Raw genomic sequence first — 60,948 nt, 5'->3', positions numbered from 1 at the left:
TTAAAGGGGTAGTTTACAAAAAAAACTTTCAAATCAACTGGTGCCAGAAAGCGCCAGAGATTTGAAATTTACTTCTATTAAAAAATTTCAAATCTTCCAGTACTTATCAGCTGCTGTATGTCCTGCAGGAAATTATGTATTTTTCCCAGTCTGACACAGTGCTCTCTGCTGCCACCTCTGTCCATGTCAGGAACTGCCCACAGCAGCAGCAACCCCCCATAGAAAACCTCTCTTGCTCTGCAAACTGTAAAAAATACCACTTCCTGCAGGACATACGGCAGTTGATAAGTACTGGAAGATTTGAGATTTTTAATAGAAGCAAATTACAAATCTCTGGCACTTTCTGGCACCAGTTGATTTGAAATCAATCTGACCCCCCAAAACACTTGTACCTTTGGATAGCTGCTTTTGGCCCGTGCCAAATGGGAATATCTGTGCCCTAACTTTGCACCACCCCTCCTCCCCGCCCTCTTCATCATTAGGAATGCTCCAGGCAGATTGCCTCTTATTTCCCACCTGTGGCAGCCCGGCACATGGGCTGGATCGTTAAGGACCTGTGCAATGTTCAGCATGTAGAAAATGTTCCAGTGGCATTCCTAATGATGAAGAGGGTGGGGAGGAGGGACGGAGGGGTGGTGCAAGTTAGGGCACAGATACTGTTGGGCACGGGGCTACAAGTTTAAAAGTAGTTTTTTAGGACAATAACTGCATCACCTGCTGAACGGACCCCAGGACAGATCTTGGATTAAAAGCAGCTATCCGAAGGTACAAGTGGTTTGGGAGGGTCAGATTGTGGGTACAGAGTCGCTTTAAGGCATATTGCTAGGTGGGGGTCCAGCCCCAGTTGATTAAGTGAAGGCATGTAGATATATACTGTAATTCTGTATTAAAATGTTATTGTTCTTTGCAGTTTTGGATGAATTGCAGTCTTAGTGTATTTTTGATCACCACTCGTTCTGCTATCATACAACCAAAATACCAGGGCACGGCATACTCCAAGGTTATCAGCCCCATTAGGTTTCCATTGAAGTGAGAGTAATCCCATGGACAGGTATGAAAAGTCTTTAGTAGGAAACCAGTGGAGAACTCCCACACGTATGTCCATAGAGTGTATAAGAGACATCTACAGAGCAGATGGCAACTCCCTTCCAGATAGAGAGACATTCTTTCTATGACGAATATCGCTGTCCCATATATAAAGAAGGCCCAGATGCTGCTCACACCGATCAGCTTACAGTTGCAGGTGGCCACAAAATCCCAGGTTGCGGTGAATATTATTTCACATAGAAGTCCATGAATTGCATAAATGTAAAAACGCCAGAGGCCACTGAGATTTCCGGATTTCTGCTTCTCGACAATCATGTTTCAGTGGAGAATCACCAAACCTGAGAAACTGGAATATTGTCGAGATATTAGAGATCATGGCCAATCAAAATGATAAGTGTCTTAGGGTACTATTACATAGCCCGATAATCACTGTGAACGAGCGTCGATCTGCTAGATTACTGTTCATTTACTGGGCCTATTACACAGCCCGATAATCGTTTAACAAGGGCTGCCGATGTCCTTGCAGCCCTTGCTTAAACTGCATACATTACGTATCCATGCTCCAGGGCTCCTCTTGCTGTCTGCTTCTCCCCGAGTCCCGCGCGCTGCAGCTTCAGAGCGGCCTGTCTTAGCTGACAAGCCACTCAGTCAATCACTGGCTGTGGCGGTCCTGGCCAGTGATTGGCTGAGCGGCCTGTCAGCAAAGAGAAGCAGAGCGCAGGAGGAGCCCTGGATCATGGATAGGTAATGTACGCACTTTTCAAATCTTCAGCCGTCGGCCACTTACCGCTATTACACGTACCGATGCGCAGTCGGTGCCCGACAATTATAGGTCCAAACCTATATCAACGATCAGCCGATCACCGATGTCATCTGCTGATCGATGTGTTTATTACATGGAACGATATTCGACTGGATAGGGCCAATTTCGGCCGATTATCGTTCCGTGTAATAGTACCCTTTGGTAAACTCTTTTACCAAGGCCAGGTCTACAGGACAATTTTGGCCAAAACAGGGTTTGGGTACTCTACAGTAGAGATTAGAGAATCTCGAGAATGCTTGGGTTTGTCCAGCCTTAAGGAGTCCTGGAAAACATGGGTAAAGCCTATGGCCCATGGCCATAACCATGTTTTCCAGGCAACCTTAGGGCTGCATCCAACTTCTTCAACCGCTTGTATTTAAATGCTGCACACTTGCAATCAAACGAACCTGCGCATGCTCGAGATTCCCTTATCTCTACTTTGCAGTAACCATGCTGCCTTACAACTTAAGCTGTAAGTTGAACTGCAATGCAGGGTGTGGCATGTAATAGTGAAGAAATCCCAGCACTCACCAAAGTAATTTCTGCAGTTTTTTTACATCCCGGCAGTATAGGTTACAGCAGGATACAGTTTGGCACAATGTGCCAGATGATGAAGGCCATTGCGCCAAAATGTGACCTACTGTAACTTATACTACTGAGATGTAAATAAACTGCAGAATTTACTTTGGTGAGTGCTGGGATTGAAGATGTCACTTCCTGGATAAAATGGTGTTGTCACTTCCTGGATAACATGGTGATGTCACTTCCTGGATAAAATGGTGATGTCACGACCCAACTCCCAGAGCTGTGCGGCTGTGGCTGCTGGAGAGGATGATGGCAGAGGGATGCTCAGTGTCCCTCCAGTGCCCTGTGTCCCTCAGTGTCCCCCTGCCATCATCCTCTCCAGCAGCCACAGCCCGCACAGCTCTGGGAGTCGGGTGGTGACATCACCATTTTGTCCAGGAAGTGACATCACCATTTTATCCAGGAAGTGACATCACCATGTTATCTAGGAAGTGACATCACCATGTTATCCAGGAAGTGATATTACCATGTTATCCAGGAGGTGAAGCCTTGATGTAGTAGTAAGTACAGGGAAAAAAGCACTTTATAAACATTTCCCGTAATAAGTGTATATTGGTGATTTGTATAACTTTTGAGGGGCAATACAATACAATACAATAATAAAAATTATTGCCAGACTTTTTTAAGAATCTACAAGATGGGTGTGATGAGTTGAAGAGGTTGTATCAGAATAGATGTTGGTAGTACACTATTAAGCCCCTATTACATGGGGCCGACAGCAAGCAAGGAGGAGTGGGTGAGAGCCGGGGGAGGTGTGGGTGGGGCTGCCCGGGTGATTGCCAGATCGTCCGGGCAGCCCATAGGAGACAGCGGCGGTCTGCTACCGCCGCTCCTATTACACAGAGCGACGGCAGCAGATTGTTAACAGGCTGATCGTTGGCATTTCAGCCTGTTGACAGACAGCGATCGTGCATGTCAGCTGATCCTTGTCTTCTATTACACTAAACGATCGGCCGTAATGGTTGGTTTCGGCCGAATATGGTTCGATAATCACTTTGTGCAATAGGGCCTTTAGAATATGCTACCAGTTTGTAGTCAACTAAGGCATGGCCACTATGGGCACTGTGGCTCCTATACACTTTAAACTAAAGTCTTGTGGCCATGAGTAGAAGGTGAATGGGAGCCAATGGAGATAAGGATTGGACGTGATGGATTATTACTGCCTGACCCTTTCTTTTCCAAGAGGTAAGTTGGCTCCAGACCAGTCTGGCAGCAGTATAACCAAACCACCCCACGCACACACATAGAGAACACATTATTGTTGAAGTGTATGGGGAGAACAAGAGTCATTCGCCCTACAGTTATTAAAAGTGTATTAAAAGTGTAGAGGCAACATTTGAAAAGTGTTGTACCACTTAGACTGCTGTCTGTTTTTTCTGGGTAGTCGCGTGGTTGGTCATTCAATAAAATGGGCCATTGGTATGCCTTAAAATCACACAACATATCATATGGCCACTTAGTGTCATATAGTTCACTATACCGAATGATGGGTCATCCCAGGAGTAAAAATATCACCTCCCCTAAACCATAATCGGGACCAGATGCATTTTTAGACATCATCACAGAGGATCTCCGAGTGGTTAATCCAATGGTAGGTACTAAAACCTATAGAAGAGAAATACTGCCGATAACGGTGGAAACAGTGGTTTTGGATGTTAATGACTATATGAATATGTGCTTTTCTATTCTCGGAGATAGAAGACTTTATGAGATATTCCCTATGGACTCTAGCGACAGATTTAAGGAAGAGCCTGAAAAGTGGGTTCTACAAAGTATTCTCTGTTAAATTAATTAACACAAAGAGAATTTCTGATTCCAGAACACTCTGATAAAGCCTACCGAAAATCCACATCGGCCTCATACTAATAAAAGGGAGACAGATTGTATCAGATATAGACAGCCTAATTCAGAATATCGATAAATACATGGACATGGTGCTCCAAGATTTTTTACCACTTTCATTACCGTATTTTCCGGCATATGAGGCGAATGAGCGTATAAGACGACCCCTGACTTTCAAGAAGATTGTCATATGCTGAAAAATGTCAACCCTTGCCTGACCGCAGCCATGCTGCGGTCAGGCAGGGGTTGACTGCAGCTAAACTAAAAAAACAAACAGTTAACTCACCTGGGGCCCGTTCCCGGCCTCTGTGTGTCTCCTGTCCCGTTCCCGGTGCAGGCAGTGTGACGTACACTGACTGTGCTGGGGATCCCAGAAGTTCTCTCGGCAGCGTCTCCGAGCTTCTCCCATGAGACGCTCGACTGCTCGGGAGAGCTTCGGGGATCCCCGGCCCTCAGGTGATCCCCGGGCCCCAGGTGAGTTAACTGTTTTTTGTTTTTATTTAGCTGCAGTTAACCCCTGCCTGACCGGTATATCCGGAGCCTCTGTCATTCTTCCAAAGCTCTCCCGGAAGCCGAGCGTCTCCGATCTTCTCCAATGAGAGCTTTGGGGATCCCTGGCGCAGTCAGTGTACATCACACTGTCTGTGCCGGGAACGGGACAGGAGGCGCGCAGAGGACGGGCATGGGCCCCAAGTGAATTGTTTTTGTTTTTTTTGTAGTGATCGCCCGGTGTATAAGACGAGCCCCGACTTCAAAGAAGATTTTTCAGGGTTAAAAAGTCATTTAATACAGTATATACCATGGATACAACCAATCTGTTGCAAAAAAAAAAAAAAAAAAGGATGGAGTTGTTGTGGATACAGGCCCTCTTTTAGGGAGCATTAATGTCAGATCGTTTTATTCATCCATCTCCCATGATAAAGGGATTGAGGCAGTTGTATGATTTCTTGAATCTAGGGGTAACAAATATTGAGCACGTTATCGGTTATTCTTGGACTTGCTTTTTTCCAAGAGGAATATATGTCTGTTCTATGGGAAGAGCTACCACCAGCTCATTGGCACTGCAAACTTGTTCCTGGGTGGAAAAAGATCCATTGTATTAATACAAAGCATGAATCTTTACAAGTGCACACTGTGGGCACACTACATAGACGATATATTTGTCTTGTGGGAAGGAGACATAAAGATTTTTTAAGAATTTTGTGGATACTTAATATAAATTCAATAGTTTACTTTGCCCTTTTTTGGATACAAAAATCAGCAAGAAAGTTGGTGGTTTCCTTACCACAGAGGTCTTTCGAAAAAGCACAGTGACCGACAGTGATAGGTGCCACCCTGGATTTTAAAGTAGTGTATCAAGAGGGCAATATGGAAGCCTAAGAAGGAACTGTTCAGATGTAAGAACAAGCAGTAGGCCCTAAAACTTAGGGTAAGGTTTAGTTGGAAAGGATTCCCCAAGAGGGTATGAAGTGGATCATATCAATTTGCTTTCCAGCAAGAATAACATAATTTATTAAGAGCCAAACAGGATTGTATATATAGGGATCAAGAAGTTCAAGGAATGGGCCCACCTCCTCTATACTGTTGGGTATACTTCAGATAAAGTCAATGAGTAAAGGCCTGTACTAGGCAACAATTTTTCTGGGTTCTAACAGTAATACTTGCTCAGTGTAGGCAACCTATCAGTACTATCATATTATTGATATAGCACCACTCATTGCCATTGGATCTGCCTGGTAGCAGAAAGACCATTAAAAAAAGGTCCCAGAAACCCATTTAAATAGAAATAAAATGCAATACCACATGGGTGGCGCTGTTACTGGGGGGAAAAGGCAGACCCTCTCTTCTAACCCTACAAAAACGCCATTGACCACATTTTTATTTTTTATGATGTTAATCTCATTGAACGGTAGAGGGATTGGCAGCTTGTCTCCATTATGTTGATCTGTAGACATTGATCTGTAGACACTGAACTAGATAAGACGGGATGGGAAATGTCACTACCATGCACAATGTTAAATAATACCATCCCGGGCCAAAAGTCGAATTAATGTTTGACTAGAGTTCAAATAATGGGGTCACTGTACAGGAGCGTCATCTCACCACCAACAACTTATCATCAACTGAAAAAAGCATAAAGATAATATAACAATCATACAACAGATTGTAATATCAAGTACAATGAAATGTATAAACTTTATTTGCAATTTCTAGAGAACAAGAATGAAACTGTGCAGCGGGAACTATTGCCCTGATGAAGGTTCCCTATTTGTAAAACCACTGGATTCTGACTAGAGATGAGCAAACTTCTAGCATGTTCGGGTACTCTCTGCATTTGATTACCGGTGGCCGATGGTGATGCAGCCCTAGGGAGTCCTGGAAAACATGGATACAGTCTATGGTCTATAGGTGTATCCATGTTCTGCATCCAACTTCTTCAGCCACCGGTAATCAAATGCTGAGAGTTCGTATTCGGCCGAACCCAAATGTGCTCGAATTTTGCTCATCTTTATTTCTGATGTTTCTTGACATGGAAACTGCTATGTAAATAAAATAACTAACATTTTAATGGTGCGTTCACACCTACAGGATCTGCAGCTGATTTTCTGCAGCAGATTTCAGTTAAATAACTGAACACAGCATCAAATCTGCTGCAGATCTGCTGCAGATCCTGAAGGTGTGAACGCACCCTAAAGGAGTATTCTCATCTGAGAAAGCTATCCACTATCCATTAAACAAGAGATAAGTAGCTGATCACAGGTCCCAAGTATGGAAACCCAATATCCCAGAGAATGAATGGAGCAGTGGCATGCACACACAGCCCACACCTCTATTTAATGGCTGCTTTGTGGGTCCCTGGACTCAAGATTGTAGGGACCCCAGTGGTTGGACCCCCAATGATCTTTTACTTATGCCCTATCCTTTGGATATTGTGAATAGGGCATAACTTGTCCAGATTGGAAAACCCCTTTAAGAAAAACTTTTGTTTTGAATGGTTGGAGTCTCACTGCTGACACCCTCACCGATCAGGAGAATGAGCTGGGAGAATCGTATGTTAGCACATTTTACTCTCTGATGCTGCGTTTACACGGAACGATTATCGTGCGAATTCGCACGATAACGGTCGAATTCGAACGATAATCGTACATGTAAACGCAGCGAACGATCAACCAGTTATCTTTCAACATGTTCTCAATTCGTCATTGATCGTTCGTAAAAAATTTGCAGATCGTTCCATGTGAACATTCGTTCGCCGATTTAACCAATGTGTGAGATAGGCTTTAAGCGATCATAAAACGAATTTCCATACGATATATCGTACCGTCTAAACGCTGATCGTTATGAAAAAAAACAAAAACGTTACTCCGACATCGTTAATCGTATGATCGGGCGAATTATCGTTCCGTGTAAACATAGCATGACTTGCCTCAATCTCCATCCAGGTGACTCCATTCTAAGTTTATGGGGATGCCTAAATAGAGAAGATAGACAGCGGGGAAGTGTGGCACACTGCCAAACTTGTTCTCCTGATCGGTGGGGTCTCAGCAGTGACCAAACTTTTTAGATGTCCCTGTGACATGTCAAAAGTTTTTTATTATTAGAGTTAGGCTGGGTTCACACTATGTTTTTGTAATCAGTTTTTTTTTTTCATGTGCTTGCATCAGTTTTTATCCGTTTTTCCATTGACTTCCACTATAAAAAAAAAAATGGGTCAAAGCGCATCCTTTTTTTACCATACACAAAAATGTGGTCAAGTACGTTTTTGTGAACATTAAAAAAAAAAACGCATGCGTTTTAATCAGTTTTTTAATAATGGAAATCAATGGAAAAACTGAATAAAACGGATGCACACAAATGTATCCGTTTTGCCATCTGTTTGCCATCTGTACCAAAACGTAGTGTAAACCCAGGCTTTCCTGAGATGCACCAACCTTAAGCCCCATTCTGAGTGCAGAACATGCAGTCACTGAAGTGCATCCAGCAAGATAGTGTACAGTAGCATACTCTATATCCACAAGAATCCAAAATCATTAAAGTGATCTCACCCAGCTCCAGGAGTTACTGTACTGTACAGCAGCGGGATCTCCAGTAGATCTTCACCCCCAGGGACCTGCCTTCTGGGGCTCCAGACTCCTTATAATGATGGCTGTAGACAGTCACAACGCTATCATGTAACTATACAGAATTTGGAGCTCTGCATTAGATAAAGGGGGCTCTGACCCCTATAAAGATATACTAATAAACCAATCAATACAAAACAACATGATAACATTAGCATTGCCATCCTATAACCGCCCTGGTGTAGAGCACGTTGCCCTGATACCAGATTTTTCTAAAATATATGAATAATTTATTCAGTGTGGTATACAAAAAGCGTGCGCTCTGTTGTTTGGTCAACTTCCTGAGGTGGTTTGTAGAAGTTACAAAATCTTTAAGATGTTGTCACACAAGCTTCAGTAGACTTCCGACAATACATCTGATGAATTTTGTCTAGTTTCGGTTTCTGTTATATAATATATATATAAAAAATATAATTATTTGTTAATTAATTTCAGGAAGATTCCCAGTGAACCGGCCGTCATATCATTTCAGGAAGATTCTCGATTCCCAGTGAACCGGCTGTCATATCATTTCAGACTTCAGAAAGTTAAAGGGATTTTAGCCCAGAGAGTTAAAGGGAACCAATCACTCTAAAAACTCTGTTAGAGCTCTAAATACGTTCCTATATACCCCCAGCACTATTCCCGGACACTGTGGGGGAGATTTATCAAACTGGTGTAAAGTAGAATTGTCTTATTTCCCCCAGCATCCAATCAGATTCCACCTTTCATTTTCCAAAGACTCTGTGAGGCATGAAAGGTGGAATCTGATTGGTTGGGGTTAATGAGCCAGTCTCACTTTACACCAGTTTGATAAAATTCCCCCTGTGAGTGTTACTTATATGTCCTGAAAAACTAATATTACCACCAAAGAAAAAATGCTGACCCTGTAAAATTATCACAAAATGAGAAAATATTCTTTATTTATTAAAAATATACAATGAAATTTAATGAACAATGATCCACGACTGGAAAGAGTGATAAAAACAGCAAAAGAAAGGAGGCTGCCACAAGTGGACTATGCTGAGAGTATCAATAAATGTAAGGTGCAAATGACTAACAGCATAAGGCTACGTTCACACATACAGTAGCATACAAAAGTTTTTTTGGGTGGCACGTCTGTGTCAGGGGTGGTGCTCATAGTAGGAAAAAATTCCCATAGTATTATCAAAGTCCATTCTCGGCACTCACCATTTTCATGCTCCAAAAAAAAAATTTATTGTAGAAAATTCATCAGAAAATACAACGGCAACAGGACGTTTCGGCGTCAAGCCTTCCTCAACTGTCACACAAAGCATACAACCGGCCGTTTCATGACAGAGAAGATCATCCCGGTGTCAGAGAAGATCAGTACCGGCCACATGATCTTCACTGCCTCTGAATTAGGATGCGGGCATCCGAATTCCCCGCTGCTCACAATGGAGCGTGCGGCCAGAGCCACTCGCTCCATAGTATGCACTGACAGGTTCTCTGCGGCTGCTATTCAATGAATAGTGGCTGCAGAAAACTGACGTAATTTTTTTGCGGCACCGCTAGGGATCCCGGCCGGAGTATATACTATTTGTATACACTCCGGCCAGGATTCCCTCAGATACAGCACTGCATAGTACCATAGTAAATATACAAAAAGCGTTAGAAAATTTGAAATTAATTTAATTATTATGATTATTTTATTATGACTCCTTTAATTTGTTAAGAAAAAAATTGCTTAGATTTTATCATACAAACTATTTTAACTCTCTATAGACAGGATATTTTCTCGAATATATTCGCCATCTATTTGTAGATATATCTATATAGCTCTGGTTGTATGTAACCTTATCATGCCATTGAAGGTTTACGTCATCTTACTATAATACATGGTGCCCCCCCATAGATGACTAAGACATCTATTCTAAATTTTATTTTTGGAACTAAAGTAATATGAACCCTTATGTTCATATTTGTTTTAATAAAACAAGTATATACATCTCATCATCGTCACTTGACAAGTTGACCCCAGCCCATTGGACAGATGTAGCACATAATATCAGCATTTCTAATATCATATAGTAAGTATCCTCCATCCCTAGGGTTGCCCTAAGGATTTGCCGTATATAAAGTATTAGCTATGTATATACTCACAGAACAAAGACAGACATTGTTCTCACCTGTCCCTCTCCAGGATATGTTCTTGCCGTGACGCCGTTCACCACTTGACTACCTGTGACAAAGCTTAATCTAGTTAATATTTTCTTAGGTTACATACAGTACTCAACTAAAATAACATTGATCGATAGCCTGGATTGTGAAAGCTACTTGGAGATGCCGGAGGACTGAAGCCAATGTGCGATATGCACAGAGGATAGAAAGATCATCAATGAAGAAGATGGAAGCGCTCAACAGATGGTCAATGCTAATAGATCAGAGATTATTGCTTATCAATGGAGCAACGTCCAGACTTCACTTTATGGTGCAGATAGGGAGCCGCAGTGCAAGTTAACACATATGTCCACCGGTGAGCATATGGGAGGAGAAATCCAGGGCAGGATTACTTAGGGAATGGGAAAACATTGGGTAACTCAGACATGGAGTACCAACCAGTGTCAGGCAGCTTCTGCCAAGGCAAATAGGATCATGGAGGGCATGAAAGGGAACGTGGACTACTGTGTAATTTTTTTATTTTGGAGGAGGGGGGGGGGGGGGCACAAGAACAGAGTTGGAGCCGATTCAAAGAGGGCAACCGGAGTAATAAAGAGAGTTGAAGGACTACAGTACCTAAAAAGATATCAAAATGATGCTTATGGTTTACTGCCGGGGGGCGATCTGTCTACTTCTAAATATATCATAAATAATATATCTTTCCAATATCTATATCTAGGACTATTTGTAAGAGGATCCTCATTGTCATGAGGAAAGAAGGGTTCTTTACTGAAAGAGCAGTGAGACCATGGAGCTCTCTACCAGAGGAAGTGGTCATGGTGAACTCAATACTGGAGATTAAGGGGCCTGGATACAGTTCGGGAGGAACATTGGCTTCTACTTCATTGGGCATTTTTCTGAATCTACATCTCAGGATAAAACATTTAAATTAGATCTGTTATGTCTTAATTGAACGTTACAAACTGTATTATAATGTAAGGATAGACTGTCAATATTTAAAGTCCGGGGGGCATTTATTAAGACCAGCCAGTCTTAAATAAATCACTGTGCCCAATTTACTAAGAGGTAAGAGAGTAAATCTGGTGGGACCGGCACTTGCAGCAGGGCTTGCGCAGAAATCTACACCTGGTCCGGAGCAGGTATAAATTTCTGCCATGGGGCACTGGAAGAACACCTTTGGTCACCTTAGCCTTGGTCTTGGCCAGCACCCCCTTCAGAGTGGTATCTGTGGGGTGGTGGGACCCAGAGGGTTGTCTGGCAGCAGTGGGGCTGCGGGACTGCTGGGTTGCTCTCTCCTCGGGCACTATTGTTGTGGCGATGGTGGTCACCGTGCAGCACTGTGCCATTTTAGGTTAGGAACCCACACGAATCTGAAACTTTGAAGCGTTGTGTGGGCTTACACACTTTGATCAAATTGTACTGCTATGTTAGTATTAAAGAGTGCTGAGACGCAAACGGGCAGTGTGAACCTTGTGAATCTGCGGCCTGATGTTTCATACCTTAGTATCATGGCATATACCGTTAGAGGACCTCATCTTTCGCTATCTCTCTCCTAAGTTTGATGCATATGCGTATATTCTGTTGAATGTATTAATGTGTTAAATGTTTTTGTGGCCCTGCACGACCACTAGTTTACTGTTTTGTATTTATAACTGTTGTTTCAGCATGAAGATATTTTGCCTAGATGACTTTGAGAGGGGGGCAATTTGTCCACCATCTAGATTGTTCTAACCGAGCTGTTAGGAGACGTTGGGGGTGGTGGTTACATGAGGACACACAGTCCAGACAGACCACCAATAGGAAGGATTGTTTAATCTGCTGACAAGGACGAGCAGCTCCCACAGTTTCAATGTCGAACAGACACAGGCAGCCCTTTTATTATACCCCCTGTCTCTGCCTGGACCATTTCTAGGTGCTTAGCTGAAGGAAATGTACTGCCATGACACCTATTACCTGTCCTGTCATTGGCAGCCATGTGGGAGGACATGCTGTCCCTTGATGGTGTGATGATGTGAGGAGGACACACTGCCCACTGATAGTGTGATGATGTAAGAAGGACACACACCCTGATGGTGTGATGATGTGGGAGGGACACACTGCCCCCTGATGGTGTGATGATGTGGGGAGGAACACACTGCCCTCTGCTGGTGTGTTGACTAGGGGAGGATACACTGCCCCCTGCTGGTGTGATGATATGAGGAGGACACACTTCATCCTGCTGGTGTGATGATGTGGGGAGTCATCATATACAACAATCAGTCACCCCTAGTAGTTATATGAGGGACACTAACAGTGATATGTACAGGACATCCTCCAGCCGTATGTGTTACCTCTCAAGGCTTCTAGTTGGCAGATAGCTCTTTTTTTGCAAGGTTTTGGCAACCTAAGAGTGTGCAGGGTATACAGGACCAGCTGTAATATACAGTATGTGAGCAATTGTGCTGCAGGATGCCATATAGAACCTGTATCCTTCATGCTCAACCATATCTCATTTTGTATTCAGGCTAACAGGGTCCTAGAGCCTCATTTCTATCATAGTTTTCCCCAATAAATGTACAGTATTATTTTGCTCTAATATTGGAATCACTTACATAGATCATCATTACATCAGACATAGAAAGTTTCATCCAATTCCAACATCTCCTTACTTTCTCTATCAGTGCACTTTGTATCCTCCAAATAGCCGACATAACATTATAGCAGATTTCTTGTATCTTATAAAGGTCCGTTGGTCTCTTTGGTCTCTATTACCCTTATTTCTTACCCAATTTATGTGTTCATTACTATATACGTATCTTCCTTTGGTTGAGGTGAATAGTTCATGTGGTATATTTATAATAATTTACAGTAAGCAGATTGTTATAAGGCGTACAATTCACCCATATAAATAGTTCAGCACAATGTACAATTTAGCCCATAAATAGAATGAGAATGAGACACAATGGATTTTACTATAAGAGATTAGCAAAAACTTCCTTAGTATAATACGCTGACATTTCCAGGACCTCCAGAGGAAACTTTTGGCCGAGTTCTACAGATTCCTGTAGAAATACATGACTTCCATCTGTATCTTCATCCTCTCTAAGATTTCAGGAGCCCAAAGGGAGTGCAATGATGAAATAGACGATGCTGGCGGGATGATGAGGGGATGATGTCATAATACAAGTCTCGGTGGCGGTTGCATTGATGGATGGAGGTTATCAGTGTGCCTGTACAGCTCAGCCAGAGATGGTATAGTCACGGCGCCAGTGCTAGTTCAGCACACAGGTATGGTGGTAGTACCTGCTTTGTATTGTGGCCGGCTGCACAACCTGTCGGGTTGTGATGGGTCCCTTGTCACGGTAGTCCTGGACTATCGGTACCGACATCCACAGAAAGGGGAAAAGTAACCCAAGGTGTGCGGCTAGTGTGTATAGTTGCTGGGGAAAGGATGACTGAGTCCCAGTGATAGAAAAATATAACAACTTTACTGTATAGTCTCTAGGTAATACAATACACTTTTGCAGCAAATAGACAAATTTTTACACAAACTTAAGTGCTGAAACGCGTTTGTGCGGAGGAGATGCTTGAAGAAGTAGAGTAAAGTAGAGGTAGTTGTTGCGGTGCTTGAAGAATTGAAAGTAGAGTAGAGTAGCGTAGAGGAGAGAAGTTTGTCAAGGGAATCATAACCCAATGTAGCAATGTACTCTAACGGAACTTGTAGAGAATACTTTAGAGTGAGAAGTTACTTGTACCCCGTGTATAGACTTTAGTCTGACCACCTTCTGCCCTACAGTGTTAAGTGACTTGTCCTCCTAGGGCGATACAACCCCAGTCGTGGTTACCTGAGTGAAGCTAAGTGTCCTGAGGCTTACCAGTTACCTGCACTGCGAGATAGGATACGTAGACCTTCTGGTAGCTTTGTCCTATCCAGGCTACTTCCTATTGTGTATCAGGATACTGCCCTGCACTTTTTAGACTGACTCTCAGCGTGGGCTAGGATATTCCCAGACTCTTCTCCCTTTGTAGTGTTTAGCACTGCATAGAAGATATAGTAGAAGTAGTAATGAAACGAGTTGTCTCTAGCTGCATCCGCATACACGTGTCTCTGACTCAACCAACTAACTAGAACACACTAAACTGACTTCCTCCCACACGGGGCGAATTAACTCATCCTAGAGGGGCTGTGTGTGTGTGAAGAACAGGGATAGGTAGAAGAAGAAAGAGCATCTCCTATAGGATAAAACAGAACACATAGTACAACAATAACATTAACCCATTGTTAACATCAGCTGTGCATAAAATAACTAGACTTAGAAATAATACTGACAACTAGTGGTGAAATTACAGAATACTACCTTCATCAGCACTGAACCCGGAGAGAGAACTTTACGACAGGTGCCTAGGGGACTTAACAATGGGACACCACACAATGATTGGAGTGCTTCCACCCCACCTCCCACTCTCCATAGATTGGCACAGTGACAGAGGGTTACACTTCAGATGATGGTGATAGTAGTCCCTCTGGAGACTCTCTAGCTTTGCATTTTATTATGGTTTAAGGTTTTCTGGTAGTAATGTGTAATAAAAGCCAAAGAGACTAGAGAGGAGCAAGTATACTTGTTCAAGCTCACTATTCTTTTGAGTATCCTGGTACTCAAAAGTACTTGATACTTGAATGAATACCGCACGGTGCTCAAATAAAATTGAAAGTCTCCTCTCTGCATGTTTGGCGGCTTTAATCAGCCAATAAACATGCAGGGAAGGGGCTGGGAGGTCCTGCTATGTAGCTGCTATGCTGGCTGCTGGCATAGCAATGATTGGCCGGCTGCATCAGGTGACCTGGGTGTATATAGACTCAGGTCTCCAGATGCTGGAATCACTTGCATTCTGTTAGCTGACAGGGAGAGTTGCAGGATAGAGTGTTACATAACCTTTTTTCCTTACTTTAAATTGGACTTTGTCTTGGTTTGGGTGCATAATATTGCCAGACTGTAAAAGTGGTGTAATTCATCCATGCACGCTCCCCTTGCTGTGCCAGTTCCATTTCCGTTGTGTTTTCATCACTTTCTGCAGTTCTCAGGTGCACCAGACACCTCCACTCTGCCGAATAGTAGGCCCATGAAAATGCCCCATTGGCTTTAATGGGGTTCATTACTCAAATCAAACACTTGAGTATCCAAAAATACTTGACTCAAGTAATGAGCATTCAAGCATTTTAGTTTTAGCACTTTTAGCATCTTTAAAAGGGCCAAAGGGGTTATGAATAGTGACTAACATTTCTTCTTACTTAAAAGAACTGCTACCCCATTCTAGAGAAAGACATGACTTATGTATCACTGGCTCGGACAGGCTGAGCTAAGACTGGAACAGGGTTTCCCAATATGTATTTACGCTGTAGCTTTCTGGATCATTAGCCTTTTTAAAGAAGTCTGATTATTTTCTTTTTGGTGCAGGTTTCTACCTGCTGAGCTCTCTAGTGAGTGCAGCTCTGAGGCAGGACCTTCATCTGCTTCTCTGTTTCTGTAATCTTTTCAGCATTGCAATTCCCAACTGTGGGGTGCATATCTGTAAAATCCATGACTTGCTAGTAGAGATGAGCGAACCTGGAGCATGCTCGAGTCCATCCGAACCCGAAATTTCGGCATTTGATTAGCGGTGGCTGCTGAACTTGGATACAGCCCTAAGGCTATGTGGAAAACATGGATATAGTCATTGGCTGTATCCATGTTTTCCAGACAACCTTAGAGCTTTATCCAAGTTCAGCAGCCCCCGCTAATCAAATACCAAACGTTCGGGTTCGGATGGACTCAAACCCGAACCCGGTTCGCTCATCTCTACTTGCTAGCCACAAAGGAATAGGCCCGAATGTAAGCCTACTTAGGTTCTGATAGAAGAGGTCCTTGCTCAACCTGTTTTACAAGAAACCAGGACCATGCTGTACCCTGTGTTCTACAAGACACCAGGACCATGCTGTACCCTGTGTTCTACAAGACACCAGGACCATGCTGTACCCTGTGTTCTACAAGACACCAGGACCATGCTGTACCCTGTGTTCTACAAGACACCAGGACCATGCTGTACCCTGTGTTCTACAAGACACCAGGACCATGCTGTACCCTGTGTTCTACAAGACACCAGGACCATGCTGTACCCTGTGTTCTACAAGACACCAGGACCATGCTGTACCCTGTGTTCTACAAGACACCAGGACCATGCTGTACCCTGTTTTCTACAAGATACCAGGACCATGCTGTACCCTGTTTTCTACAAGATACCAAGACCATGCTGTACCCTATGTTCTACAAGACACCAGGACCATGCTGTACCCTGTTTTCTACAAGATACCAAGACCATGCTGTACCCTATGTTCTACAAGACACCAGGACCATGCTGTACCCTGTTTTCTACAAGATACCAAGACCATGCTGTACCCTGTGTTCTAAAAGACACCAGGACCTTGCTATAACTTATAGTCTGTAATACACCAGGACCATGCTATAGCCTGAAGTACACCAGAACCAGGTGTACATGCTATAGCCTGCAATACACCAGTTCAACCATATGATTTTGCACATAGAAAGTTGGTAATAATGATCGACATATGCAGACACAAATAACTAATACAGAGAACTATAGTACATAACTTACTGTTAGTTATGTACTATAGTTCTCTGTATTAGTTTTTTGTATCTGCATGTCGATCATTATTACCAACTTTCTATGTGCAACATCATATGGTTGAACTCTCTTGACCCGGAAGTCATCCGATATTGTGTGGTATAGTATGCTATTTAAACTGCTTATCTTTGATTATGCTGTTATCTTGAGAAAGGCCCCCCTGTACCTGGCGGCCGAAACGCGTTGTGTTTGTAAATAAATTCCTAATATCTGGATTAACCACGTAATGGTGTGGTTCCCTGAACATCTGCGCCCATATTAAGCAGGGACTCCATGGTCCAATAGCCCATTGTGGCTTGATACAAGACAGCAGAAGAATGGAAACACTTTAATATCCACCATATGTTGGGAAACTACAACCCCCACCATGATCTGACAGCTTTAGACCTTCATTACATATTAGAGCTTGGCCGGCATATCTCTGCTCCTTAGTTCTGTGGATCGTTTATTCTGATTCCCATGTAGGTGAATCCCCAGAATCCGCTCCAACCGCTTTACATTTTCCTTTAATAATCAGCATCTTTATTCCCTTTTCTTGTAGATTTATTGTAATAAAATCAACAAAACCAAAATCCAGCCACAGAACCTCAGAAACTCTCCCTGTGATTAGAATTGAATTCATCCTGAAATTATACGGAACTTGTTGAGTTTTCAATGACCTTAAATTAAATATTGTGTCAGAACTTCAAATGGAAAAACACTCGAATGAAGTATACTCAGTATTATTAGCCCGTCTGTTATTTATCCTATTTTATTATATTTGGCTATTGGCAAATAATACTGCGTATGGGGGACATTTATTAAGTCTGGTGTTTTTTGTGACGGGCTTAAATATGTCCCTGCAACGCCGACGCTCCCGAAATTATGTACAGGTGCAATGTCTCTATGTACATCCCATGCACACCAGTGTGCGCATATTGGGAAACCAGTTCAGGGCTGGTGTAGGTTCCCTTATCGGCATGACTAGTGAGAAGGCTAGTGAGTAACCAAGGGGCCTTGTCTATAAGTAGCAGTACTCTGACTCAGTATATAAATCTTGATAGAAGATACTCGTACTCGTGGTTTGGAAAGATACTGCCTTCTGGCTGGAGAGAGCAGTGTAGTCACATATGCTGATGGAGGTGAATAGGATAATAACAGAATAGTGTGAACAAGGGTGCACCTCTTGTTAGCCAATATAGTGTAGAAAGAAAGTTAGAGGAGGGCACTCACTATTGTGGTTCACTTCATCTTTATTTTTCTTGCAACCAACAATAAAAAAGTCCAAGGTCCAATGCATGCTACACTAGACAGCGGGAAAGCATGGATATGTGATTGGTTGCTATGGGCAACAAAGGACAATCATACTATGAGATATAGGGCAGTGATACTTTGCTAATGTGTGGATGTGATGGACAGGTGATGTCACAGTGATGTCACACACAGGTGATGATGATGATGATGATGATGTCACCAACAGAAAGCTCTAGATAAGTGATTGTACACTGTAATCCCTTCAGTTGTTCGCTGCCTCTCCAGGAGTCACAGTGTCCAGCTCCCTTTGTTTTTTGACTACGGTCAAGTTCTCTGAATCCAATTCTCTACAGCGCTGCTATCTCCATCTTACAGCCGGTAAGACCAGGACCTTGGGGTCTCCAGGGAGTCCTGGTCACTATGTATACTGGCTGCTTTATATGCCTGCTCTGTCTGCTGGGTTGTGGCCCTCTACAGGGGCGGCCATTTCGAAAGGGGAAAATACAGGATTACAACAGAGTGTACTATGCGGATGATCCTGTGGCCGCCATAACAGAAAGCATCACCCTGGATTTACCATCAGAACCAGAAGACCCAGATGCCTACAATCCCCTGTTTGAGATGGAACAAGCAGAAGACCCCAGGATGAGATCTCGTGCCTGCAGACCCTGCCGGAAAGAAGATGGCGGCCTATCTTGGAGCACGTGGGTGCTCATTGTACTGGGGATGCTGCTGGTCGCCGTATATTCCTGCATGCGATTCATCCAACATCTATGTGACAGGCATGCAGACAAGGCGGACCAACTTATAAGTCTGTATTCCCAGGCAAAAAATCAAGGGTAACACCATCCACCTGCCTGAAAACACCCTGGAAGAGCCTGACACCAAGCTCTGGGACATTAGTTCCTATACTTTATATTATAAATAAAGATTAATGTTATTAATGACAACTTCTCATGTGACTTATTACAACTTCCTATTTATTTGTGAGTGTCTGTGAATTTTATGTAACTATAATGATGATTAATAGGATTTATGAAGTGATTGATGCAGTCCCCCACACTAATTTACACCCCCCAGTCTTCAGATGAAAAATGTGGGGGGAAGAAACAAGTCACCTGTCACACGCTCCCCCAAAGCTGCCAGGCATGCTCTCCTCTCTTCCTGCATAGGCAGTGAGTGTCAGAAATGCTGCCTATGCCGGAAGTCTTATCCACCTGCGCTTATTGCATGCACAATTGAAAAGGGCGGTCAACCGGGAATCCAGCATTTGTGCCCTCAATTCTTGGGATAGCCAGATAGCGATGGAGAGTTTGATAGGGGGCCAGTGGTAGGGAGGAAGGAGTCACCGGGCCAGGGTGATCATGGGACCAGCCCTTCTGGCATTTGCCTGAATCACTTGTGCTCTGTTATCTGACAGGGAGAGTTGCTGGAGCAGGGACAGAGTAGGTAGGTCTTCGATCATATAGTTATTTAGGCGATTATCTTCCAAACATACCTAACAGTCCTTTTAAGGACTAGTAATTAGTGAGTGTTACTGAATGACCTAATACCATACAATATACCAATATAGGCAGGAATAGTATAGTGGTATATAGGTGGTAGTAGTTGTCAGTTCTATTTACATTCCACACCTATAGTAAAGTCCTTTTTAAGACTAGAAAAAAACATCTGCAAAAAAAATAAATTATATATATATATATATATATATATATATATATACACACACACACACAATTTGCCATACAGTTTACTATCAGTGTCCTAGAGTGACAGGCTTAGGGTTGTGACTGAGTATTTGCCACTGTATACTGTGCTACACTTTTTTTGCTGACAGTACTATATTCACTACCGTCCAAAACTTGAATACATTTATTTTTTCTAGCTAGTGTTATCCCCATCTGGAAAACAAAGCACAAAAAAAATCATCCGCCATTCAGTATAGTACTAGTATAGTCTTTTTGGTTTCTCTACAAGTGCATGTAGAGGAAAGAGGGTTTCATAATTTTTTCTCCATTCTTTACTGCACTTGGGGTGGGTGCACTATATTGTCAGTCTGTAAAAGCAGCGTATTCAGGGAGCTCAGAGTCCTTAAAGGGGTTGTCCGGCGCTAAAAAATTATTCACAGAATAACACACATTACAAAGTTATACAACTTTGTAATGTATGTTATGTCTGTGAATGGCCCCCTTCCCCGTGTCCCACCACCCCCACCCGTATACCCGGAAGTGTGGTGCGCTATACATACCTGTCACGTGCCGACCACGGTCTCCGATCCTCAGCAGTGACGTCTTCTTCGGGCGGCCGGCGGATCTTCCCGAGTGCCGGCCGCCCTCTGCAGTGTCATCCGAAGCTCAGCCGCGATTGGCTGAGCATAACTGTGCTCAGTCAATCGCAGCTGAGCAGCTGATGACATGGCCACTTTTCACCCTACTGTTGTCTCCAGTTCAGGTGCGGTTTGCAATTAAGCTCCATTTACTTCAATGGAACTGAATTTCAAAACCCCACCCAATCCGGAGACAACAGTAGGGGGAAAGTGGCCATGTTTTTGTAGCGCTGCATAACCCCTTTAATGCATCCATGTATGCTCCTCTGCTGTGCCAGTTCCATTTCTGTGGTGTTTCCATCTCTTTCTGAGGGTTTTGGGTACACCAGATACCTTCCCCCCTGCTGAATAGGAGGTCCCAGTACTCACTCATTATATATACGGGGAAGGCATACACAGCTTGATGAACTGTGATTGTTACTTTGAAGATGTTTACTCATGGTTACTGGTATTACAATTCCCTATCACAGGGTGTAAGATAAAAACAATTATGATGTGTAAGCTATGCAGAACTAATTCAGGCCAGAAGCCCGTAAAGAGTTAGTGTCGCTGTCATTATAACTTTCAAAATCTAAATCAACAGTAGATGTGATATACAGTACAGCAAGTTTGCAATATACACTCATTATTTTTTGTTGCTATAATGCTAAAAAAAAACTAAGCTGAACTTACCAATAATCCAGGTCCAGTCTGTAGCTTTTTAGTCTTGTGCTGATTGAAAAAAAAACAAACAGACTAAACACAAGAAGTCCCGGCCAGTACAGAGTGTCACAGCTCAATGTGTCCATCAATCACATGACTGCCTTCTCTGTGAGCGCAGATGACCTGGAAAACATGGGACTTCCTGTGTTTAGGCTCTTTGGGGGGAAAAAAGAGTCAGAGCACACAAAGTGCCATATTTTTCATGATAACTAAAAATAAATAATGAATGAATGTACAGTATATTGCAAACCTGCTTCATATCACATCTATTGTTTATTTAGTGTGGTCCCTAAGTGGTCCCTAAGTCTGAACGGCCCTAAGCAGCCGCGGGCAACCACAAAGACATTCCCTATACTGAATAAGTGTAACACAGAACAAGACAGACAGACAAACACAATAAAGGGAAGTCAACAAGCCAAGTCAGAACCAAACGGGTAACGCAGTACAAAATCAGGGATCAAATGAATAGTCAAAGGTCAGGCGGGAGGTCAGGTAACGAGTCGAGCAAGCAGAGGAATTATGAACGGGGATCGGAGGAGTAGACAAGGGGGAGCTGGGATCAGGGTATGAACCTTATTTGCCAGCAGGTAATAACTGGCTCTGTTTTCATTTATGAGGATCAAGAGCCCGGTCCAGATCCCCATTGGACCGGCACTCGGATTCTCAAGATTCCGGACAGGCAGAAACATGTGTCAACCAAAAAAAACACTGCTCAGCTGCAGCAATCAAGGCTAGCAGTGAGCAGTGTAACTCCTGCATTGTCAGGTGGCTGGAAGAAAAGCGGGTGTGTCCGCCAAAAAATAAAAACAGGCCCAGTTCACACCAGGCTCACTGCACATTCCTGACATTTAGATTTTGAAAGTTATAATGACAGTGACAAATTAAGTGTTGGAAGAAGAGTCCTCACTCAGCTATTCCTTCTTCTGGCTCAATGATTCTCCCTCTCTGAGCAGAATAGGATTGCAGAGATAAATGCCCTGGCTATGTTCACACAACCTAAGTTTTGAATTAATCTTGGCCGTTGTTGCAGATTTGCAACAACGGTTGTGATAAATTTAAAACTTATGTTGTACTGCAGTCTATGGAATCCTGGCTGGACCGTATACACACATGTCAGTTTTGTGCAACCGCTATTCATTAAATAGCGTCCACACAGAACATGTCAGTTCACACAATGGAGTGTGGGGCTCCGGCTGCACAGTAACACTGTAACACTGTCCGGGTCCTAGAATGGCCAGTGTTATATGTAGTGGACAGAAGACAGTCTTGAACCTTCTGGAACACCCTATGGTACCATGATCAGCACAAACACATCCAGAGCTGGCTGTAGCAACTGGAAATGGACATTCTCTGGTAGAGCCAGAGCTATTAACTTGCTTTACAGCAGGCTACATGCCCATTACTTTGGTCAGGGCCAGTCTTTGACGGGAATGATCCAGCAATCTAGAGAGAGAAGCTTGGACTTGGGGACTCCTCCCTTAGAACCTTTTCATAGCTTCTAGTAGAAGGTAGTCTTAGAGAAGGTCATGTGACCAAGGTTTCATACATCCTCATACACGTAATGCTCCAGCGGTGTGCCAGTCCGTGCACACATTCAATGGCGCCCGATTCTTACAGGGTGCAACTTCTGAGTTTGTGAAAAACTTTAGAGAGAAGCGTACAGCGGCTTGGATCTATAAAGCAGAACAATAATGGAATCATGACAAATAAAATAAAGTGCCACCAAGTGACAGATAATGCATCAAAGCTTCTTCTCTCCAAGACTTGGAGATGACCTTAGCAAAATGTTCTCCTTCTCCAGCTTGTTAAATTAAAGTTATACATCTTGGCAATGCAACGTTCTTGACTGTGCAAAATGTGATTACGTTCCGACGCTTGATAAAATCATAGAGGATAAAGTGGTTTGGCTTTGGATCCGTATCTAAATCAGACCATTGCTTTGTTATTTTTTTTTTTACTAGCAATTTCTTTTACCGATCCAATTTCTGGAATGTTCTGAGGGACTCTTGAAACATCTGAACTCTTGGAGCTGAAGTGCTTTATGGCTTTTATATTGTATAATAGAAGGTAGTTTGTTAACAATTGGTACATTTTGAGTGACAGTCGATATCTTTTTGTGACTTTTTTTATCTCCACAGATTGGAGGCTACCTGCATTTCCCTTTATCTAAAAATAGGGCGGCTTGTCATTTGGGGTTTAAAAGGCCGGAATCACTTATAGATTTTATTATTTTTTAATGTATTGGTAGTTTGTATAAATTAGAACCTAAAGCCAATGTTTTATTAAAAAAAAGGATTTGCTGCCAGGAAGCTGATGGAAATGAGAAACGGATGAAAATAACCAGGGAAGTTCTGACTCTTATTGAAGCGCTTTTATAATTTAAGCAGTGTTCCATGGGAAAAAAAAGTATGGAAATTAGTCCTCTTAAAGGAAGAAATCACATACTAACCAAACTTGAATCTCCCCAAAAAATAAGAGATTGCTTATATCAGGGATGGGGAACCTTCGGCCCTCCAGCTGTTGCAAAATTACAATTCCTATCGTGCCTGGACAGCCAACGCTAAAGCTTTGTCTTTCCAGGCACGATGGGAATTGTAGTTTTGCAACAGATGGAGGACCCTAGATTTCTCATCCTTGCCTTATATTAAGGATGGGGAACATCCAGCTGTTGCAAAACTACAATTCCCATCTTGCTGGAGCCGGTAAAGCTTTGGCTGTCCAGGCATGATGGGAATTGTAGTTTTGCAACAGCTGGAGAGCCAAAGTTTCCCCATCCCTGCCTTAGATGGGGTGGTTTTGACTTTCACTGAAGAGAATTATTTTTCAGGCAGTTCTTCATGGGAGGATGTATGCAAAAAAGTTTTCTTGATACTAACCAAAACTAGAATCTCCTCCAGAAAACAGGGTCATCGGTATAAGGCTTTTTTTTTGGGATACCCATTATTAGTGCAGAGCAGGGTACTAGTTGGCTAGAAAAAGGATTTAGATACAACTCGGGGGCGGTACTGACACTAATTGAAGAGATCAGTGGTGTATAGAGACAGGCAACGCTCTACGGTGACAGCCTTTCTTTATTACCCCAATGCATCTGAAATTAAAATAAAATTAACATAGTAAATAGTTTTAATTACAATTCTCCTGCACTTTTTTTAGGCATACATTTGTGTAATTTTTTAAATTTCTCTAACCCCTAGATGACCCTGTACGTACAGTTACGCCATGGAAGTCTGTCACCAGACGACCCTGGACGTAACTGTACGTCCTGGGTGTTTCTCCTACCCCCACCTCATAAGAGGTGGGGGTCGGCTGCATTGAGCAGCCGGCACCTTACCGTTAATAAAAGGCTGCAGCAATCACGCTGCAGCGTGTCATTAACTCCTTAAATGCCGGCCGCGGCGTTTAAGTGTGACAGGGGCAGTCCCCTGTCACTTACTGATCGGGACCCCCGCAGTAACGGACCGGCGGAGGTCTCTTACCTGCCTCCATGCGGTCCGATTGGCAATCTGCTCACTGAGCCTGCACATGCAGGCTCAATGAGCAGATCGCCTATCACGCTGATTAATGCTATGCCAAAGTAATGTATTTAAAAGTCCCCTAAAGGGACTTCAAATTTGTAAAAAAAAAAAAGTTAAAAACACTATTACACTACCCCAAAGCCCCTCCCCCAATAAAAGTTTAAATCACCCCCCTTCCCCATTATATAAATAAAATATATAAAAATTAAATAAATGAATAAACATACAATATACCGTAGCGTGCGTAATTGTCCGATCTATTAAAATATAACAAGCGTCATTGCGACCGGCGTACACGTGAAAAAATAAAACTGTTATAAGCGTCACAATAGGCCCATTTTATTAATAACTAATTGCCAAAAAAAGGATTTCATTAAAAAAAAATATATAACATTAGAAAATCTGTGTAACCTGCATATGGTTGTGTTCAGACTGACCTATAGAGTAATAGTATCATGTCGCTTTTACCATATAGTGCATTACGTAGACACAGGAACCCCCCAAACGTTACCATATTGCATTCTTTTTTACGATTTCACCAATTTATATCTTCATAAATAATCATTTTGGAATTCCATCGTACTTGTTATGGTAAAATGAAAGACGCCATTACACAGTACAACTATTCCTGTAAAAAACAGGCACATACATGGCCTTGTAAATAGAAAACTAAAAGTGCTAGAGCTCTTAGAAGGGGAGGAGGGAAAAACGAAAATACTAAGATCTTTCAAATCAACTGGTGCGAGGAAGTGCCTGAGTTTTGTAATTTACTTCTATTAAAAAAAATCTTCCAGTACTTATCAGCTGCTGTATGTCCTGCAGGAAGTGGTATTCTTTCCAGTCTGGAGAGCAGGAGAGGTTTTCTATGGGGATTTGCTACTGCTCTGGACAGTTCCTGACATGGACAGAGGTGGCAGCAGAGAGCACTGTGTCAGAGTAGAGAGAATATACCCCTTCCTGCAGGGCATATGGTGGCACAGGACAGCATAAACCTCAGCCAGCAGCAAGATTCTCAAAGGTTTACTGACAGACCACCCCTGAACTGCCTCATCCCCCTGACTTATCGGCATCATAATAGCTGCATCCCCTTGGGGATGGTTGTCCTGGGCGATTGCCCTGTTACCCTCCCCTAATGCCGGCCCTGCCCCAGTGAAACTTTTACTTTCATGCTACATGCATTTAAGCCAATCTAGGAAAAAGGTAATATATATGTATATACAGTATGTATATATATATATATATATATATATATATATATAGAGAGAGAGAGAGAGAGAGAGAGAGAACACTGATCAGTCAGGTACTTTGGAAATGTTTCTTATTTCTTATTATAACATACACTCACCGGCCACTTTATTAGGTACACCTGTCCAACTACACGTTACCACTTAATTTCTAATCAGCCAATCACATGGCAGCAACTCAGTGCATTTAGGCATGTAGACATGGTCAAGACAATCTCCTGCTGTTCAAACCAAGCATCAGTATGGGGAAGAAAGGTGATGTGAGGCCTTTGAACGTGGCATGGTTGTTGGTGCCAGAAGGGCTGGTCTGAGTATTTCAGAAACTGCTGATCTACTGGGATTTTCACGCACAACCATCTCTAGGGTTTACAGAGAATGGTCCGAAAAAGAAAAAACATCCAGTGAGCGGCAGTTCTGTGGGCGGAAATGCCTTGTTGATCCCAGAGGTCAGAGGAGAATGGGCAGACTGGTTCGAGCTGATAGAAAGGCAACAGTGACTCAAATAGCCAACCGTTACAACCAAGGTAGACAGAAGAGCATCTCTGAACGCACAGTACTGCCAACTTTGAGGCAGATGGGCTACAGCAGCAGAAGACCACCCGTTACTAGCATGGTGTACCTAATAAAGTGGCCGGTGAGTGTATAATCACTAAATTTAAAGGAATTAAAATATAGCTTTTATTTATCTCATTAAAAATTCAAACCAAAAAAACAAAAGAAAAAGAAATCAATAAACAGTAATTTTTCTTGACAACCATCATCACTTGGTCCAAAATTACAATTAATTTTTGTGTGTAACTCATATTGCATATGTAGTATTGCACAGTTCCTATTGCACATATGATATTGCACACTTTCTATTGCATAGATGTTATTGCACTGTTTTATATTGCAGTTATGATTGCACCCAGTCTCTATTGCACTTCGTTGATTGCACACTTTGTAACTTTTGTTTTTTATCAATATTGCACATCAAACTGGTATTGCAACAGTCTTTTAATGTATTTAGGGTGCTTTCATATCATTATCCCTTCAATGTTTACAATATTTTTCCAAATACAGGTCTATAAATGATAATTCATTTTTTACTTTCCTTTAGAAGTCCATTCATACACGATATTGGAGCCCTACGCGTTTCTTGTGCGATTAATCCTCAGGGGCTTGTTGCGCTTGTAGTGTTGGAACTTCATTGCAGGGTATCCATTTGGTCAGCTCTGATGATGGCCGCACACTGATTCCTCTTCCCAGGCTTCCTTAAATATAGTCCATGATACCGCCTCCCTTTTGATTGACGTTCCTAGTGGCCACTCAAGAGCTGTGACTCCATCACAGCCCGGTAATCACTTAATTTTCCGTCCGGGATCCCGATCATGTGACTCAAATTCAATCATGTGATAGATGTACCCTGGAACGCTTTGTGCGTTCCAGGCCTCGCTGTCAAATCCTCTCCTTCTTTATACAGATATAAGCCTGAATGATATGCTGAGGCTGATTACCGCAGACGCATCTTTACGGGTGTTAGGTACTTGGGATCACTTTTACTTAAAGCACATACACTCACCGGCCACTTTATTAGGTACACCTGTCCAACTGCACGTTACCACTTAATTTCTAATCAGCCAATCACATGGCGGCAACTCAGTGCATTTAGGCATGTAGACATGGTCAAGACAATCTCCTGCAGTTCAAACTGAGCATCAGTATGGGGAAGAAAGGTGATTTGAGTGCCTTTGAACGTGGCATGGTTGTTGGTGCCAGAAGGGCTGGTCTGAGTATTTCAGAAACTGCTGATCTACTGGGATTTTCACGCACAACCATCTCTAGGGTTTACAGAGAATGGTCCGAAAAAGAAAAAACATCCAGTAAATGGCAGTTCTGTGGGCGGAAATGCCTTGTTGATGCCAAAGGTCAGAGGAGAATGGGCAGACTGGTTCGAGCTGATAGAAAGGCAACAGTGACTCAAATAACCAACCGTTACAACCAAGGTAGGCAGAAGAGCATCTCTGAACGCACAGTACGTCCAACTTTGAGGCAGATGGGCTACAGCAGCAGAAGACCACCCGTTACTAGCATGGTGTACCTAATAAAGTGGCCGGTGAGTGTATATGAAATGAAATCATTTAACCCTTCCGGTTTTATGGTGTTGAGCCGGAACGTCCATTGGGCTTCCTTTTGTAACAGAGTTCTATTGTAGTCTCCTTGTCCCTTACTTCGCTCGATCACTTCCAACACTTGACACTTCAGTTCGTCACTTCTCCCGGAATGGTTATCATTGAAATGTATGGCTACTGGTGTCTCCCTTTTGTTTTTTATATCTCCAACATGCTCACTAAGTCTTTTGCATAGGGTCCTGAACGTTTTGCCCACGTATCCCTTAGGGCATGGGCATGTTAGGAGGTATATAATTCCTGTAGTGGAACAGTTAGCAAAATGTCTCATTTCATAGGTCTCACCTGTGCCAATACATGAGAAGGTTTTACTTTGATTAATATGTTTGCATATAGTACAGTGTACCTTTTACTTTCTCCTTTATTATTTCTTTTTCTTTTCCGGGTTAGTAGCTGTGGACAAGTCTATCCTTTAGATTTCTTCCCCTCCTGTATGTTATTTGAGGATAATCTGGGATCAAATGTGAGATCATTTTATCTGCCTTAAGTAGCGGCCAGTATCTTTCCAATATATGTCTCACAGACCTTGCTTTGTCATCATAGGTTCCAGTAATGCGGGTTATTTGCTCTTGTTCTATATTGTCATTTCTTGGTGTTAATAATTCCATCCTATCTTTTTGTGTAGCCTTCCAATAGGCTGTTCTTAGGACTTTGCGGGGGTACCCTCTTTGGAGCAGTCTGTCCCTTAGTTCAGCTGCTTTTACCCTAAATTTGGCCATGGTGGAGCAGTTGCGCCGAATGCGCAAATACTGCCCCACCGCTATACCGGTCTTCAAAGCCCTTGGGTGGCAGCTATCCCATTTAAGAATTGTATTGGTGGCTGTCTCCTTCCTGTGTATATTGCTCATGAGTAATCCCTGATCGTTTTTCCAGATTTTTAAATCCAGGAAGGTTATTTCCCTCATATCTATCGTGTACGTAAATCTGAGGCCCAGATTGTTGATGTTCAGATGGTCCACAAATTTCTTAAAATTCTCCACTGTAGAGGTCCATATCAGCAGGACATCGTCTATGAACTTTGTCCATAGACTTATGTGTTGTGACCATTCCCGTAGGTCCTCCCCGAAGACGACCCAGTCCTCCCAGCAGCCAAGGTACAGATTCGCTGTACCCGGCTGCTGGTGGAAGAGGTCGTCTCCGAAGAGGAAGTAATTGCCGGTAAGTATGAAATCCAACAATTTTTAATAAAAGTTAATTAAAGAAAAGTTAAAGAAAGTTAAATAACATTTGAGAAATGTAACACGGGCGCATGTATGTATGTATGTATGTATGTATGTATGGCTAGATTGATGCTCTCTAGATTGTGACCTTACAATCTCTCTGCAAAAATCCAAAAATGATACACGTTCTTCCATGTTCCAGCTGCTATTTTTGGCTTCTCCTTGTAATAATAAGAAAGAAATTTATGCACATCTGTACCAGGAGTTACTACCGTGTAGATGACGTTGCATTAATAATTGATGGTATAATGTGTGTGTCCTGAAAAATCTCACCGGAAAGACGGGAAAGCTTCAGCGCTTTATAATTGTAAATTCTAGAGAATATACAGGAGATTTCAATTCTCACTTTTAACCACCTCTTGATGAATACAGTAGTAATAATTCATGAGAATTTTTTTTTTCACTGTCCAATCCAGGAAAAAGAGTTATAAATTTATTTTTTAGCAAGAGTAAAAGTAAGATGTGTGCCCTCCACAGGAGTGTGTCCTGGACCACAACTTAAAGGGGTTGTGTGGCCAAAATAATAATAATAAAAAAAATTCTAAACAGCAGGGGGTGCTGTAAACATAATAAAGAAGTGACATTGACCATGCCAATGCAGTGCATCTGTCTCCCATTGGTCTCCTCTATCACCCAGGTATTGTAATGTCATGACATGACAGGAGCTGCTGTATAGAAATATATGTGGGGAGAGCAAAACCTGATATTTGTATATATAAAATGAGAGTGTTACAGTACTCTTTATACAACCATTAAAATACAAGCTCCTGACATCAGGAGCCTGTACTAAGGTGTCCTCCATGGTTACAGTGTAATACTATGGGTTTGTGTACACTGCCGAAAAGTGACGGAAACTCCGTTGCATAATCCGCCGCTTGCGGACTGCGGCAAGAGCGTGCGTCTCCGCCGGTGTCTTTGACTACATTCTATGCATGGGTGGATTCCTTCCTCCGTCCAAAGAATGAACTTGATCATTCTATGGACGGAGCAAGGAATCCTCCCACGCATAGAATGGAGTCTATGACGGAAACGCGTGCGCCCGCCGTAGTCCGTGAGCGGGCACGAGCGGTGGATTAAGCGACGGAGTTTCCGTCTGTTTTAAGCAGTGTGCACATACCCTAAGATTGTATAAGTGTAGCGTATTAGGAACCTGTACCAAGATGACCACAGCTACTCTATACTATATTAGGTAAAAAACCTGTACTAAGATGGCCACCGCATCTATTATATATGGGGCCTGTATCAAGATGGCCACCGTTATCTGGATAGTGCTTCTGCCAACAAAAGCATACGCATGCGCAGTACAATATTTTCACCAATGGGAAGAGGGAAGTTGAGTTTCCAGTCCATAAAGCCGCAGCAGTTGTCAATGCTTACAGCAAGACACCACAGTCAGTATCAGACCATATAAAAATAAACTATTTGCACAGTCATAATATCTCCTGAAAAAGTTGCATAGAGCAATGTAACACATTGGATCATCCTTCAATCCCTACCCTTATCTTGCATCTATCTTGCAGGTTGTATGGTTTATTCTATTCATCCTAACCTAGGCCAGGTGAACAGGTCATGTTCAGACAAGTGCGTTTTTTTTTATTATATGTTATTGTCTCCTTTATAGCTTTAATCTCTGTACTTGTATTTACAGTATATATCCCCTCACATGGGGCTTGACCAGCTGGGATCAGCTGGTGGGGTAGGGATGTCAGCACCTTTTAACATAGTCGTGTACTGTCTGTTTTTATTTATATTATGTATTCTGTGCATTAATAAAGTATAGTTTCTACTATCATAATGGAGTGCTGCACTTCTAATGCTATTCTTTTCTTTGATGGAATTTTCATGACAGGAGCTGCATTATTATTTATTTATTTTAAATAAATTCTCTATTTTATATAACCAGCCATATACAAACTAAGTAGTAACAGCCTGATATTACCATTTATATTGGCCCTCCCCAGTCTATCAATGCCAGCCTGTTACCACCCTAAACACAGATCGCCACTTTTTACAGTCAACGTCTGCCGTTGCATGGCTCTTCCCAGTACCTCTGTTGCAGCCGTTTTACAGAGTTAGGCTATGTTCACACAACACATGTTTTCGTAAAAGTACGCCCACATCAGAACTCTGTGGCAGGAAAGATCATCCGGCCGGTACTGCATAAAAATAGGTCCAGGTCTTATAAAGCGATCAGCGATTTCTCGTTCGGTCGGTAATTGTTAACTGCATTTCAACCAAACGAATATCGTTTAGATTCGAACGATTTAACGATAATCTGAACGATAATCGTCCGGTGGAATAGGGCCCTTAGACAGGGGACAGGTAATAAAGGAAATACTGAGATTTCTCCTCTTTTCAAATCCATTCCTGGCTTTGGCTTAAAAAAATATGTCAGATAATCTGTTGGTGCAATAGGGCCCTAAGGCAGTGTCCATTACTAAGCTTCATAAAAGTAAGAAAAAAATATATACATACAAGGATAAAAATAACTTTAATGAAATAAAGCCCTCCAAGGCTCTTAACTGTTTTGGTAAATTTTAAATAATCTTCTTTCTTTATCTTCTTCCTAAAGTAGTCCGGGTCTTCTTCCTGTAAAAAGAAGAGGAAAAAAATAATTCAGAATAAAGAGAGAAAAATAAAAATACTTACCTCTCTGACATTGTTTCTGCTTACTGCCAGGGGTGTTTCCGGAAGGGAGCAGAAGGTTTTATAGCACTGTACCAAAACTTTCTGCTTCTGCCTGGAAAACCATGTGGCAGTAGGCAGTTGACAGCAAACCATTGGCTTGGTCTAGTTCGAATGGGGAATCCTTTAAAAATTAAAAAAATCCTAGTTTCTTGTCCCTAATGTGTATTACATGGCTAATGAATTGAGTTCTTTAATAGGTTTACTTCAAATGTTGCTCAGGACCATCTTTCTTGGCTCAATGTGGTTCTCGAGGTAAGAAAGGTTGGGGGCCACTGCTCTAAAATTAAATAATAGATTACTTTGATCAAATATTGAATATTCTGCTAATAATTTCCGCAAATGAGAGGGGGGGGGAGCATAGTGCAGGTGTTGCAGGCATTGCGTGTGGACGAAACCCCGTCTGCTTGCAATGTCCAATAGCCGCCCAATGTTGTTGTGACATCAATAACATTGGGAAGCTATTGATCAATGCCTGCCGCCTGCAAAAAATTAGCTGAGGCCGGATTTCTCCTTTAACTACTTTTAAATCAACTCTCCAGATAAAGTGAACATTGAGTTATGCCTTGTTTTGTATTTGAGGGGCTGGAGCATAACATTGAGACTGTCTATAGTGCTCCATGAATGCCAGTGCCGTGCTCTGCCCTTTAGGATCTGTTGTAGACATATCACGTTATCTTGAGTGTTTCTTTAAATTTCTGTTATTTTCTTAGAGCTGTCTTATAGAAATAATAGAAGCCCGGCCTAGTAAAGGTGTACGCTCGGCTCACCGTTTATTGCTTCTATATACAGAATTTTCCACCTTCTGAGCTTTCTTTCTTCTTCCCTTTCCACTAGTCTGTTTGATGTCAGGCTTTAAATTTATAGGATTCTCTGAACGCATGCAGGGCCACAATTTATTTTATCCATATAGGAATCTAAGAATGGAGACTATTGATATATTCTAAGAGCGGAGCCGGCAAAGAATTTGTACTGCGTATCCTTAAAAATGTGAAGGTACTGTCAAAATACAGAGAATAAATAGAAACCCTGAGTCCTGTGTACTAAATGTGATTGATACCATAAAATATGCATAGGGAATGTACATTATAGTATGGGAGATTGTTTTAGGAGCAGAGGAGTAAAATATAGTGACTGTAGATAATGAGATATCGTCACTTTCGACTAAAAGGGTCTTTTACACAGGGTGATTTTTGATTAAAGGAGAAGTCCATACGAGGGCAGAGACTTTGAGGGAGATTTATCAAACATGGTGTGAAGTGAAACTGGCTCAGTTGCCCCTAGCAACCAATCAGATTCCACCTTTCATTCCTCACAGACTCTTAGGAAAATGAAAAGTGGAATCTGACTGGTTGCTACGGGCAACTGAGCCAGTTTCACTTCACACCATGTTTGATAAATCTCCCCCAATATGCATACTGCTCCCAGTGCCCATGCTGCTCTGCATCACCAAGCTCCTGGACCCCACAGGCTGTCATCTTCTATTGGGTTCCAGGTACGTCACGACCTGGGTTCACCATCACAGATAGCCAATAAGTGACTGCAGTGGTGTCCCACCCCAGTCACTGCGGGGCATCCGTCAGCCAAATCATGATGGGAGGGGAGCTCAGAAGGCAACCAGTGGGATCCAGGAGTGGGACCTGACACTGACCAGATGTAGGCCTGCACCAGTTTTTGTGACTTTTTAAAAAGTTACAAATGATGACTTGGGCGCAAATCCCGGATTATGCAATACTCAAGACAAGGAGATTTTTTTTTAAATATTTGCCTTTCAAATACTGGTTCATAAAAAGAACTTAGACCAAAAATGGGTGAAAATAAAATTATTCATCCCCATATGTGTAAACAACTTAAAATACTGGCCGCTGTTTGTGCAATAATGATAGTGAATTAATGACACAAACATGAATTTAACCATGAATTATTTTATACATCGTGTGATGTCAGTGTTTCCATAGACTTCAATAGAAATCATTGAAGAATGAAAACAAAGGCCGCTATTATAAATGGAAATGGCAGCCATTACATGGCCTTTATGCTCTTTTTAAGGTATACTTTAACACATTAAATGGTCATATTACTCCTTAACACACATTTATTTTATGTCCATAATTTATTCCTATAGAATTACGTTAAATTCAATGAGAAAACATTGCACATCTCAAATCTATGGCCATATCTATGGGGTATACCTACAGTCATGACTAGTGTTGAGCGAGTATTTAAATGTTCAAGTGCTTGTTACTTGCACGAAGAATTTTTCAATGCTTGAGTAACAAGCCCCATTAAAATCAATTGGAGATTCGAGCATTTAACCAGGTACCCCCTGCTTGGCAGAACAGAGGGTGCCTGGTTCACCAATTACATTCTTTTGTTCTATTTTTTGAATTTTTTTTCTCTTTAAGGGATGTTTAAATGAAATATACAAAAATTAGAACAAAAAACATTTCATAGGTTTCTGCAAGACACATTAGATCTCTGGCGGTATGCCGGCCAACATACCGCCGGAGTTCTAATGTGTCTTGCAAAAACTTATGAAAATTTTTCATACAAATTTGTATATGTCATTTAAACATCCCTTCAAGGGACAAAATATACAAAAATTAGAATGAAAAAAATATATATGTATAATATGATGGACTGGACGCTCAGCCAGCCCGTTACTGGGGCGGAGCGCGGCTTCAATCACTGATTGGTTGAGCGGCCAGTCCATCAGCAGGATCAGGCAGGGTTGTGATGTGATGACGTCACAACGCGGGGAAAAATGACCTCAGGCGGGGACCCGGAGGCCGGTCCTGCCGCTCTCCGCAGGCATGGAGAGAGGTAGGTGCCTACTTGTTAGCAAATTCCCGGCTGTCGGATTTTCTAAATGCCCGGACTCCAACTGTACTCAACTATATACTTAACTTAACTATAATGCTTTATTTATAGTACTGGCCTCCTCATATGTTATTCCGATTGTGGTGAGATGAGAATAACCCCCATAGCCCTCAATGGATGTAATCTATGTATAAGTAATAAGTACACAGGATAGTATACAGGATAGCGTCAGATGACATTATATTGTTTGGGTTATAATATTTAACAGCTATGCAATTTTACGGTAATGTCTTTCTGTTTTATCTGAATCCTCGAAGGAACCATTAAACCTATAACAATGTACTCCAAACCTGCAGAAACTTTCTCTCCAGACTTTTATTGCCTCTTTTTCTAATCTCCTATCAGTTGGCTGGGGAAAGGTTTTGCTAAATCTTTTGAGTCTGAACTTTTTTATGTTACATTTTGCTGTGCGGCACAATTGCTGAGCTTTTATCTGGTTTGGATTTTTGCTTTCAATAGACTAAAATGTTCTAAAGAACAGCGGGAAGAGTCCAAAGTGATTGCTTCATCACATCCTATATTTCCAGCCTCGTGATCTGTGTCATTTCATTTATAGATATTTCTCTCCTCACATTCTACTGATTAGCGGGAAATGGTTACAACAACTCTCTGCTCCTCAAGCCATGATGTATATTTAACAATTGGAGGTTTAACCCTTCATCACATTTTAACATATAGCTCTGCATCAGGGGAAGGGATACCAGAGCACTGGGGTCACTGGGGCCGCCTCCAGTGCATAGAACGGGGCAAATTGCGTATCAGAAACCGACGCAGATGGCGAGAACTGGGAAGCGGTTTGGAAAATGGTATGTACCTGCCAGGGTTGACCAGGTAGTATATAAAAAATAATTCATTAAGTGAAGTGGTACATAGCTTTAATGTAACTTGGAAGATAGCTGGGACTTCTATGTCCGCCTACTGGAGAAAGTTGCTATCTTTTATACCGCCTATCTTCCCAAGATACATTAACAAACGACTTAGTACCTATCCCTGTGCCCACGGTGATTGGCGGGACCAGCCTCGGGACCCTCGCCGGGTTATCACGTCGCAACCCGGCTGATGGACTGGCCACTCCAGTCACTGGCTGAGTGGCCAGTCCATCAGCCGAAACAGGCCTTTTCCCCCTCGTCGTGATGTCATCACAACCCAGGGGAAAATACCTTCCAGCGGGGGTCCCAAGGCCGGTCCCGCCTCTCACTGTGGGCACGGGGAGAGGTAAGTTAGTACTTGTAATCAATTTTAAACATGTACAAATATATATATCAAGGATCAATTCCTTTCTTTTTTAAAAGGGTCATCTGGTTAGGTAAAATACATGTTCCAGCACCCCTGGCCGGCTGTCTCTGCACTGTGATGCCAGGGGGGTTAATCATAATCAGTGAGGTCACCAGCAACTTTACCTTAGAGGGGGCCGCCCGGCATCACAGAGTGCAGAGACAGCTGGCCAGGGACACTGTTTATATGAGCATTTCTGAAGGGAGGGGGGAGGAGGGAGTTCGGAGAGGAACGGAGAGAATAACTTACACACAGTTTTCTGTGTCGTGAGCAGAAAGCGGTAGAATCAGAAATCAGAGAAGGAGACTGAAAAGACAATAATAAGTATGGAACAAATTGTCAGTATCCAAGAGGGAGGATTATTAAACATGGATTTTACCTCACCTGTATATATGTATCAGGAGCTGACCCGACTGATGTCCCGTGCACCTCTATCCAGCGCAGCATAGGAGTAGTGACCTGACTTTTTCCTGTTTTTATTGAGATATGAATCACTGCTCATTGACATCTGAATTAAGATTTATGCAGAACCCGCCAGACTTGATGCCGGAGGATTACGGAGCCGATTAAAAAATTCTGTTATTGACAAAAAGTGACGTGACATATAAATTATAGAGATGGCATAATAGCGACTGTTAATCACAAACCAGTAAAATTAGTTATTTACATGAAACTTATAAGTAAGCAATAACTTGAGGATTCAAGCTTACTGCCCCCTAGTGTATGGAGTAATGTAGTACAGGACAGGCCTTCTCAAGGTGGTCGATCCTTCCTTCATACATATAAAGTAACTAACCTGATTATTTTATGTACATTTTTCCTACAATCCTCTTAGGGAAAGAGATATCTGGGATAAGTGCACTTCTAAAGCTTCTAAAATACCCCGAACCCTTAGAAGGAATCATCCATTATTCCCTTCTAAGAGACTACATTAGAGCAAAAAGCACAAAAGCTTCTGCTCTCTTGTTCTTGATACTTTGTCTTTCTTTGCATGAAATCAGCTTTGGGATGTAATTTTAGAAGCTTAGCGGAGAGCCGTCGTCTACGTATTGCGACTTCTAATCTCGTCCACAGACTTCTCCGAGACGGCGGAGCTATTTGATGCTTTCCACACTTAGCACTTTATGTTAAATGACTTTAATTTTCATCCCTAGGAGAACATTGAAAATTGCAGACCAGAAAGAGGTGGCACAGACAGCTTCATCTAATGTTATAGGATGCATTGTAATATTAGATTGTATAATATTATATTGTATAATATTAGATAGTATTGGGCAATACCATGTGGTAATAGAATGATATATTTTAAATTATTGCACATAATATCATACATCCAGTGGGGTGGTTTTAGTAAGAATATTCTTTTCTTATATACTGTACTCTATTTGGCTCTATGGCTGACATACAGAAGCCTTCTCTGCACAATATACAGGAAAGATAGCCACTGTAAAGGAAGTCTGTCAGCTTTAAATTATGCTAAGAACTCAAATGTCAAGGAGAAATGTCCTGCAGAAAGTGGTGTATTCTTTCAAGTCTGACACAGTGCTCTCTGCTGCCACCTCTGTTCATGTCAGGAACTGTCCAGAAGAAAACAGCTCCTGCTCTGGACAGTTCCTGACATGGACAGAGGAGGCAGCAGAGAACACTGTGTCAGACTGGAATGAATTATTCACTTCATGCAGGGCATACAGCAGCTGATAAGTACTTGAAGTTTTTATTTTTTAAATTTATTTTAGGTAAAGTTGAAAATTTTGGGGGGTTGGCGGTGGTGTTTTTGGTATAAATCACATTTTATTTGTATTTTGTCAGTCAGCACAATTACAACAATGTCCAATTGATATAACTTTTGTTTATTTATTTCTCTACTTTAAAAATCTTTTACTTTTCTTTAAAAAAAAACTTAAGTAATTTAAAACATTTAAAACATAAATATCCCACTTTATGGTATTGTATTGGACAATAATATATATATATATATATATATATATATATATATATATATATTAGCTGAGTGCATAGCAGTTACAGCACAGACACATTAACATGATCTTAGCGCAGTACGCTGCATCCAGATTTATACAGCTTGTGCTAAATGCAATAGGAGTTACATAAATCTGTATGCATGGAGCTCCCCCTAGTGGTGGCTGCAGGTAGCCACTATTATAGTGTCGCAGTAAGTATGGGAAGCAGTTGTTTTTCAGCCTCTCCCAGCACAGGCCCCATAGTATTCTTATTTATGTACATCATGGTGGTAATACACATCAAAGATTTTTTCTGTTTTCATATATGTGACTGAATTCATGAATTATTCATTGGGCACCTTATACTGTCATTCCTGTAACATTTTCCTGCATGCAATAATCCTTACCTGCCCTGATATAACCCCTATCATTTGTCAATGTCAATTATCATTTGTCAGCACCCCGGCAGACGAGCTTTCTCTTTTATGTGCAATGCATCTGACGGTAAATCCCAGAATAAAATTAAACATAAGAAACATACTCAGGAAAAAACACTCCTTAAGAGGGTTAAGGTTATAAGCTGTTCAGCACTCCGGCGTGATGTATGCCACTTCAGCTGTGAGGGGCCGCCATTGATTCAGGAGCCACCATTTATCAAGGCGTGGGTGTTCCCGCCATGTAATTGTTTGTAAATTACTTTCCGGCCATTTGATTCAGTGCGATGTGAAAAGGAAGCACGCCGCGCATAACCAACAGCCTGGGGTTGTGTTCTGCAAATAACTTAAGCAGAATTTAAGAAGCAGCAGAGGAAATAAGAGGTTAAATGACTGTAGACGTGAATGGCATATCCCAAGGGTTATAGGCAGTGCCCTCCATACAGACTCTCAGAGCAATGGATGGTATTTCATCTGGTTACCAGGAACCTCCGCTGAGAGTCAGCCATTTATCTTTACTGAAGTTTAGGGATGGTCCGAACCTTCCGAGGTTCGGGTTTGTATGAACCCGAACGCTCGGCAGCAGATTCCCGCTGTCTGCCCGCTCCGTGGAGCGGGCGGATACAGCAGGAGGAACGCCTGGAAAACTGGGATACAGCCTATGGCTATGGCTGTATCCCAGTTTTCCAGGCGGTCCTCCCGCTGGATCCGCCCGCTCCGGGAATCATTACCGACAGCGGGAATCATTACCGAGGGTTCGGGTTCATACGAACCTGAACCGAACTTGGTTCAGACCATCCCTACTGAAGTTCATTGATTTGTTGTGGATTTCAGACCCGGTGGATTAAATCTCTGAGTCTGATTATATTCAGTATAACATTGAATATTCACTTTTTAATTGGGTCTCAAAAGAGAATCTCACAGATTTAAAGGGGTTAACCAGTCTCATATCCCCAGGACAGGCCATCAGTATTAAAAGAGTGGAGGTCTGACACCTGTATACCAATTTTATATTGTTTTTTATATATTAACCCCTAGACAACCCTGGGTGTACCAGTACGTCCTGGGCTATGAAGCGTGCTTCGCTCCGGAGTGAGCAGCCCAGCCCTCACCGTTAATGACAGGCTGCAGAGATCGCGCTGCAGCATGTCATTAACCCCTCAAACGCTGCGATCGTAGCATGACCACATAGTTTAAGTGTAAGCGACAGGGGCAGTTCCCTGTCACTTACCGATCGGGACCCCCGCAGTGTGACGGACCGCCGGAGGTCTCTCACCTTTCTCCATGCGATCCGATGGCGCTCTGATGATTAAGTCTGCAACAGGCAAGCTTAATCAGCAGAGCGCCTATCACACTGATCAATGCTACGCCTATGGCAAAGCAACGATCAGTGTGTATAATGTAATAAGTGTATGTAAAAAAAAAAAAAAAAAAAAAATGTCTTTTATTAATACCCCAAAGCCCAATAAAAGTTTAAATCACCCCCCTTTCCCATTATTTCAATAAAACATATAAAAATAAATAAAAAAAACAAACATATAATGTAGCGTAGAGTGCGTAATTGTCCGATCTATTAAAACATAACAAGCGTCATCACTAACGCCGGCGTAGATGAAAAGAGGGGAAAAAGTGTCAGGATTAACGATTTTTGTTACATTATATATAAAAAATTTTTTATAAAAAGTGATCAAAACGTCCGATCTTCACAAATATGGTATTAATAAAAACTAGAGATCATGGCGGAAAAAATTACTCCCCATACAGCCCCCGTAGGGGCAAAAATAAAACCATTATAAGCGTCACAATAGGCCCATTTTATTAAGAATTAATTGCAAAAACAAAAGGATTTTATAAAAAAAATGAAAACATAAAAAAATCTGTGTTAGGCTATGTTCACACTACGTATCTTTCCGGCCGTAGTGCAAACCGCGAATATACATGCGTAGTTTTGAGGTTGATGCGTTCACTGGAAAGTATACGATATACGCCCGCACAGTGCACACTACGTATGAGCTTATGGCCGGATCGTATACGGCGCCGTAAAAAATGAACAAGACCATTGTTTGAGGACGGAAATGTTCCAACTCACGGCCGTGGATTTCCATGCGGTCCCGTACGAAGTACTTATTTCAGCCAAATCGAACTTGATTTTTTGATCCAAAAGGTTCTGTGTGGTTTACGGGGCTGGGCGAAGATTTCCAAGTAAATGACCTGTTTCAGATCGCTACGAAACAAGCTAGGGGAGCATAACTCTACTATGGGCGTATGTTCGCGGTTCGCCCGCATATTTGCAATCTGGCCGCATGTCTATTTTTCCCACGGCCGTACTTTCAGCAGCACATGTACGGATGCGTACGACCTACGCCCGGACTGTGTTTTTATCATATAATGCATTACGTAAATACCACCCAAAAGTTACCATATTGCATTCTTTTTTGCAATTTCATGAGTTTATAATTTCATAAATGATATTTTGGGGTTCCATCATACATGTTATAGTAGAATGAAAGATGCCAATATAAAGTACTATTCTTGGAAAAACAAGGCCTCACATGGCCCTGTAGATAGAAAAATGAAAGTGCTAGAGCTCTTAGAAGGGGAGGTGAAAAAAATGAAAGCACAAAAATTTAAATTGGTGCGGTCCACTGGGTCATTTTGGGCCTGGTCATCAAAGGGTTAATAATAGCATGCGTGTTGTTATTATTATTTTTATTATTATTTTGTTTTCTACACCATTAAGGTGCCCATACAGTTTGGACTTAAAGGGGGAGATTTATCAAAGGGTGTAAAATTTAGACTGGTGCAAACTGCCCACAGCAACCAATCACAGCTCAGCTTTAGGCAGTGCTGAAAGGAAAGCTGAGCTGTGATTGGTTGCTGTGGGCAGTTTGCACCAGTCTAAATTTTACACCCTTTGATAAATCTCCCCCAAAGTGTCACTGTCATCATAGAAAACTTTTGACATTATCTGAGTGTTCAGACCTGTACCGATCGTGAGAACCAGCAGGGAGAGGACTGCGCTGCAGTGTCTGCTCTCTGCTCTGTGTTAGCATGGACAGTCGGGCCCCATAAACTTAAATTATAAACCTGATAGATTACGTGACACAGAGTCGGGAGAGGACCACGCTTAGTGATGTCTTCTCCTGGCTCGTTCTCCCAATAGGTCCGGGTCTGAACACTTACAGGTCAGGCATGTTGGATTTTTAGCACCTGACCCTACTGTTCTGGGTGGGATAAGCTGGCACCAGAGCTATGTGGCCCTGTCTTATAACTCAACTCCCCCAAAGAGATAACCATTGGCCAAACCAATTTTTGACTGACTATTTTTTCTGGTGTGCCCCTTTAATAATCTGTTTGGCTTAGATTAAAACAATAATTAAATAATTAAAATAATAATAAAATGAAATTGAATACTTTATGGCCAAAACCAAATCTATCAAATGACACAGCTTTGTGTAAAATTAATTTAGCCTCAATAAGTGATGTGCTGGGCAGGAGACTGCGGATTGTTTTGTCTATTTGCTGTTAAACATTTATAATAATTCCTAATTGTAGTTGGCAAATTAATTTACCCGACCATCTGCGTCCCGAAAAACCATTGATCCAACATCCAAGTATCATTCCAAAAACGAAATGATGACAGCGTGCTCGAAATTCTCCCCATTGTTACGGAACAAACAGACTTGGACCAAACACCCTCAGAATGTATTAATTGTACATATTGTTATCTAGTTGGCTGCCCCCATTGGCAGAACTTTTTTAATTTAAATTCTAACGTTTATTATGGTTTAAAAAATGTACAAAAAATTCTAGATTGAATGTACAATACGAGCCACATGGTAACCATTGACTATCCGGCGTCATTATTGGCTGAACAAAATTATAGTCCTTGATTTTCTTACAATGTATTTCATTGTTAGCTTTAACAGAGCTGACATACAGTACTGGGTCCTCCACTTCAAGAGCAGCGTGTCTGGGGGGGGCTGCTGTTGCCATCCCAGGACCCCATACTCACTTCTTCCTCTGGCGGCGCTGTGTTCCATCGCTCTGACAGGTCACACAAGTGACGTCACATAGATGCCGGGAAGGCTAAAAAAATGCAGGAACACTGCGCCAGCCAGGTGAGTATGGGGTTAAGGGATGGCATATCACAGACAGCACCCCTACCCCCCCCCCCTTCAGAAAGCTGAGGGGGGGGGGTGTAGGTGCTGCATCGATCAGGGAGGGGGGGGCTCTGAGAGTGATGTACCATGATGGCAGGCTATGTTTTGTCTAGGCCCGAGCCCTCCTTACCACCTGGGCCCCATAGTAGCTGCGTGGTCCGCCATCATGGTAGCTACGACACTGGCGGTACTCCTCAAAGCCTTCTTTTCACCATGCCAGCCTTGATTAATCGATCTCTCTGTCTGCATATAGGAAGAAATCTACATAGGTAGACTAGCCCATCAAGTGAGGGCCTACCAGATGGATTAGCGCTCATTTGCAGATATCTCACAAGGCTCAATTAATAGTACAGCTGGGCTGCACAAAAGATCACTGGATTGTTCTTGCACCTGATAAAGGGGTACACTGGAGAAAGTTATATACAGTTGGACAGTTCCTGACATGGACAGAGGTGGCAGCAGAGAGCACTGTGTCAGACTGAAAAGAATACACCACTTCCTGCAGGACATACAGCAACTGATAAGTACTGGAAGACTTGAGTTTTGTTTTCTTTTTTTTTTAACTAAAAGTAATTTACAAATCTATATAACTTTCTTTTTTTTCTCCAGAGTACCGCTTTAACTTCACTATAGTTTCTCAGCCATCAGCTGATTGCTGGTGCTTTTAGTGCCGATGATCAGCAACAAGCGAGGAAGAAACCAATGGGGACACCCTTGAAATTTTTTTGTAACAGATGGATGAGACACAAGGAGGTGCTGAGGTACCCAGGGCCGTCTTAACAGCATTATGGGCCCCTGGGCAGAGGTGCGAATTGGGCCCCACCCCCCGCGGCCGCCGCCATCAAAACCCCCCCCCCATCTTTGCCACCCCCCCCCCTAGCCAGTACAATTACGCACAATAAAAAATACTAATTATTGTTAACATAAACTTTAATTTACAACACAATCTTTCAGCAGCGCAAAAACAAAAAATAACCGTGTGTGCCGCACCAAACCAGACCAGGTTGGCTTCAAAGTATCCAAAAAACGCAATGGAGACAGCACTTCCAACAGCAATCTGCAGGGTTTATTGTCACACCAGTGCAACATGTCTCATATATACAGAGGGGCAACAACATGACTATTATATTATATATGAACCATGTTGTTTCCCTGTATACAGAATACAGGGAAACAACATGGTTCATATATAATATAATATCCCCCCCTGTATCCCCCCCTATAGATGGCTCCCCCCTTATCCCCCCTATAGACGCAAGGGCCCCCAGGCAGCCGCCTACCATGCCCAATGGGTAAGACGGCCCTGGAGGTACCTTCTTCAAGGAGCGGAGTCTAAGGAGCCCCTGGTTTTCACCAGAGCCCAGGATTACATGTTCTTCTTCAATGTTTCAATGTGATAGCTGAGCAGAGCAGAGAGGCAGAGATAAAACAAAAGATCCAAAAAGCTTCAATGTCGCTGGGAAGTGAGGAAAGGGGGAATGGCCAGATAGCACAGACATGGCTGCTGAGTGAAAGAACACCAACAACTGAGCCCAGAGGTCTGGAGGTGATGGCTATAAATACCCTCAGGTGATCAGCTTAGAATTCGCTAGAACTTGTGTGCTGAGTCTATAAATACAGGTGAACAGGCTTATGTCTGCCACTAGAGGGAGCCCAATCCTCCAGGGAGCCTGCCCAGCACTGGTGAGAAGAAGCTGGAAGACAAGCACAGTGAGGGTCCGTTTACACACACAGATATCTGCCAGATTTTTGCAGCAAAAAACAGAAATGGATTTGAAAAAATCCATTATGACCTGTTCCCTGTTTATAGTCCATTCCTGGCTTTGGCTGCAAAAATCTGTCAGATAATCTGTGTGTGTAAACGGACCCTAAGTAAGGGTGCCTTTACACAGAGAGATTTATCTGACAAATTTTTGAAGCCAAAGTCAGCAAAGGATTTGAAAAGAGGAGAATCTTAGGGTCCATTTACACAGAAAGGTTATCTGACAGATTATCTGCCAAAGATTTGAAGCCAAAGCCAGGAACAGACTATAAACAGAGATCAGGTCATAAAGGAAAGCCTGAGATTTCTCCTCTTTTCAAATCCATTCCTGGCTTTGGCTTCAAATCTTTGGCAGATAATCTGTCAGATAATCTTTCTGTGTAAATTGACCCTTAGGGCCCTATTCCACAGTAACGATAATCGGCCGGATAGGCCCCATTTGGCCCGATTCGGCCGATTATCGTTCGGTGAAATAGAGAGAACGATCAGCCGATGATCGTGTCATCGGCTGATCGTTCATTTAGGGCCAGACCTAAAATCATTGTTACCCCACCGCGCATCGCTACGGTTGAATAGCGGTGTGTGGCGGGCGGCCGACGATTTGAGAAGAAACAGCAGCAGCATCATACATTACCTGGCTGCAGGGCTTCTTCTCCGCGCTGTCTTCATCCCCGGGTCCCGTGCGCTCTATCTTCTAAATGGCCGGTCAGCTGACGGAGCGCTCAGCCAATCACAGGCCGGGACCGCCGCGGCCTGTGATTGGCTGAGTGTGGCCTATCAGCTGACCGGCCATTCAGAAGATAGAGCGCGGGGGACTCGGGGAGGAGACGGAGCAGAGAAGAAGCCTGGACAGGTAATGTATGATGCTGCAAGGGCTGCAAGGACATCGGTAACAATGTCCCTGCAGCCCTCGCTCAACGATCATCGGGCCGTGGAATAGGCCCAGTAAACGAGCGGCGATCTAGCAGATCGCCGCTCGTTCACATAGTTGATCGTGCTCTCCTCAGCCCGTGAAATAGGACCCTTAGTCTTTCCTGTGTGACCTATTGTCTGTTTATAGCCTGTTCCTGGCTTTGGCTTTAAAGGGGTTATTCAGTGCTACAAAAACATGGCCACTTTCCCCCCTCTCTTGTCTCCAGATTGGGTGGGGTTTCAAACTCAGTTCCATTGAAGTAAATGAAGCTTAATTGCAAACCGCACCTGAACTGGAGACAAGAGAGGGGGGGAAAGTGGCCATGTTTTGTAGCACTGGATAACCCCTTTAAAAATCTGTCCGATAATTCTCTCTGTAAAGGTCCCCTTACAACAGGTGAGCAAATAGGCGACACATATAGTGCCGCATCCAGGTTTTGTCTGGGATTGCAGATCAGCCATTGAATTGTAATACCGGGCATAACACAAGGACAGGGAATTTTTTTTGAGGGAACCAACCATATATTTACATTTTTTTTGCAACCCCTTTAGCAATGTGTGATTAGCTCAGCTTCTATTTGCTCTTCTTTATATCCCACTAAACTCTCATTTCATAATTTAGTTGCTGAATCTATGATCAGTCGTCGTTGGCAGAAAAGTGAATGGGAGCTGAATTCTGAGAAATGTAACGAATAGAGTAACACTAACATTTTCCTGCCAATGCTGCTGCAAGCAGATATTACATTACGGGTATAAATAGCATTGTGAAGCATAGAACAAAAAAAAACCTCTGAATTAAGGACAGACATTTCAATGGGAACCTGTCACCCCCCGGTGCCAGGACAGAGCCCAGCCGACCCCCCGGTGCAGACCCATATACTCACTGCTTCCGAGAAGTCCCGATCCTGGACCTACTCCCACCGCTGAGATATCTCCGTCCGAAGCCGTGCGCGCGCTCACCAGAGATGAGTCCGATGCCCATAGAGAATAACTGGAGCCGTCATTCTCTATGAGTGTCAGACTCATCTCTGGTAAATTTACGCAATAATGATCGTATTTGAGCGATAATCGGCTTGTTTAAACACTGCAATGATCAAGCGACGAGCGACAAATCATTCATTGTGATCTTTTAACATGTTCTCAAATCGTCGTTGGTCGTTCGCTAAAAATTCGTAGATCACTTTGTGTAAACAGTCTTTCAAAGATTCACCCTATGAGTGAGATGGGCCTGGGCATACAGGAACGTCCTGGGCCGCCTAGGGGGGTTCAGAGAGAGACCGCATGGCAGCCCCGCTCTGAACCGCCGCGGTCCTGGGTGCTATATATAGCCTGGGACCATGGCTATTAGCAGGGACAGTCCGATTGCCGTTCCCGCTAATTAACTATTGAGATGCACTCGATTGCTTTCGGCTGCTGCAGCCGAAAGCAATACAGTGCCGATCTCATTGATCTATGCAGTATAACTATACTGCATAGATCTCAATGAGAGATCAGTACTTAAGCACATGGAGGAAAAAACGAAAACGCAAAAATGTAAATTGGCCCGGTCCTCTAAGGGTTAAGCGATCTTAAAAACGATTGCAGTAACGATTTCTCTAACAAATTTTCTAACGATTTATTTAGTCTAAACGCTGATCGTTATAAAAACCAAATTGTTGCTTCAAAATCGTTAAACAATTGATTGGGCGAATTATTGCTTCGTGTAAAGGGACCATAAGATTTGTTTGGTGTTTTTGACTATACTATACCATATACTTTATATATGTAAATTATCATTATCTTATTTTTCATTTTTTTTTTTACTTTATTTTTTTTTTTTATTATTAAATACTTGTCACATTTGTCAACGTAAATTTCCAAGAACCTTGATCTTCCCAACTAACAATTTTTCTTGGCTAAAGACCACAAAGCCTGAAATATTCACCATCTGCAGAAGGAAAAAATAAAAAACATGGTAGGGAGGGAGATCTGCCAAGCAAAAGGGGAACGGTGAGGATAACATGTTGTAGAAAGTGAGATGTCTTGTTGTGAGAGATCAACTAGGACTGGAGATTGTCAGGTTGTTATGTTATTTACCAGTAGGAATTATGGAAAATTACCAGGAGTTATTGATAGACATCGCATTTACCTAAAATAGCAAGTAATAAATCAGGAAAACAGCTAATATCTTCCATTCAGCTAATTACTTATAAAGGTGCGTTCACACGTACAGGATCCACAACAGATTTGATCTAAGTAACTGAACACAGCATCAAATCTGCTGCAGTTCCTATATGTGTGAACGTACCCTAAGGCCAGGTTCACACACTGTATGACAACGGCCGTTCTGTGATACGGCCATGTCAGAACGGTCTTTAGAATTGGGATGCGGGCGCTTTCGGGTGTGCCTGAATTCTAATTAACCATAGCAGACAATGGAAAGTGCGGCCGGAGCTGCACTTTACATTGTCTGCTCTGTCAGTCTTGTGCGGCTGCTATTCAATAAATAGTTGCCGCACAAAACTGACATGTCAGTTTTTTCTGCAGCCACAAGGAATCCCAGCTGGAGTGTGTACTATGTGTATACACTCCAGCCAGGATTCCGTTGTAATCAATGCAACAACGGCTGTTATTATATGAAAAAAATACATTGTGAGAACTTAGCCCAAAGGAACATTTTCAGTAAAACTGATGTTATATCAAAACTGTGTCATGCTTATTGCGCTGCCTGTGGGTGGGGGAGGGGCTATCTATTTGAATTCCTGATTTATGTTCCACCCCCTAAGATCCTGCCAGCTCTAGGCATAATGTTCATTAGGTTTGCCTGGAATGTTCCCTTAATAAGAATAGTTGTCTGCAGCACATCCTGACTCAAACCCTGAAGCTACTAAAAATCCTCACTGCCTGCTCCACTCTGTCTCCACTCCTCTGTCTTCCCCCTCCCTTCTGAGACAGAGGTTACAAGAGGTTGTTCGCTTACTGGTGTGTTTTGGGTAATTGTTCAAACTATTTCATACGCATTTCCTCTCTGGCATAGGGCAACACATGAGACTCCATTGTATCCGATAGATAGATAGATAGATAGATAGATAGATAGATAGAAGATAGATAGATGATAGATAGATAGATAGATAGATAGATAGATAGATAGATAGATAGATAGATAATAGAGAGATAGATAGATAGATAGATAGATAGATAGATAGATAATAGAGAGATAGATAGATAGATAGATAGATATGTAAAGTAGCTTGACGGCACTCCAGATAAGGTGAAAAAAAAGGGTTCACATTTATTCACAAAGTGCACAGCACAGCATACAAAGTAATTAGGCAACGTTTCTGTGGCCTCTCGCCACCATTTTCAAGCCTTGAAAATGGTGGCGAGAGGCCACAGAAACGTTGCCTAATTACTTTGTATGCTGTGCTGTGCACTTTGTGAATAAATGTGAACCCTTTTTTTTCACCTTATCTGGAGTGCCGTCAAGCTACTTTACATATATACTGTGGACTCGTGGTTGGAGTATTTGCCTGGCACCCATATTTTTCCTGTGCTGCTGAAATTACTAAGAATAGATAGATAGATAGATAGATAGATAGATAGATAGATAGATAGATAGATAGATAGATGATAGAAGATAGATAATAGATAGATAGATAATAGATAGATAGGAGATAGATAGATAGATAGATAGATAGATAGGATTAGATAGATAGATAGATAGATAGATAGATAGATAGATAGATAGGAGATAGATAGATAGATAGGAGATAGATAGATAGATAGATAGATAGATAGAAGATAAATAGATAGATAGATAGATAGATAGATAGATAGATAGATAGATAGATAAATAGATAGGAGATAGATAGATAGATAGATAGGAGATAGATAGATAGATAAATAGATAGATAGATAGATAGATAGATAGGAGATAGATAGATAGGAGATAGATAGATATCCAATTGAAAGTACTGCAGCACACCGTAGTAGAGGTGAAAAAATAAAGTGGTTTATTCAATCCATACAGCAGGTGATGCGATGTTTCAGTCTCTACACTGAGACTTTTCTCAAGCAAGTGAACACATTTCATTGTTTAAATTGTGGATATTTCAATAAATCAATCAAATGTAATCAGTGCGACAAAGCCATAAATACAGTGTAATCATAATCATAGTAAGGTTGAACCTCCATGTTACATTTAAATTACAAGTTCAACAAAAGTGTTGTTAAATATAAAGTAAATAACCATAGTGAACAGTGGACATATATGTTAATTATAAGTTAATAAACATACTGTACAGAGCAGCTGGGGAACTCACCACGCGTCATCAGTAAGTACGTAAACAACTGTTAAACATTCATGAGAGTGAGAGATCAAAGTATAACGCACGCCAGTCTACATCGCATTGCTCAGTGGAACGCATACGCGCATGCGTATTGGTCACAATTGTGGAACGCAACTCGCGTCTCATGTGACCAGTGAAACGCAACGCACGCCCAGACGGGAGCGGACCAATGTTAAGCAAGCAGCTCTGGATAAGGGCAGATTAATGCAAATAATCATGAAATAACGGGCTCCATTGGTGAATCAGGTATATGGGCCAAAGATGTTAGTAGCAGTGTAAAATAGTAAGCAACCATTCACACCTAGAGCACAATCACTAAAGCGCACCAATTAGCACAAGATGCAGGGGATAGCACCATAGACTGGTGCCAGCCCACTGACTCCGGTTTCCGAGAACCTCCTCAACCGAAGTGGATTCCGGGCTCTGGTTCCTGTGGGGGCTATGGAGCGATGTGTCTAGAACCTCATTCACACTACACCGCAATAAAAGTCTTGATGAATGGTGATGATGATAGTGTCTCACAGCCTAGAATGTACATTGAAAATAACTGATGAACAATCCTGGTGAATCCCCATAATGTTGCTCCGAAGAAATTGCTTGATTTAAATCTGAAAAAATGAATAAAAGTAATATGTTAGTATACACTCACCGGCCACTTTATTAGGTACACCATGCTAGTAACGGGTTGGACCCCCTTTTGCCTTCAGAACTGCCTCAATTCTTGGTGGCATAGATACAACAAGGTGCTGGAAGCTTCCTCAGAGATTTTGGTCCATATTGACATGATGGCATCACACAGTTGCCGCAGATTTGTCGGCTGCACATCCATGATGCGAATCTCCCGTTCCACCACATCCCAAAGATGCTCTATTGGATTGAGATCTGGTGACTGTGGAGGCCATTGGAGTACAGTGAACTCATTGTCATGTTCAAGAAACCAGTCTGAGATGATTCTAGCTTTATGACATGGCGCATTATCCTGCTGAAAGTAGCCATCAGATGTTGGGTACATTGTGGTCATAAAGGGATGGACATGGTCAGCAACAATACTCAGGTAGGCTGTGGCGTTGCAACGATGCTCAATTGGTACCAAGGGGCCCAAAGAGTGCCAAGAAAATATTCCCCACACCATGACACCACCAGCCTGAACCGTTGATACAAGGCAGGATGGATCCATGCTTTCATGTTGTTGACGCCAAATTCTGACCCTACCATCCGAATGTCGCAGCAGAAATCGAGACTCATCAGACCAGGCAACGTTTTTCCAATCTTCTACTGTCCAATTTCGATGAGCTTGAGCAAATTGTAGCCTCAGTTTCCTGTTCTTAGCTGAGCGGAGTGGCACCCGGTGTGGTCTTCTGCTGCTGTAGCCCATCTGCCTCAAAGTTGGCAGTACTGTGCGTTCAGAGATGCTCTTCTGCCTACCTTGGTTGTAACGGCTGGCTATTTGAGTCACTGTTGCCTTTCTATCAGCTCGAACCAGTCTGCCCATTCTCCTCTGACCTCTGGCATCAACAAGGCATTTCCGCCCACAGAACTGCCGCTCACTGGATATTTTTTCTTTTTCGGACCATTCTCTGTAAACCCTAGAGATGGTTGTGCGTGAAAATCCCAGTAGATCAGCAGTTTCTGAAATACTCAGACCAGCCCTTCTGGCACCAACAACCATGCCACGTTCAAAGGCACTCAAATCACCTTTCTTCCCCATACTGATGCTCGGTTTGAACTGCAGGAGATTGTCTTGACCATGTCTACATGCCTAAATGCACTGAGTTGCCGCCATGTGATTGGCTGATTAGAAACTAAGTGGTAACGTGCAGTTGGACAGGTGTACCTAATAAAGTGGCCGGTGAGTGTATATTGATAACGATGTGTTTAATAACTCCTATAGAGGGAATAAAGATAAATCATGAAACACCAAAAGGCACACTCGATTTTATACACGACAGTATCTTGGTAATATTTTATAGTCAACATTTAGACCAGATGGTCTCAGGGTCTGGAGTTTAAGTATGGAGAGACGATCCCCACCATGTGACAAGGGTGGGATCTGGTCCACTCTCATCGCTCTCAGATCACTCTCTTTGTGTTTGAACTCAGCAAAATGCTTTGAAACTGGTAAATCCATCCAGTTTGCGCACTGTATAGCAATGTTGTGTGAAGCGAGTCTTGAAATCATATGTAGTCTCGACACAAGTAGTCTTTCAGTGTTTAGTTGTTCTTGTCCTCCTTCTTCTTGTTGGCACCTCTCCCCTTATTCTGTGCTCTGGTTACTTTCGTAGATTGGTTGGCTTTTGCCGAATCGTCTCCTCCTCCGGCCGCCTCTTCGCGTGGGCCTTCGTTTGTTGAGGCGTTCCGGGCACGCTGGAGTTCCCCAGCACACTGCTGGCACCCGACACTCACTTGAGAATCTTCTGGGTGCAGCGTCTTTTTGCTTATTGTGTGTCTAGATAGATAGATAGATAGATAGATAGATAGATAGGCTAAATATTGTGGTATGAGAATCCCCCCCCCCCCCAGATCAGGATTTGTGCAGCACCTTGCTTTACAGTCTTCACAGTACACTGTGCCTCGTATTCAGTGTATTCAGGGGATTGTCTAGCATACTGCCTGCATCCACTGGACCCAAAAAGAATAATTTTGCTTTATTCAGTCCAAAAAAATGTCGCACCATTTCTCTCTACCCGGTCGCTGTGTTCCCGTGCACATTTTAACCTATTCAGAACTTTTCTTTAACCCTTTGAGGACCAGGCCCAAAATGACCCAGTGGACCGCGCAAATTTTGATCTTAGTGTTTTTCCCTCCTCCTCTTCTAAGAGCTCTAGCACTCTCAGTTTTCTATCTACAGGCCATGTATGTGCTTGTTTGTTACAGGAATAGTTGTACTTTGTAATGGCGTCATTCATTTTACCATAACATGTATGATGGAATTCCAAATATATTATTTATGAAGATATAAATTGGTGAAATCGTAAAAAAGAATGCAATATGGTAACGTTTGGGGGGTTCCTGTGTCTACGTAATGCACTATATGGTAAAAGCGACATGATACCATTACTCTATAGGTCAGTCCGAACACAACCATATGCAGGTTACACAGATTCTCTAATGTTATATATGTATTTTTTTTATGAAATCCTTTTTTTTGGCAATTAAATATTAATAAAATGGGCCTATTGTGACGCTTATAACGGTTTTATTTTTTCACCTATGAGGCTGAATGGGGTGTCATTTTTTCCGCCATGATCTCTAGTTTTTATTAATGCCATATTTGTGAAGATCGGACGTTTTGATCACTTTTTATTGATTTTTTAAAAAATATATAATGTAACATAAAATCGGTAATCCGCGCACTTTTTCCCCTCTTTTCGTGTACGCCGTTCACCGATCACAATGACGCTTGTAATGTTTTAATAGATCGGACAATTACGCACGCTACGGTATATTATATGTTTACCTATTTATTTGTTTTTATATGTTTTATTTATATAATAGGATAGGGGGGGTTATTTCAACTTTTATTGGGGGAGGGGTTTTGGGGTAGTGTAATAGTGTTTTGAACTTTTTTTTTTTTACACATTTGAAGTCCCTTTGGGGGACTTGTACATACATTAGTTTGATTTCTACACTGATGATTGCTATGCCATAGGCACAGCATTGATCAGTGTTATCGGCGATCTGCGCGATTGCTGCAGCGTCTCATTACCGGTGAGGTCCCGGCTGCTCACTGCAGCCGGCCCCCACCTGCTATGAAGCGCGCTCCGCTCCGGAGCGCGCTTCATAGCGGGAGAAACACCCAGGACGTACAGTTACGTCATGGGTCGTCTGGGGACAGACTTCCATGACGTAACCCTACGTCCAAGGTCGTCTAGGGGTTAAACAACTGGACGTTGCAAGGAGTTTTTGGTGATCATTGGCTGTTTTGGCTATTCTATGATCTATTTGATTCCATCCCTTTCTTAAAGGGGTTCTCGGGGCTGGGGGGGCTTTTTTGCCTATGGCCGGGGAGGAGGTGGATGAGGGCAATGACGTCCCCTTACCTGCCCGGTTCCAGCGCCGTGTCCCAGATCAAGCCGCTTCGGTCCGCGCTGTCCGACCGCTTCCTGGTCTCTGATGCGAGACACAGCTCTGGAACCGGGGAAGTAAGGGGACGTCATTGCCCTCATCCACCTCCTCCCCAGCCATAGGCAAAAAAGCCCCCCCAGCCCCGAGTACCCCTTTAAGGTTTTGGCTGCCACTGCATTACATTTTTTTCTTTCAAATCAACTGGTGCCAGAGAGTGTCAGAGATTTGTAATTTGCTTCTGTTAAAAAAATGTTGAGTCTTCCAGTACTTATCAGCTGCTGTATGTCCTACAGGAAGTGGTGTATTTTTGCATTCAGACACAGTGCTCTCTGCTGCCACCTCTGTCCATGTCAGGAACTGTCCAGAGCAGCAACAAATCCCCATAGAAAACCTGTCCTGCAGGACATACAGCAGCTGATAAGTACTGGAAGACTTAAGATTTTTTAATAGAAGTAAATTACAAATCTCTGGCACTTTATGGCACCAGTTGATTTGAAAGAAAAAAAAAAGGTGAACAACCCCTTTAACCCCTTAAGGACCGGAGCAAATTTTATTAATATGACCTGTGTCACTTTATTCATTAAAAACTTCGGGATGCTTTTACCTATCCGGCTGATTCTGAGATTGTTTTCTCGTGACATATTGTACTTCACATTTCTAGTAAATTGGAGTCGATACTTATAACAAATCTTTATATATATATATTTTATTTTTATTTTTTTTTTAATTATAATTTTTATTTTTTTTTGTCAACTACCCCTTTACCATTTTAATCAAAGTCTGTTGTTCATCAGAACATCGTCTGGAACAAGCCAATTTCCCCCAGTATTTTAGAAGAAAATGCGCTATAATCAACAAGTGAACATTCGCCAACACTGACCCCTGTTAGTCCACAGAATGAATGACTTCACCAATGTAACTCTTCACTGCTATTATTTTCGATAAGCCCCTTTTAATTAACGATTCAATTACTCAGAGTGAGCGGCATACATGTCCTGGTTCTTGGCTCCGTTTTTATTCTTCTCTACAACATGATTAAAAGGGTAGTTAATCAAATTTTGTTTTTCTTTTAAATAAACTGGTCCCAGCAAGTTTCAGGGAGTTGTAATTTACTTCTTCTATTAAAAATCTCAAGTCTTCCAGTACTTATCAGCTGCTGTATGTCCTGCAGGAAGTGGTGTACTCTTACCAGTCTGACACAGTGATCTCTGCTGCCATAGAGCAGCAGCAAATCCCCATAGAGAATCTCTCCTGCTCTCTAGACCGGAAGAAATACACCACCTCCTGCAGGACATACGGCAGTTAATAAGTCCTGGAAGACTGGAGATTTTTTAATAGAAGTAAATTACAAATCTTTGGCACTTTCTGGCACCAGTTAATTTGAAAGATTTTTTTTTTTTATCCCTGTGAATTACCCCTTTAAGTAAATCCCATCTCCCTGCTAGGTGAGAATGGTTCACCTTCAGTTTATTACACACAGGTCACACTTGCAGCAGAACATTCGGCGCATTAGACTTCACATATAACAATCTTTTTATGCTGTACTTGTATTAGTTTGGTCTTTGTAGGTCTCTTTAGTATCAGCTCATAAGAAGGTTAAAATATTTGATGAACTAGTAATGACTGATTAGAGTCGCACGTTATTCATCTTCCCGGCCCCATCTGAATATGTGTAACTTCTCTAATTAGATTCGGCAACAGGTGGGATTTCTTTTAATCATAGCGGCTCCAGTTAGTTCCTTGCCAATATGAATGTGCATTAGCATTAATATCAATTACTGGGTGCCTCCTGTAATGGGAATGTTTTTATCAGAAAATGATCGATTGTTTGGGTTAAGTTTTTTAACGTTAAACATTTTTTAAATTTTTTAATTTTTTCCATCACTATCTAGCAGTTTTCAGCCACTAAGGGCGGTTACACGGAACGATAATTGGGCGAATCGGCCTAACTGGCCGATTATCGTTCCGTGTAATAAACACAACGATCAGCTGATGACAACGATCATTGGCAAGGTTTGCACCTATAATGGTCGGGCGCCGGCCGCGCATCGCTACGTGTAATAGTGGCTGACGATTTGCAAAGTGTATACATTACCTATCCATGCTGCAGGGCTCCCCTTGTGGTCCGCTTCTCACCGGGTCCTGCGCGCTGCAGCTTCAGAGCAGCCTGTCTCAGCTGACAGGCCGCTTAGCCAGTCATTGGCTGGGATCGGCGCAGCCAGTGATTGGCTGAGCGGCCTGTCAGCTGAGACAGGCCGCTCTGAACTAGAGCATGCGGGACCCGGGGAAAAGAAAACCGCAAGAGGAGCCCTGCAGCCTGGACAGGTAATGTATGCAGTTTAAGCAAGGGCTGCAAGGACATCGGTAACAATGTCCGTGCAGACCTTGTGAAACGATTATCGCGCCATGTAATAGGCCCAGTAAACTAGCGCCGTTCTAGCAGATTGGTGCTCGTTTACAGTTATTATCGGGCCATGTAATAGTGCCCTAAGCCTAATAATAAGCTGACACTTCCTGTTCTTTAGAGATAATTTCCTAGCAGTGTTCTCTTATCATCACTGACAGGAGTACAGTGACAGGTGACACCAGTATATAGATAACACAGACAGGAGTACAGTGACAGGTGACACCAGTATATAGATAACACAGACATGAGTACAGTGACAGGTGACACCAGTATATGGATAACACAGACAGGATGACAGTGACAAGTGACACCAGTATATAGATAACACAGACAGTAGTACAGTGACAGGTGACACCAGTATATAGACAACACAGACAGGAGTACAGTGACAGGTGACACCAGTATATAGATAACAGACAGGAGCACAGTGACAGGTGACACCAGTATGTAGATAACACAGACAGGAGCACAGTAACAGGTGACACCAGTATATAGATAACACAGACAGAAGTACAGTGACAGGTGACACCAGTATATAGATAACACAAACAGGAGTACAGTGACAGGTAACACCAGTATATAGATAACACAGCAGTACAGTGACAGGTGACACAAGTATATACTGTATATTACAAAAACAATAGTACAGTGATAGGTGACACCAGTATATAGATAACACAGACAGTAGTACAGTGACAGGTGACACCAGTATATAGATAACAGACAGTACAGTGACAGCTTTCACCAGTATATAGATAACATAGACAGGAGTGACAGGTGACACTAGTTAACATAGGATCTACCGCCATTCACAAATATTGAAGCTCACAGCTCAGCCTTCCCCTCCCTGCATAATGACCACCACACTGCTCACAGACTATAATATGTTCTCATGTTGTGAATGGTCTTGGACAGCATACCTCTATAGCTCATGTAATATAGCTGCCCCCATAGTAAGCTCCAAAAAAGGGAAAAAGAAACCGACAACCGTGAAATAGAATAAAAATTTCATATTAAAAGAAAATCTGCATTTACAAAAACTAAATAACTCAGGGGAGTGTGAGTATGCAGTTGAGGAGACACGAATCTGGATTAGTGGGGTGTGAATATGAGGGCATGAATTAGGCTCACAGGCCGGGACCGCCGCGGTCTGTGATTGGTCAGCTGACAGGCCGCTCTGAAGCTAGAGCGCGCAGGACCCGGGGAGAAGAAGACCTCAGCAGCAGCCCTGGAACGTGGATAGGTAATGTATATCGTCAGTCGCAGTCTACTCTTCATAGGATAGTGGATAACAAGCTGATCAGTGAACAAATCTAACTCCAACTGACCCCACATGGCTGTCTACTTATAGGATAAGGCTGGGCTACTGAGGTACCTGAGAATTTACAACCTTTTTAGAAACAACCTCTGATATATAAAAACCCAGCCGTGGCACATGGGTTCTGGGGCACTGCAGTGGGAATAGCCCTCACTGTATCGCCGGGTTCACACTACGTATATTTCAGTCAGTATTGTGGTCCTCATATTGCAACCAAAACCAGGAGTGGATTGAAAACACAGAAAGGCTCTGTCCACAAAATGTTGAAATTGAGTGGATGGCCGCCATATAACAGTAAATAACGGCCATTATTTCAATATAACAGCCGTTGTTTTAAAATAACAGCAAATATTTGCCATTAAATGACGGCCATCCACTCAATTACAACATTATGTGAACAGATCCTTTCTGTGTTTTCAATCCACTCCTGGTTTTGGTTGCAATACGAGGACCACAATACTGACTGAAATATACGTAGTGTGAACCCAGCCTATTAGTGAAGTCTCTCACATTCAGTAGCTTCTTCAGATGTTCTGATGCTTGAAGACCTAAGATGGTGCTCATGATTTAGCTTTTTTTCCTGGCTAAGAAGGGTCAAACGTCAATAGTGGTGGCTCTTAATATATCCTATATGAAATATGCATATTTAGAAGCCAAACCTTTTAGACGGGAAGCATAATCATTCTCTACATAAAAGTTCACAGTGTTAAGAGCAATAAAAAAAATATCAAACTAATTTCACTTAGCTACTAATGAGCACCATCAGGCTGCAGTCATACACCCATAATGTGATAAAGCTTGGCGGTCGGAGAAGAGATGAGGCATATGTGGTCTCAATAGTTCAAGCACTAGAACATTTATGCATAATTCGCTGTCTAATTAAAATTCATCACAACCTGTCCAGATTCCCAGTCACTGTGTCTACACTTGCACAAATGCCTTGTTAAATGCCACATGACACATGAGAAGAGATAATGAGAGCAAAAAAAAAAACAAAAAAAAAAACTGCTCAAGTTTACATTGACTATATGGCAAATGGCAAGACGTCTTCTAGGTCTTAAATACTGGGTGCGGATGACAGAGAATGTAAATGGTGAAAGTGGATAATTGCATCACGTTGTTAGTTACAAAGATAAAATGGTCGACTTTGGCAAACATCCTCGAATGTGACAAATAAACAACTGATCATAGGGACATCGTGTGGGAATCTGATGGTTGTCGTTTAGAGATTATAATGAGAATCATGAGAAGCCAGGAAACAAACTTCATGTTTAGAATTTGGAGAATTGAAGATGCCAGTAAAAGAAACTATAGGCTATATTCACACAACGTCAAAAATGGAGAAAAAGCATCCGATTCTGATGTTTAAAAAAACGTCAGTTTTTGCCACGATTTAACTGACTGCAATGGCAATGCATTGAAGTCAATGGAAAGACGAACATCCAATGCGCACAATGTATTGAATAATGTACTATGTATCTGTACTAAGATGTACTATGTATCTTTTGAATTAGGCTGATTCGTGCCGATATCACTCCATGTAATAAAATCAATGATCAGCCGAGGAGCTGATCATTGACTGATCGTTGTCTTCATCAAGTTTAAAAATGATTGGCCACTGACCGTACATCACATCGCTCCATGCAATAGGATGGCCGATGAGAGTATAGACAAAATAATACTTACCTATCCAGGCTTAACGGTGTCCTTCTGGCTTCTCCACGTTCATCACAGCCGCCTCTGGCACTTCTGAAGGACACCAGGGAGTGTGGACATTTAAGTGTAGCTTTAATATTTTCTACATACACTGGACAGACATCACTACCGATATATACAGCCCTTGGTGCACGATTGTTGAGTCGTGTAATTTAGCAGGTCGACGTTCACTTACACTATGCATCAGGCCATGTAATACAGCCCTAAGACTGAGCCTATAGCACTGCATTCACTCTGGAAGTGTTTTTTTTTTTAACTTATATATCTATAACTATGTTTGCTGGCATATCTGCAATTTCCATAGTATAGTTTACTAGCCTGACGTTTTGTATACAATTTAACTTGTTCTATCTTACTTGATTTTTTTAAAAATTTTTAAATGGTGAGTGTGGAGAAGCCAGGGGGACAGGAAGCCTGAACAGGTAAGTATAGCTTTATTATTTTCTCTATACTTTTTAAACTTGATGAAAAACAATGATCTGCCGAACTTCAACAGAACCTTGGCTGACATTTGGTGAAACTATGGATTATAGTCATGTTTTGAGGATATCCCATACAAAGAACACCTGTGATAGTAGCTGATGCATTGACTATTGTTATGTCACCTGTGAAATACTAAGGAAATCCTCAAAACATAACCTGTTGGTGGGTCTTGAGGACTGGTAGTCCCAAAATGTTTTTTTTTTATAAGGTTCTAAACAATTCTGGACAGTTTGAGAAGCTTCTTAATAGTTCTCACAGTCCCAAAAGCTTCTAGTCTATAAGTCTATTCTCAGTACTTAATATTTTATAAATATTCTTAAAAATACATACATTTCAAAACATCATCATGCTGACCGCAAAAGCAAAGGTTTATGGGGAATAATGACCTTTTTCTAGTCATATAAGGCATCAACTTTAGGAAAACATCCCAAAAAGTGTGAAATTATTACATAGTGTTATCAGAGGCACATAACTGGTTCCAATTCAGTTGATTTGTCCTGTTCCTTTGGGGTTCATTAGTGTATCAGAAAATAATCCCTCTGCTATACTGGTGGGCCAATCCAGTCCGGCCGAATCACATATCGGGAAACTACAAAATTACAAACCACATTGAGTATAAAAGGCAGGATGTTCCTGTAATTTTCTTATACAAGGCTTTCCTCCCCATTTATTAAGCCTCTGGCTGCCAATGAAGGATTTTCGGAGAGATTGTACTGTCCATTACTGCTTATAGCTTTGGCCAATATTCTGATTAATTCATTCATTTCTACAAACATTCCCATTTAGATGGAAATTTATGTATTAAATTATTGACGGAAATAAAATTAATGCTAGCCGTGAAGAGTGTGCCGGGCATGAAATAATTACACTTTATAAAATGTTTAGCCAGTTTGGGTATTGTAACAATGCGCACAGTCATAATGATACAGGAGTTGAGCGTTGCTATGGAAACTTTTTGAATGTATTTAAAAAT

The 60,948-nt window shown here is 42.2% G+C and overlaps 1 protein-coding gene across 2 annotated transcripts; it reads right to left on the bottom strand.

The window, feature by feature from the left end:
• Nucleotides 1-393: 393 nt before the first annotated feature.
• LOC138774277 (transmembrane protein 229B-like) lies at nucleotides 394-10,772 on the bottom strand. 2 transcript variants are annotated; one of them, XM_069955005.1, is made up of 2 exons: nucleotides 10,501-10,772; nucleotides 394-1,393 (listed from the first exon to the last, which is right to left on the bottom strand). In XM_069955005.1, the coding sequence occupies exon 2, from the start codon at nucleotides 1,360-1,362 to the stop codon at nucleotides 895-897; it is 468 nt and encodes a 155-aa protein (XP_069811106.1). In that variant the 5' UTR covers nucleotides 1,363-1,393; nucleotides 10,501-10,772; the 3' UTR covers nucleotides 394-894. The 2 variants fall into 2 exon arrangements, with proteins under 2 accessions (XP_069811106.1, XP_069811107.1); XM_069955006.1 differs by having other exon boundaries at nucleotides 10,527-10,772.
• Nucleotides 10,773-60,948: the final 50,176 nt, after the last annotated feature.

This window comes from Dendropsophus ebraccatus, chromosome 15, assembly GCF_027789765.1.
Source record: "Dendropsophus ebraccatus isolate aDenEbr1 chromosome 15, aDenEbr1.pat, whole genome shotgun sequence".
Taxonomy (NCBI): domain Eukaryota; kingdom Metazoa; phylum Chordata; class Amphibia; order Anura; family Hylidae; genus Dendropsophus; species Dendropsophus ebraccatus.
The sequence above is the reverse complement of the archived record's forward strand: the minus strand, read 5'-3'. Positions and strand labels throughout refer to the sequence as shown.

Coding starts and splice junctions, on each gene's coding strand:
- LOC138774277 (XM_069955005.1), bottom strand. CDS start 1,362: ATGATTGTCGAGAAGCAGAAATCCGGAAATCTCAGTGGCCTCTGGCGT.